The sequence below is a fragment of the Carcharodon carcharias genome, chromosome 14, assembly GCF_017639515.1.
Source record: "Carcharodon carcharias isolate sCarCar2 chromosome 14, sCarCar2.pri, whole genome shotgun sequence".
NCBI classification, from domain to species: domain Eukaryota; kingdom Metazoa; phylum Chordata; class Chondrichthyes; order Lamniformes; family Lamnidae; genus Carcharodon; species Carcharodon carcharias.
This window is the reverse complement of record NC_054480.1, coordinates 59,572,934-59,645,022: the sequence shown is the minus strand read 5'-3', so window position 1 is coordinate 59,645,022 and position 72,089 is coordinate 59,572,934. Positions and strand designations below refer to the sequence as shown.

General features: G+C 43.6%; 1 protein-coding gene across 3 annotated transcripts; it reads right to left on the bottom strand.

The window, feature by feature from the left end:
- Window positions 1-68,286: 68,286 nt before the first annotated feature.
- On the bottom strand, window positions 68,287-71,313 carry LOC121287058 (melanocortin receptor 3-like). 3 transcript variants are annotated; one of them, XM_041204521.1, is made up of 2 exons: window positions 70,377-71,313; window positions 68,287-68,309 (listed from the first exon to the last, which is right to left on the bottom strand). In XM_041204521.1, the coding sequence occupies exons 1-2, from the start codon at window positions 71,311-71,313 to the stop codon at window positions 68,287-68,289; spliced, it is 960 nt and encodes a 319-aa protein (XP_041060455.1). The 3 variants fall into 3 exon arrangements, with proteins under 3 accessions (XP_041060455.1, XP_041060454.1, XP_041060453.1); XM_041204520.1 differs by having other exon boundaries at window positions 68,287-68,316; window positions 70,381-71,313; XM_041204519.1 differs by lacking the exon at window positions 68,287-68,309 and having other exon boundaries at window positions 70,339-71,313.
- Between the last annotated feature and the right edge of the window lie 776 nt (window positions 71,314-72,089).

Below are 72,089 nucleotides of genomic sequence, written 5' to 3'. Positions count from 1 at the left end.
ACAGATTGGTCATTATCAGACTAATGTTTGTGAAAGCTGGCTGTGTGCAAACTGGTTACTGCATTTCCTACAATACAACAGTGACACTTGAAAAGTACTTAATCAGCTGTGAAGAAGTTTGGGATGCCCGGTCATCAACGGTGTTATATACATGCAAAGCTTCCTTTTTTGGATGGTGTCAAGCTTCTTGAGTGTTGTTGGAGTTGCACCCATCCAAGCAAGTGGAGAGTATTCCATCACACTCCTGGTTTGTACTGATGGAAAGGCTATGGGGATGAGGAGGTGATCTCCAGGATGTTAATGGTGGGGGAATTCAATGATAGTAATGCCATTGAATCTCAAGGAGATGTGGTTGGACTGTCTTGCTTTGGAGATGTTTATTGCTTGGTACCTGTGTGATACATATGTTACTGATCAGTTATTGGACAGGATTTTACTGTTAGTGCAGAGGTGCTGACGTTGGGCGGAAATGTGAGTCATTGGCAAGCAAGAAATGATGGTAGGACTTCCCCCAGCATTTTACATGCAGCAGTTAATTAAGCGGCTGCCACCAGGCTGTCTTCTATTAAGGACAGTGGCCCACCACATCCCCAAGAGCCGTCAGCCAAATCAGAGAGCTAGCAGCTCAGCAGTGCCACCAGAAGCGATGGCTGCTTCAGGGGCAGGCTAAAGATCCAGGTCCTGCAACAAGTTTTTGCATAGGATTATATAGGATATATGATATAGAAACTGGCCATTCGGCTCAACCAGTCTGTGCTTATGCTCCACTCGAGCCTCCTTCTATTTTTCTTTATCTAAATCCGCATTGTAACTATCTATTCCATTCTCCCTCATATGATTGTCTAACTTCACATTAAATGCATCTACACTATTCATTCAGTACTTCCTATGATAGCAAGTTTTGCATTCTCATCACTCTTTGGGTATAGAGGTTTCTTCTGAATTCCCTATTGGATTTCTTGGGGCAGCATTTTCCCATCGGCAAGTGGGAGGCGGGGCCCGCTTGCCGATGTGTAAAATGATGCATGGTGACGTTGGGCCGGCGTCCCGATGTCACCGCACGTCATTCTGATACTCAGTTCGGCGGGCGCGCAGCGGAGTCGGCTGCACACCCATCAAGCTGTCAAAGGCCTTTTAAGGCCTGTTAAAAATGAATTAAAGTACATAACTGAGCTGCCCATCCAACCTTAAGGCTGGCGGGCAGGCGAAGAGCCCAGGCGGCCTTTGCACTTTTCATGAAACCTCACCCATAGACGGAATGAAGTTTCATGAAGGATTCATTAATTAAATTAAAAATTTTGAAAAAATTCATTGACGTGGCCCAGCTCATGTGACACGGTCACATGGGGGGACATCTTTTAAAAGTTTTTTTTCCTTTACTTAAATTTTAATACCTTAAACTTATCTCCCTGTGGCACCTCCATGCATGCATGAAAGAGCGCAGGAAATCACCCAGGGAATTTGCCCCCCCCCCCCTCCCCCTCCACTTGCACAGGGAGCGCTCAGCACTTCCAGGCATGCATTATGATGGGCGGGCCTTAATTGTCCCACCTACTTAAAATGGCAGTGCATCCCCAATCAGGGGCACCAATTGGGTTTGTGCTCTACCCTGCCCGCCCCCAGTCTACCCTTGGTGACTGCCTTACATTGATTGTCTCTAGTTATGCTCTTCCTCAAAAGAGGAAACGTTGGGCAGAATTTTACGGCTGAAGTGTGGGTGGCGGAGCTAGCACGTCAACGCTTAAAATGCCGCATGAATGTCCCGACGTCAGCTGCGGCATCACAATATTTAGGTGGGCGGGCACGTTATGAAGCGTGATGCGCACCCGCTATTAATTAAAGGCCTTGTTAAGGCCCTTAACTCGGCAATTGAAGCCGATTTTGAGGAGCCCCTGCGATCTTCCACCCGTCAAGCGTGCAAAATTCAGCCCATTCGCTCTACAGCCACTCTATTAAAACTATTTATAATTTTAAATATCTCTGTTAGGTTACTCCTCAACCCTTTTTCATGACCAAAGAGTCCCAAGTCTGTCAATCCTTTTCTGAAATGTATACCTATGCATTTCTGCAATCATCATTGTCAATCTTTCCTGCATCCTCTTTGGCGCCTTTTACAAGATGGCAACCAGGCCTGCATGCAGCATCTTTAAGCGTGGACTAATCAAGGATTGATGCAAGTTTAGTGTAACTTCCATACATTCCAATTCTATCCCTTTAGAAATAAAGCCCAGTTATCAGTTTAATATTTTGTTGTCTTACTAATGAGTGGCATGTTTAGTGATTGATGTATTTGTACCCCGAGATCCCTTTGTTCCTCTACTCCCCCTAGACTTGCACCTTCCAAGTCATAAGTGACCTCTTATTCTCCATTCAAAATGTACTACATCATACTAATCTGTGCTGGACATCATTTGTCAATTATATTTCTATTCTGAAATTTAATGCCCTCCTGTATTTGTTGCAGCCCTCTTCAGTATTGATTACATACTCCCACCTCTCACCGAATTTGATATCATCTACAAATTTAGAAATTGTATTTTTGATTCCAATGCCCAAATCGTTAATGTAAATTGTAAATAAAATAAGATAGGCATAGATAAAATAGAAAATTATGAAAGAGCTGCTGCTGCTGGAGGGGAAACCTCTTCAGAAAAATCACTGGGGTCAATGCCTTCCCTGCCCCCAACCCTCTGTTTGCCTCATAATTCCTTACTTTGCTCTCCCACCAGAATGCTACTGGGAGCTTTTTCCGTATAGCTAGCGGCCTCCAGCATTATAAAATAGCTCCTAATTAATTCTTTAATTATGGAAATTAGCTGCCTTCCTCCTATAGGAGTGGGCAGCCTGTCTACTGCTGACCCCGTCATCAGTAAAATGCTCTGACGGCGAGAACATGTTGGGGAGCTGATCTGAACCAGCTCCTTGCAATTTTACTGGGCAACCAACCTTCCTGCCAAACCCCTGGGAGGGGCCAATAAAATTCAGGCCATCAGCCCAAGTCAAAGTCTTTCTTTAGCATTGTGCAATCATCAATGAACATCCCCATTTCTAGCCTTATGATGGAGGAAAGGTCATTGATGAAGCAGTTGAAGATGGTTGAGCCTAGGGCACTGCCCTGAGGAACTCCAGCAGGCAATGTCCTAGGCCCAGCCATCTCTTCTAATCATTAAATTGGATTTCAAACATTCTTCCAACAGCTCTATTACTGTCCAGCGCCTGTTTCTCCTCTACAAAATGTTTTTAGGCATTTTCTACATGAAAGGGAACAATATAAATGAAAATTGTTGTTCCATCTGTTCGAATGAAATGAACCATGTACAACTGACTTGCAAAGCAAGTTGGTGTGGGCCAAAAGAGGTTGCAATTCAAAATGATGGATAAATTAGGTTTACTTTTTTGGAATTTCTCATCATTTACTTTTTTATTTAAAGATGTAATGTCGCCACAGCTTGCACATCCTCTTCATGTTTGCAATTATTTTCCAGCTTTTAGCCTCTTATTCTTGCTTCTCTCTTTAGTGCTTGACTAAATACAAGTGGGTGGAGTGAAGGGGTGAGAGCGAGACAATTGTAGTTATTTTGATTTTTTCCAAGAATTATTTAATCAACCTTTATTGCTGAGATTATAGATAAAAGACTTGCCTTCATATTGCACCTTCAAGACTTTACAAAGCACTTCATAGTCAGTGAGTTGCTTTTTGAATGTAGTCACACAGGCCAGGATTTTCTGTTCTTCGGGTGGGCACAGCAGGTAGACCCAGGAGTGGCCAGGCAACAGCCCGCCGCCCGCGATTGGCCCCCGACTGCAATTTCACGCTGGCTGACCAATCAACAGCCAGCCAGTATGAAAGGTGCGCTGCGGACCTCAACGCTGCTGGGGTGGGGCGGTACGAGTTCAGGTGCTGAAGTATGCGCATGCGCGAGGTAGCATGCACTGAAAGCTCCCCGAAGGCACAGAGCTGCCTCAGTGAGCTGAAGTATTGTGGCAACCAAAATTAAAAATTATAAAATGAGAGAAACATGACCCCACATGTGACTCAGTCACATGAACAGAGACATATTAAAAATTATGTTTAAAAATTATTTTTTAATTACTGTTGAAAGCCTCATCCCACCCTAAAAAGTCCAAAGGCCGTTTGGCTGATTCGCCCATAAATACTACTTAATTCATTGATTAATGGGCTTAATAGGCCTCTTAATTGCCATAATAGTAGGCAATGCACCCGCCAACCAAAATATTACCTGAGTGCGTGGTGACGTTGGGACGCTCACCTGACAACATCACGCACTATTTTACGCCCGATCGGTTTGGCTATGCGCACACCCGGAGGAGGTAAAATCCTGCCCACAGTGTTGTATAGGCAAACACAACAGCCAATTTGTTCAGATCAAAATCCTTCAAATAGCGATAAGGTGAATGAACTGAGCTCTTTTTATTTTGGTGGAGCAAGTTGAGGGATGAATGTTGGCCAGGACCCCAGGAGGCAGCACTTCTCTTTTTACCAAAACATGCCATGGGATCTTTTAGATCCACCTAAACATGCATTGTTTTAACCTGTCATCCAAAAGGAAGTGCCACGGGCATGAAGCACTCCACCAGTACTGCACTGCAGTGGCAAGCTCAATTATGTGCTTGAATGTCTTGTGGATTTAAACGTACAACCTTCTGACTCAGAAGAAAGAGCGCTTCTATTAAGGTGCATTGACATTTTGGTATGTTTTCTGAGTTGGTGGAGGTCAGAACTAATGATGGATCCACATGTTGTGGAGTTATAACACCGTAGCATGCACCTTTTGTTTAACAATTACCCCGTCTGTTTGCCCGCCTGATTGACAGGCATGGTTTTCAGTCAGGCAGGGAACATGCAGGAGCAGGCTGCAGCTGCAGATTATGGGCCTACAGGTGCAAGTGAGAGAATTGATGGGAGGGAGAGAGTTCTGATCACTGACCCTGGAATGGTTGGGAGTGGAAGGGAGTCAATTAATCAAACTGATCTCTGCTTTTGGAGTTGAATCTTTAGTTTTAGAGAGGGGTACAGATAGGGATGTCCAATCTCGCAGAAGCATGTAAGCTTGAGGGGCCAGGGGAAGTATGCTTGGTTCTCCTGGTCCATAAGGGGTGCTGCAAGAACACTTACCTTTCCCCAAAACTGCTCTTGCCTCCCTTGAGCTGCCAAATTTCCTAAGGCCTGGGAAACCTGGCTGGCCAGTTTTTAAGCAGTAAAGTAAGTTAAACATGAATAGTCTCACACTGAGAAGGGGTTTGGCTTCTCGCGACCTATAATGGCTCCATTAAAACTAGAAATGGGCAGGTTAGAGGTGGGTTTGAGATTTATAAATTTTTACATCATAAAACCCCAGTCCACCTCTTTTTGGAGATTAAAAATCACTTCATTATGCAAAATGTTACACCTCGTAAAATAGTTTCCATCCCAGCTTGCTTAGATGCTGTGAATTGGGAAATCCATTCCCCCAATGCAAAATAGGTCTTTGAGGAGAACTGACTAGAATGAATATCAAAACTCCTGACTGAACCTTCACAGGTTGTATTTCTGTGGTACTGTTGTAGGCCAGTTTGGAGGGAGAGAAAAGGGCATGTGAGTGACATGGACACATTTCTCTATGTGTGTGCATGGATCCTGTAATGATGGGATATCAAGGTGCATTATCCAATTAAAGTGTCCTTGAATTCAAGAGAGATGATTATTCTTTGGACAGTGGCATGTCATAATAGAAAATGGAATCCTTGACTACATTAGTCAGACCAGCTGGTAGCCAGCTAGTAGGTGAATCCTGAACAACACTCAGGTTTGGGCTGATAAGTGGCAAGTAATATTTGTGCCACACAAGTGCCAGGCAATGATCATCTCCAATAAGAGAGAATCCAAACATCTCTGCCTGACATTCAACAGCATTACCGTCACTGAATCCCTCACTATCAACATCCTGGGGGTTACCATTTATCAGAAACTGAACTGGGCCAGCCATTTAAATACTGTGGCTACAAGAGCAGGTCAGAGGCTGGGGATGCTTTGGAGATTAATTCACCTTCTGACTTCCCAAAGCCTGTCCACCACCTGCAAGGCACAAGTCAGGAGTGTGATGGAATACGCCCCACTTGCCTGGATGAGTGCAGCTCCAACAATACTCAAGAGGCTTGACACCATGCAAGACAAAGCAGCCCACTTGAATGCACCCCATTCACCATATTCAACATCCACTTCCTCCACACCGATGTATAGTGGCAACAGTGTGTATCACCTACAAGATGCACTGTAGCAACTCATCAAGGCTCCTTCAACAACACCTTCCAAACCCACAACCTCTACCACTTAGAAGGACAATAGCAGCACATGCATAGGAATACCACCATCTGCAAGTTCCCCTCCAAGCCACACACTACCCTGACTTGGAAATATATCACCCTTCCTTCACTGTTGGTTCGCCACAATCTTCAATTTCCTTTCCTAACAGCTCTGTGGGGGTGCTTACACCACATGGACTGCAAAGGTTCAAGAAGGTGACTCACCACCACCTTCTCAACGGCAATTAGGATGGACAATAAAAATGCTGGCCTAGCCAGTGACACTAATATCCCATGAAAGAATTAAAAAAAACACTCTAGTTATGTAAATTATTCTAATCCTGGAACTTTGGTTCAGGTCTGGGCAAACACGTGGGTAGAAGTTACACCTAACCCCACTTCCAACAGCATAATTCAACTCCTGGAATTTCTAGTCCATTTTGTTTGCAGGGTTATCAGTACTGGTGTCCAAAGTGCATGGGATATGATAGCTTAGAAGCACCCTTTGCCTCCTGGCTGGAAATAGTTTTGGGAATCACTGCAACTGGGGAGACCCAATTATGCTTTATAAGAAATTGTTAATCACATAAACCCTAAAGAAATAAAGAACTGCATTTATATAGCATCTTTCATGACTGCAGGATGTCCGAAAACAATGAAGTACTTTTGAAATGTAGGTGGGTATTTTCTGGCCCTGTCGCGGGTGGGACCTGCTGTGGGCGATGCAGCGCCCCAGCCAGATGTCCATTGACTTGCGGTGGGACCGGAAGATCCCAGCGGTGGGCAGGTGCAGAAAACCCTGCCCATAGTCACTGTTTTAATGTAGGAAACACAGTGGCCAATTTGCACACAGCAAGCTTCCACAAACAGTTGTATAACAGTGACTGGATAATCTGTTTAATGGTGGAAAAGACATAGATGAGGGTTTCATTAGCAGATGGTGGCAGTGCTGCATGACATAGGTCATAGCAGTTGATCATTAAGCTTGTTAAGCTTTGTACGTGAACTTCAGTGATCAGAATTATAAAGTATAGAGCAGTACATATGGTAGTCGATTTAGGAAGCTATTAGTTTATTTATATAACCTTAGTACAGTTTGAGGATGTATTTGATATAGCAGGATAGGATTATCAGAGGCACTGGAGGAGTTTGGAATTCCAGTTCATATTTTATAAGTTATATACGATCGTATCTGATTTTAATTATCAAACAGTATATATTTTCTAAGAGTGATTGATGTTTATTTTGAATTTGAGCTCCCATTAAGATTGGAAATCCTGGCTCTCTGACTGGAACTTTTCTACCTTGAAGGCTGTTGTGCAAGAGGCAACACACATAGTAAGAGATGGCAATGGAAAATTTTGATCCAGAATGCTACATTAAATGATCTTTGAGATTTAAAAAATGTTTTCACCTCACTCGACCCCAACCCATCTCTTTTTTATAGCTAAAACTGCCCCGGTGCAGTATTGAAGTGTCACCATTGATCATCCGTTCTGACCTTCTAATTCAGAGGTGCAAGTGCTCCCATTGATCCAATGCCGACACTTCAAATACATTCCTAGACGGAGTAGTAGAGGTAAAAGCTCTGTAGCCATTTAAAAACTATTAAAAGCAGCATTGAGAGGTTTTTTGGATTCTTCTGGATGGATGAATTAGATGGTCCAGGTAGTTTCCTTTAAACCATCTTTTGAAGTTGTCTGTCTTGTGTTCCATTTGGGCAGTTACAGTTCTAGAAATGCGTCAACCAAGGACATCAGCAGGTTTTCCAGAAAACTCCACTACTGATTAGGAGTGCATTGTATTTTTGTTTCCTGGTGTTATCTGGCTCCAGAATATAAGTATAAGCATCTCCATAAGTATTTGGATGCGTACTTGTGATGCCATGGCATACAAGGCTTTGGGCCTAGTGCTGGAAAATGGGATTAGAATACTTAGGTACTTGTTTGACTGGTGCAGACTCGATGGGCTGAAGGGCCTTTTTCTGTGCTGTGGACCTCTATGACTGTATCTCTCAGAATACTGGTCAAATAAGCCACTCTGAAGCCACACCTTCTTGCTGTTTGCAAAGGAACTGTTCCAGAATGCTCATCATAATTAACATCAACAGAGCAACACACTATTTTGACAGAATAGACAGTTCAGCTCCTCAGAATCTCCAGGATTTTATAAAAATTGACATTTTCAAAAGAAATACCTGATAAGAGCGCACAATTTAATTGGGGGAATAGGACTTGTAATTTGAACAAAAAGGGCTCTTACATTTCCCTTTCCCTTCAATGATTGAATGAATATTGTGTCAAGCTATGCTATACTTTAACCAAAGGCAGCCACAGTATTCATGAAGGCCTAGGACAGACCAAATACATTTCTGTGAAGATTGTTGAAATGTTCATTTCAAATTGCAAACCATAATTTCAAATGCCAAAAGACAGTTGCGATGCATAAGCTGCAACAATCGATATTTTAATTCACCCTCTTTTAGGGTTCTGAGAGGACTGAACGAAAGCCTGAAAGACTGAATAAATTGCATTTCTACTTTGGTTGCAATTTAATAATACAAAAATTATTTGTCCCTCACTTTTTCCCACTTAAGTTGCAAGACAATATTCCCACTAACGTAACCTGAATTAGTAAGTTGAGTGTGATTTCAAGAGTACACGTTCAGGGCTGACTTTGAATGTGAAAGCTTCTCGATGGATGTGTGGTGGAGAATAGATGAAACTCAACAAATGCTGTTCTGTGAGTCTTAAAATGGCAGGTAATGCAAAAGCCTGAACCAATGTAACAACGGTTTCAAATCTTTTTCATGGAGCTTTCAGTTTCTTGTGCTCATAGTTGCTGTCAGTCTGAACTTGCATTGCTTTCTGCTCCACACTCTGGCTTCAATCACTGCTAGGCAAAGAAAATGCACTAAAATAAAAACAGAAAATGCTGGAAATACTCAACAGGTCTGGCAGCATCTGTGGAGAGAGAAACAGTGTTAGCATTTCAAGTCTGTGGCTTTTTACCGGTGCTGAGGAAAGATCACAGAGTTGTAATGTTAACTCTGTTTCTCTTTCCTTAGATGCTGCCTGGCCTGCATTTTCTGTTTTTATTTCTGATTTCCAACATCCGCTATATTTTGTTTTTGTTGAAGAAAATGTCTCTCTTTTTAAATTGGCTGCAGCAGGCCCTTGAGAAGCGGTCGCTGTTGTAATATGCCTTTAAGGGATTGCAGCATGACATCACTAGAAAGGAAGTGTGTCATAAAATCTAGCTTTTGTTTCATTTGTGCTTTTAGCAGAGCATTTGCACATACCTCTGCAGTCTGATGTCTTCAGGAATTATATCTATTAAATGTTCCCATGTACCCTGTCTAAATTAATGAACCCACAAAGTGTTTATACATCCCTTATGAGTGATTGGTGCTACTGTAACATACATGAGAGTCGCCCCATCCAAATTCCTACCTTCCAATCTGTGAGCGTTCTATGGAGAGCAACTTTCCAATTATATGTTAATAATAAACAAAAGGGAGGGCCTGTGGAAGACTGCAGTGGTTAAATAAACTGCAGAATCAATGCCAACACCTGCTGCTGAAAAAAAAGGGATTTATGGTCAGAGTGTTACCCCTCATGGGCCGTCGCATGCCTGACCCGAACAGATGTGAAATAGTGTGAGAAGACATTGGATGAGCTTCCCACCGTCACCCTGCATGTGAACTATCTTCACATCAGCAGGCATGCGTGGGTGTCGGAGCCACACCTGCCAACAATTAAAAGGCCACTTAAGGCCATTAAAAAGGTAATTGTTTGGATTTTACGTTGCTCACGCGATTTCATGCTTGTCACATGGGCAAAATGGGCAGGCAGGCAGCCCACTGTAAGCGAAACCTCATCCAAGGAGGGGATAAAAAGGTTCAGCAGCATTGCCATTGTAAATAGTGAGGAGTTTAGGAGATAGTTTTCTGCTGGTTACTTATTTGCATTTGACAGCTTCATCTCTGTTCTTTGCTTCAGTCTTAGCATTTCTAGGCACTATTTCAGGACTCATTGGTGTCTCCAAGGCCCCCAGAGAATTTTGACTACATGGACCCTTCCAGATATCAGACAGTCCTCAGTCCTCTGTTACCCTAGTAATGGGGATTGTGGTCTCTGCTGGTGTCACATCCTCTGAGGAGGAAGGGAGGTGCAGAAGGAAGAGGAGGCCAGGTGTACCAATGCAGCTTCCAGGGGAGGGACCTGTGGGAGGAGAGGCACAGGCATAAGGGGCACAGGGCCAGCAGGTATACCAAGGTGGAAGGGACTGCAGAAGATGCCATTATCCTGCTGCTAGAGCTTACAGGCAGCAATGCAGCTACCTCAACATGTCTGGGGTGCAATGCCGAAGGAGGCTCCATCTCTTCAGTGAGACTGTGACCTCCATTTGTCAGATGATTGGCCCTGAGATCACCTCTGGCTGTGTGGGAGGAATTCCCATGGCTCTGAAGATCACAGTGGCCCTCAACTTCTGTGCCTCCAACTCCTTTCAGGGGTCATTGGCAGGTCTTTGTGGAGTTTCCCAATCAACTGTCCATAGTTGCTTCAAGCAGGTGACTGATATTCTGTTTAGGTGGGTAATGACATTAAATCATTTCTGTACAGATGTGGCCAGCCAGGCTGAGCGAGCCAGACAGTTTGCAGTGATTGCTGGGTTCCCTCACATCCAAGGTGCAATAGACTACACACATATAGACATCAAGGCACCATGGGTCAGCCAGGTGCCTTCATCAATAGGAAGGGCTTCCACTCGATGAACGTCCAGATTGTGTGTGCCCACAGGACGCCAATTCTGCAAGTCTGTGCAAGGTACCCTGGCAGCTCTCATGAGGCTTAAGTCCTCACACACTCACATGTGCCAAGGTTATTCAGCGCTTCAGCCTGACCGGATGGATAGCTGCTGGGTGACAAGAGCTATCTGTTGAAAAGGTGGCTTATGACGCCTCTCCGCCACCCAAGAACAGAGGCAGAGCAGCATTATAATAGGAGTCATGCCTCCACAAGGGCGGTGATAGAGAGGACCATAGGTCTTCTGAAGCTGTGCTTCCGATGCCTGGTCTGTTCAGGGACAATATTTCAATACCCCCCAGAGCAGCTGTCACGGATAGTGGTTGCATGCTGTGCTCTCCGCAATCTGGCACTGGCAAGGGGGGACCCACTGGAGAAAGAAGACCCTGAGGCAACTCCACAGGCCACAGAGGATCAATCCAGTAGTGAGTCAGAAGAGGACCACGGTGAAGGCAATGCTGAGGGTGAAGAGGCAGACCTCCGGATCCTTCAGGGAGGCAGGGAGACGGGGAGCCTGTGCTGGCCCCATCTGCGAGGGAGTGGCCAGAGCCACGGCTGGCATCTTCCCAGTCATCGCAGTGAATCAGGTGCCATGGTCACTGGCAGAGGGGCAGAAGAGCTTCTGCAGTCATCAACAGTGACCTGAGAGGAGACAACAAGCAGCATGTGTGTCAACATGATGTCGCTCTAGATCTCCCTGCTCACTGTTGATGGACGGGCACCTAGTTGCGATGCTTGGTGCCTCATCCATCTCCCACGCTGGCACTGACCACCTGAGGTCATTGCCTGTGTGAGGCCTTGCGTGAGTACAACCCCAGGAACCCTTGATTCTGTCCCTGGAGTTCCCTCTCCATCAGAGTCGCCACTCTCTTAATGGAGGAGGCAGTGTGCTCAGCGATGAGGGTTAACGCAGTACTCATGGTCCACATGGACTCCTCTACAACAAAAATCATGGCACGCATATCCTCATGGATCTCTGCCAGATCCTTCCCCACATCCCACTGGGCATCCAGCATCTGCCGCCTAATGGACGACTCCAGAGGCTCATCATCTGCCTTCGGTTCAACATTGTCCTGGTCTTCAGCAGTCCTCTGACTGCCAGCACCCTGGGCACTCTCTGGCTCCATCTGCTCCTCAAGCGAGTGTGAAGTGCCTTCACCGCTGTGCACTGACGCTCTAGCCGATGATTTAACGCCCACTGAGGTGCTGGTATCTGTACTGGTGCCTGGTTCAGAGTGTGGGTGTGAGGCAGGTGCATCTAAAGCCCCAAGGTCCTCCGGCGTCAAGGGTGGCTCTTCAGGGTCCAGCATTTGAGTGGCGAATCTAAGGGAGAAAAAGGACATGTCATTAGTTTAAGTCATGACACTGTCACTGCATGCCAGATGGCCTGGTGAGACAATGGAGATCTGCATCATTGTGCCATCATCTTTCAATGATCAGTGGGGACTCCAGGTTTGAGGCTCCCATCAATATTGAGGCTGCACAAGGATGTTTGCACCATCCGACACTCTCACTTCTTTGCACTGACTTCCTCAGAGACCCCTGCATCTCCACAGCCAGATGACCAAGGCAGGTGGTGGAGCCTCTCCAGCTCCAAAGCATCCAGTTCAAACATCATCATGACATCTCTATGTTGATATGGCTCCTCTTCTCCTGAAAGGACAGAGAAGCATTGATTAGTCCGCTGTCTACCTGCAGCGCAATTGCAGCCTGGCCAACCCCACCTGAGGAGCACCTTGCAGGGCACATCCGAGTTGTGACCCTTGAGCTGCAAGGCACTCAGTCCAAGCAGCCAGGGCTTACCCCTTGGCCAGGTCTGGCATCATTGACAGTTTGTACTCAGATTCTAACACCCCTGAGCTCGATGGGGGACGGCCAGACCTTAACACTTCTCCACGCTGATCCATGCTAACTTGATACTCATCCTTGCAGAGCGCTGGATGTCATTCAACCTTTTTGTGGCACTGCTCCCACGTGAGCCACACAACATCATGGCCGCTGACCTTGTCTGCCACCTCCTCCCAGGCTTTTTTGGTTGGGTATGGTAGCCTCCTCCTGCCATCCCTGGGCACAAGAATGCCCCGCCTGACACCGAACTCCTCCACAAGAACTACGAGGCATTCGCCTGAGAAATGTGGGACTGAGGGCCAGCTGACTTGCCCTCCTGCCTGACGTTTCCATCTGCTGGTGAGGCCAATGTTTCGGTCTCTGGACCAACACTAAAGATTCCCCCTTGGCAGCCTTCAGGGAGCTGCCGTTGCCAGTTTCAATGCGCCCGCCAGGTTGCAATTGGACCCGGTGCCTGACAGGCCCCCGCCCAGCCCTTCCCGACCATTCAGAAGACACGTTTCACGCAGGGCGGACCTTAATTGGCCATCCAGCGTGAAATCGCGTTTGCAACATGACTGCGGCTTGGAGCAGATTCCACATCCGCTTCCGCTCCTGTTGACTTGGCGCACATGCCAAGTGTGAAATTCAGGTCCATGAGATGAAATTATCGAGCTCAGGTTCACGCTTTTGGACTGAACTGAGGTAACACCGAGCTTCTGGTCATTTGTCATTTTAATTCTCCCCCTCACATGCACTCTGACCTCTCTGACCTTGGACTACTGCAGTTCCAATCAGCACTTTATAACCTCGCAGCATAATCAGCGAGTTTTTGTGCTTCTATTGCCATTCTGCAGGAAATCATTGAACTGGCTGTTTTGAGCAGCTCCTGCAGCTCAACGGATTCTCATCCTGTCAAAGTCCTTTTCTGTGTTCATGAGCTTCAAAACACCACTTTAAAAATGTAAATCGGAACAAGTACTTTGGCTTAACAGGAAAACAAGCTGTAAAGTGGACCATGGTCTCAAAATATGAATAATATTCCTGAAATTCAACGTAATAAAATGGAATTTATCTTGTTGATTCCACCTGAAGCAGTAGCTTTCGTTCTAAGACTTTTTCAGTTATTTTGCAGTTCACTTGCGTTGCCAAGAATTTTTCTGAGACTTTGTCTGATTTTTTGAAATTGCTGGTTACATAATGTTTGCTAATGTTTGCTGCAATGTTCTCCCATTTTTCCTCCTAGAATTCTGGTTGCAGGCATTTAAGAATGTGTATTAAAACCAAATGAACCAGGATAACATGAAATGGTTTCCATCTTATTTTAGGTGGAAAATAAATATTTGCACCCATTATGTTTCTGATAATTCCAATACTATGAAAATGCAATGAGATGACTGGGCAGGATGTATACTTGGAAGAGACAAAGAGTAGTCATTTTGGTAACAGCTGGCCAGAATTAATTGAGAGTGAAAAGAGAAGCATGGAAGCTTTCATCTAAGGTCTGTTAGACATGGTCCTTTGTCTGAAGCTAGAACCTAAAATTTGGGTAGTCAGTTTTTGCAGACAAAAGCAGTGGGGAAGAAAGGTAATGCCTAATTCAACTAAATCAGCTCCTGATAAGATATAAGGCATGTGGTTTAAGGTTGCTAACTGTGAGCTTGTGGGACACTTCAGATATTATCCACCCCTACTCTGATGCCTTCACACTCAATCTCGATTGCCCTCTCCTCCAGAGGAGTTGAGAGTTGGAGCTCTGGTGTATCCTCCTCCTATTTGCAAGAACCAATTTGTGCAGGATTCTCCTGCAAGCAGAAATAAAAGGGCTTGTGTAGAAAATGGATATGAAAATGAATGCTACTAAAGTATCCAGGGAATCAGCCACTTTATATGTGTGTGGTCAAACAGATGTAAAGAACCTGGTACTGGAATAATACAGTTTGGCACTTGATCATTTTGGAGGCAAACAGACAGCATTGAATTACAATAACCTGAACTTGTAAGACAGATGACTATGGACACATCTGTTAACAAAGAGCAGCAACCAGCAAATGCTCCTTCGTCCTCCTCTATGGCACATGAAGTTTACAATGAGGAGCATTAAAGAAGTTTGAAAAGACAAAATACAATGTTGTCCTCTGTCAATGCACTTATTATGAGAATTTGCATAGGCCAAAACAATGCAAAACATGCTCCATTATATTGTGGTGCATGTAGGGCCTGCAACATTGTCTGCCATCGGGCAATGGACATAGTTTGTGTACCCAGAGATAAAAACAAAAAAACTGCGGATGCTGGAAATCCAAAACCAAAACAGAATTACCTGGAAAAACTCAGCAGGTCTGGCAGCATCAGCGGAGAAGAAAAGAGTTGACGTTTCAAGTCCTCATGACCCTTCGACCGAATAGGTCGAAGGGTCATGAGGACTCGAAACGTCAACTCTTTTCTTCTCCGCCGATGCTGCCAGACCTGCTGAGAACAGGTTGAAGGGTCATGAGGACTCGAAACGTCAACTCTTTTCTTCTCCGCCGATGCTGCCAGACCTGCTGAGTTTTTCCAGGTAATTCTGTTATAGTTTGTGTACCATTGCTTGTAAAAAAAGACACTGCACTATTAATTTTCATCTGAAGGAATGAGAATGCACATTTTTACAATTGATTTTTCAGGAACAGAGTGGTTGTTCAGAATTAATTGTCACTTATTACACCATTAAAAACCCACTTACTCCTGATTATACTTATCATTCTTTCATGTGATACTAATCCGTAATCACTGAAGTGATGTCATTACAGTGAACTCTGTGTAGATTCCATTGGCAAAAACTGCAATCAGTACTGTTTATGAAGGAGACAGAATCATTGACAGCAATCTCTGGATTTTCAAGTTTAACTGCGCATATGTAGATGCCAGAATTTGCTCCCAGTAATAATGGTGAGCACTGAGGGTCTTACTGTTATTAGTACAGCCAACAGAATAACGTTGATCAAATTTCAATCAAATGCTCCTCTGAAGGCATTCGCACCTTGCTTGGGGTTGTCAGCGCAAATGATTTTTCTTTATGGGCGGAATTATCCCAGACTTCCACTATGTGCAGTAACGGGCGGGTAAAACAATCTTTTACCCACCAGCTGCAATGACAGCTTTTCACGCCGTATCGTCCCAAACCCGCTGCATCAATTATGCATTCTCAGGAAACACACCATTTCCATGACGGGTGGGTTCTCATTCACCCGCCACGCCATCACCTACCACTTCATCACCCTGGGTGCCACATTGAAAGTGCAACTACACGCATACCTCTCAGCGCTTCCAGCCTAGGACTGCTGCACGGAAGATAGGATGGCCACGAAAGACAAAAAGACTGCAGCACCCTGCTTTCAGTAACACGTCCCTCGAGTGCCTTTTGAATGATGTGGAGGCCTGCCTTGCTGTCCACTATGCCCACTCTGGCCGCAAGATGGGGACAGCTGCATCACCAATCCAGTATGGGAGTCAGTGGCAAGGGTGGTCAGTGCCAATACCCTGCAAAAGAGGATAGCCACACAGTGCCACTACAGGATGAATGGTCTCATCCATTCCACCAGGGAAACTCACTCTTTTCATCACTTTCAACTCACACATTCACAAACTCATCACACATCCACAAGGACCTCACACTTCAAGGGACAATACCACTAACTCTCACACACACCCTTGCATCTCTATCAGGCTTACATCCTCTCGAGCTCGTGTCCTCATCCTATCCATGGCTCTGCTCACCACACAAACATTCCATGCAGTGCCATGTGTCCTGCTCACACTCCTTCCATCTGCTTCCATGCAGGATAAGCCTACTCACATCAGCAGAGAGAGGTCCCAGACTTGGGAGTGGAGTGGCCCACTTTAGGCCCATTTTGAGCAGGGTGCTATCACACTGATGATAAGGACATAGACCATGGCTCTGGTGATGGTGAGGTTGGCTGCGATTACCCTCATGAGGATCCTGCACCACATCATCCCTCCCTCAACATAAATGTGAGTGCTCTCTCCCTCTCCTGCTTTTGACTCAGCTGCCATGCACCATTTTTCTCTACTATTGTTCACAGGGAGCTCTGCCAAGGGACTGACATCCTCATCCAGCCAATCCCTCAGCTCCATCCAGGTCCTCACCTTGAGCCAAGAGGAAACCTCCTTCATTGAAGAGTTGGAAATAAGCAGCCTGGAAGACCCGTCACAATGCTTTTCCGCACTTCCACCAGTGCAAGACACATACTCAGTGGGACCTAGATCTAGAGCAGGCTCAGGTTCACAATCTGGTGGCCACTGCATGGGCACATGTCCACAGCAGGAGAGGCAGGTTTGGCCATGCCTCCTGGCACTCGGAGGACTGCTGGGGAAGAAGCACCTGTGAGGTCCGAGTCAGATGGCGAGCCTCCGGATTTGGCCTTCTAACTCACCGTGGAGAGTCAACAGAAGGCTATGGAACATCACGCAGAGCTGTTGGAAGCCCTCAACAGAGTGGCATGTGATTTGGAAGAGTGAGTCTGCCTGCTCTTTAATGAAGTGGTGCCCACATGTGCATGTATTGAGGTTCCAATGGGGAGAATGGTGGATGCCATAGAGACCTTGGTCCATTAGAATGCGGAGATGTGTGCAGACCTGCACTCCATCACAGGTGGAATCGTCCGGTCCCCTTGGCTTTAGGTGGCTTAGTGGGCATGGGGTGGAGGGACAATTTGGTGAAATCTGTTTCACGCTGGCCAGAAGGCACAGCAGGATCATCTGATGGTGTCCGCCATGGCTGAACGCGAATCCCACTGGAGGCCAGTGTGAACCCGATTTGTATCCCAGTAATGGAATTCAAAATAAAGCCATCAGAATCATTCCCCCTTGCCCAATTTACCATTATGCCAGCAGGAAAACGCACTGGCCCAGAATACATCTGGACAAGCGAGACGTGTAGTGGTTGGGACTTACTGGTCGAGCATTGCTCTGATCATGGACATCCAACAAGAAGAAGATACTGGAGCCCTACAGCTACCAGATCCTGGGGGAACATGCGCATTGCATGATCCTCATGGACTTGGCTCCGCCGTGATGCAGCTCTTGGGAGGTGGGAAGTCTCTGTTGATGCTTCGGATCTGCTTTGCAACATCACAGTCTTGGCTATGGGCTGCTACAGATGATCAGCAACCAGGGGAGGAGAGGAGAGGAAGGTGTACTGGGGTGTGAGTTTGGGAGGGGGGGGCGCTACAAAAGTGGAGGGTGAGGTTGGGAGAGGGGGGAAGAAGGTGTCAGGGTGGGTTGGTTGGGTGTGGATGAAGGCATTGGGGATGGGAGGTTGGGGGGGGGATGAAGGTGTTGGAAGGGGGAAGGTGGGAGTATGGGGGGAGGAGGGTGTAAAGGGATAGAAGGCAGCAAGTGGGGAGGTAGGTGTAAGGTGTAGGAAGGTGCAAAGGAGGGAGTTTGGAGGGAGGAGAGCGTTTGGAGGGGGGAAAGTGTATGGGTGGAGCAGCAAGTAAGGGTGGAAGATGGAGTAAAGGGGGGATATCCAGGTGAATGTGCAAGGGAGGGGCCTGTGGAGTCAATGACTGCCTCCTGGAGAGCAAACTGAGGGTGGGCATGGTAGAAGGGGGTGGTGAGTGTGACATGGGGCAGAGGGAGCTGGAAGGGGGGAAGGCGGGGGTCTATGAGTAGTGGTAGAAGGAAATTATAGGTAGCCATGTTGGTTTTCCATCCATTCAATTTAATGAATGGGAAAGCATGGATTATGATGCTGTGAATTCCTGACGTGCAGACCCAGCAACAAAGTAGAACATTTTTTCTTTTATTTTCACCTTAATATTTTTTCAGGTGTCAATTGTCCAGCTAATGCCAAGACTCCAGGTTAGGCTGTTTCTTCTTATGGACCATTTTGATTATGCCGCTTATGAAGACTATCCCAAAGTTCATTGCAAACTACAGGCTTTACCATTCTTGAAGCATCTGACTCAATAAATAGCACCAAAGGCTGCCATACAACCACAGGTCTTTCTCTTTATCCAGATAAGCCAAAGGTGGAAGACTCCCAGTGAGAAAACAATTAATGCCAACAAAGATGTTAAAGAAAAAAATAAAGCAGGTACATCAATTGCACCAAGGTTTATTAAAATAGCCGACTCAACCTGAACCGTGACTTCATGGAGGATGAAGTTCCAACCTTGATATTTTCAATAAGAAAAATCTTTTAACTAACATTACTGAAGTGGCCTAACATACAGCGAGGGAGATGAAATATTCACTTCAGCAAGAAAACGTTTCAGAACAAAATCACAGAAACTTAAAATAAGAACATTCTTTTCTTCTAAAAAAACTACTTTGAACAAGATGTCTGCTGCAGTTTCCTTCCTCTTTATGGGATCAGTGAATCAGTAATGAGTTCACAATTTTATAGCTACAGTTCTCATGTCTGGTGGCGATGAGCCATCTGATTCTTCAATGTATAAGTGTCTATAAAGTTATTTACAGCAATGACCTTGCTTTGCTAGCTATGATGCAGACTGTAAGGACATAGCCACTAATTGGTGTAGTGAAAAATCACACTGGCTGTAATGACTTTCATCAGAATAGTCTTCTATTTTAATCCTGCTCGTTCATGTTGGAAACAGTACAGAAATCAAATGATGCAGATGGAAATCAGCAAAACAGAATTGTCTGGAAATCCATATCCCTTTCGGCAAACTCTTATTATATGTCCAGTGGGACTGAGGCAGTAGGGATGGAAATTAGGTCAGAACTAGGGTTGCCAACTGTGATTAATTATATTCCTGGAGTTTCATCACATGACTTTCCCCCACACTCCAGCCATTAGTCATTAACACATCCATTCTTGAGATGCACTGCCTTCCTATGCCAGCTGGAAAGCAAAAGGCTCATTACCCAATTGGATAATGCTTGACTGTCAACCAAACAGTCTTTTTTCCCATTTTCAATATTTTTATATCCTGTAAAGAGAAATTATCAAAGAAAATGACAAAAAACAATTTTTTTTTAATGCCTTGGTGATTTTCCTCCAGGCTTGCACACAGCAGTGCCCTGGAGATTGATCTTCAATTCCTGGAGACTCCAGGCCAATCCTGGAGGGTTGGCAACCCTAGTCAGAACCCAAATATTCTAATCTTTTGCACAAGCTTCCTTTAGGGTGTGTTTGAGGTGGAGCTTCTGCCTGTCATATGCAAGGTCACTAACATCAGAAAGGATGTGGATCAGCAAGACAACTCCCAGCCTGGGAGTTCCTGTGTCCCTAGTGCACAAGCTGGGTATGTGAAGTCTACCTGGGGTCTAGACATGGGTTTTGGGTGGAATCTGTAAATACCCCTTTTGACCATAATTTATTTACTCATTTTATAAAGGGAACCACTGGGCAAGCTTCTGAGATCTTTCCTGGGGGAGGTAACTTTTTGCCATTTTTAGTTGGTTTGGCCCTTCTGTTAGGCATCTAAAACATTGCCCAGTGGTGCGAATGCCCATTTGGAATATGAAAATCTATCAACCCCACACTGAGCCCACAGAGCAAAAAAATCACCAGTGGGCCCTTTCTGGCATTAGCACCTGCAGATTTCAGGCCCAGAAAGTAGAAAAGCCATTAATGTGATCCCAGTGTTACATGCAACTAACCTCAACAGAGGTAGCCTTGTCAGATCATGCAAGGTCAACTTATTTAAATGTTATGTTTTGTGTTGTCCATAATATTTAGAGAGTGAAATATTGTAATTACTTTTGGGCATCGAGGCCACATTATTAGGTGCAAGCAGGTATTAAAGAGCCACTGGCTATCACTAAATCATGCAACCCTTTCACCCCTACAACTATGATTAGGGTACAATGATCCATTTGAAGGGTTAGTTTTTGGAGGCCTGGTAAAAGGACCTGCAACAATGAAGGGTGTGGCTATAAAAAGAAGCTCATTGCCCAGGAGGAAAGACGCAATTTTTTTTCCAACTGTGTCCTCAAGTTCCTGCTGCAAAGAGACACCTAAGGCCTGGAGTATTGCTCAATTTATTCAATTAAAACAGTGCCTTGAATCAGTCTTCAGCCTCAGAGTGCTGACAATGCTCAATAGCTGGATTTTTGGGTATTGTGTACGTGAAGCATTGAGTAGATCTCAAATGGATTACATCGTATCAGCTGGATGAGAAACATGAGGCACATCTTCCTTCACTGTAACTGTGTCACATTTGGGTTCCACTGAAATTTCTAAAGGGTGGACCTAGTGGCAGAAGAATTATCAACATCAAATACATCAATAAGGTCACTAATACTCAACTGGGGGTGTGGCAGTCCTGCTCACCATTTTCCCAAGGTCTGATGTAATGAAATAAAAACAGGAAATGATGGAAATGCTCACCAGGTCAGGCAGCATCTGTGGAGAAAGAAACAGAGTTTCAGGTTGATGACTTTTCATCAGAGCTGTGAAAAGTTGAAGATGTTATTACATCATAGGTTTTGAGCAAGAGCTGGGTGTGACAAGAACAAAAGGAAGGTTTGTGATAGGATAGAAAGCAGGGAAGATTGAATGACGGAAAAGTTAGTCTAAGAGGGTCAAAGAGAATGGTGCTGGGGCAAGAATAGAAACAAAACATGTGTTTGGAGGAGGTATGCTATTGTCTGAAAATAAAAATAAGAGAAAAACTGAAACAAGCAAAGAAGAGGAAACAAAATAGAGGGGCAGAGTTTACAGCCTGAAATTGTTAAACTCAATGTTGAATCAGGAGGATTATAAAGTGCATGATTGAAAGATGGAGTGCTGTTCCTCAACCTTATATTAATCTTCAATGGAACAGTGCAGCTGGCCAAGGAGAGATATATCAGCGTGAGAGCAAGATGGAATTAAAATGTTAGGCCCAGAAGCTCTGGGTCATGCTTGTGGACAGAACAGAGGTATTTCACAAAGTAGAATCTGCATTTGGTCTCCCCATTGTAGAGGAGATCGCATTGTGAGCAGTGAATATGGTAGACTAAATTGAATGAAGTCAGTGTAAATCACTGTTTCACCTGGAAGGAGTGTTTGGGGCATTGGACAGTGAGGAGGGAGGAGGTAAATGGGCAGGTGTTACATCTCCTGCATTTGAATGGAAAGGTGTCATGGGAAGGGGGTGGGTGATTGAGCAGTGGACCACGTTCACAGTGGGAGTGGCCCCTTTGGATTGCTGGAGTGGAAGATATGTTTGATGGTGGCATCAGGCTGGATGTGGTAGAAATGGTGGGAAATTATCCATTGAATAGAGAGGATGGTGAGATGGAAGGTGAGGACAAGGGGAAGCCTATTGTATTTCTAGGAGGGAGGGGGAAGGGTGAGAGCAGAAATGCAGGAAATATGACAGAGTTGAGGGCCCTGTCAAAAAGGGTGGAGCATGGGGGGGATGTTTGATGCTTGGATGAGGAGATAAAAAACTTCTCAGGAATGCTGGTGTGGAAGGCTGCATCATCAGAACAGTTGCAATGAAGACAGAGGAACTTGGAAAATGGAATGGAGTCCTTACAGGTTATAGAGTGTAAGGCAATGTAGATGATGTAGCTGTGGAAGTCAGCGGGTTTATAATGAACATAATAGTATAATGGAGGCCTGATATAAGGAATATTCATTTTAAATAGATATCTAGGGTTGCTAGGCAGCAGATAGCATCGCGGAGATCAGTGAAAGTACCTAGTATTTAAAGGTGAGTGAAGATTAGTTATTTCTTAGCTGTTTTTCTTCATTTTGCTTTTTGCTGCTGACATTTTAATTTTAATAAACCTTGGTGCAAGTTGATGTACGTGATTTATTTTATTCTTCAGCACCTTTGTTGGCACCAATTGTTTTCTCAATGGGAATCCTTCACCTTGGCTTATGTGGATAAAGAAAAAGACCTGTGGTTGTATGACAGGCAGATAAAACTGTGAGGGATGCTTTGTGTCCACTATTGACACCTGAACACTTGCATGTACATCAATAAAAATACTTTGCTTTGGTAAGCCATTTATGCAGGTGAAGGCTTCTTTTCCTAATAGAAGTTGTAAAATCAAACCCCTCATGGTACCAGTAAAATAAATGCTTCACTATCCATACTGTCAGGTGCCTCCTTGGAAACACCTCGCTCTTGCCGCTTTCAGTGACATTGCATTAAGGAAAGCCAGCATTGGGTACACATGCTAAGAACTATTTCCGCAGGCTTTGGGACAGCTACCTGCTAGTGGCCATGCAGAACTCTCTTAAAGGGTCTTAGTTAGTATAATGGTAGATACTCACTCACCCGATGTGAGGTTCCCCAAAGTTGTTGACCCAGGTGAGACCCCTCAATTTGTCACTGTCCAGCTGGGACACCCCAAATTGTTATGCCCTGGGTGAGGAGGGACGAACTGGTTCCCTGTCTTTATTCAGCTCCCCCGCCCACCCCACATTGGTCGCAACCAGATTTAACCTAAAAGGGATTCCTTTCATAGATACTTATTTCCCAGGCCCAATCATTCGGTTTTGAAGGAGCCAATTTGATCAGATGTTCTTGACTTAAAGGTAAGAGTAAGTTTATTAACTACCAAAGGCAAGAAAGGATAAAGCACATGCATATACAATCATACAGATTAAAACTAAGAATTTAGCTTGAATTACGTGATTATATATACATAAAACATATATATTAAGAAACAGTCCTTGACTCGTGAGGAGTAGATGATTGAATGTGACGGCCGTTGCGACTTGAGATTCCGATAGAATTTACTCCTGTAGACAAATAGTCAGTTTCGAGGTTTCAGTAGTGTCGAATTTGGTAGAGAGGGCTAGAGATTGGGATACCTGCAAAATGGCGATTTTCAGGGGTACTCTGTGTGGCTGTTACTTCTGAGTCAAACTTCCAGCACTTGCTCTCCCTCAGAAAACCCACCAACAGACAGATGCTGAGGCAGACTTTCAGCTCACTTTTATTCCCCTCTTTGTATATTTCAAGTGGGAAGCAAATTCACAAATCTGTCTGAGCATTGCTCACAGGATTTCTTGATGGGATGATACTCATCTCCCATTATGTCCCATTGTCTTTACTGGAGGGAACAATTAGTTTCTGGATGTCTTAAGAAGTACCTTGTCTGGCAGCAGGGTGGAGTTCCATTACCTCTTAGGGAGTCATCCTCCAGCATTCCAGCCAGTGGCTTGTGTGCATTTTTAAAAACTCAGGTCTTATTCTTAAAGTCCAATATTCGCGGATGCAATTTGGTGTCTTTCTTTCATTATCATGACACTACAGAGTTGTGCCAGTTACTGCAACAACATTTGTCACCACCGTACTATATGGGGCTGGCACATACAATAACCATATGGTCAAGTATGGTCTGACATTTGTCTGCATCCCTTAGAAATTTACTGTAATGCTGACACATGGGCATGGTGGCTTGGAGAGGCAGAGAAGGCCAGACTCCTTAGAGCCAATTCATGCAATATCATCTTCAAATCAGCAGTGATTAAACAGCATAAATGGTTAATTTTAAATATGTAAATATATAATCTACATCATGAGTGACCTAAGATCTCATGATAGTAGAGCATGGAGAGAAAGAGTTCTATGTAGAGCCTTATGCTGAGTCTATATTGTACAGTTAGGATAATTTTCAATAAAAGGTAGCATTACCTTGTTTCCAGCAGTATCTGTAAGCCAAGATCATAACACCATCTAAGACCCACAACAATAATAACAGATAAAATTCCCATGGTCTCAATGGAAATGAGGAGGTCATCTATGGTTCATTTTGCTCTTGGTGATGGATTGCAAAGAGTGATTTTGGGATCCCTGGTATTACTACCGGCTGAGGAAGAGTGAACTGGCTCCCCTTTTATTCAGCCCCCTTGGCTGGTCGCAACAAAGATTTTTAAAAATTCCTTTCCCCTGTAGATACCTTTTCCAGTCCAAATGTATTTACTTCTTACTAAGGAGCCAATCAAACCAACTTTTCTTGAGTTAAAGGAAGAGCAGTTTATTAGTTATTAAAACCTGAGAAAAATAATAAAGGCATAATGGCACACACACATGTGTCAGAAGTAAGGAAGTTAGAGACCAAATTAAATTTAAAAGACTATATGAGTAAGTCCTTTGCTTGTCTGTTAGGCATAGATTGGGGAACTTTTGTCTGTTGAAGTTAGGTTGTTTCCAGTAGAATTCTGAAGGTGACTTTATTCAGCTCTACACTCTGTTGAAGCCTCTCATTGACTCATAGACATTTAGAGAACAGATGGCCCATCGTGTCTGCACTGGTCATCAAAGGCCTGACTACATCAATCCCATTTTCCAGCGCTTGGCCCATAGCACTGGAGGTTATGGCAACGCAAGTGAATATTTAAATACTTCTTAAATGTTACGAGAGTTTCTTTCTGACCCAACCACCCTTTCAGTCAGTGAGTTCCAGACTCCCAACACCTTCTTGATAAAAAAAATTCTCCTCAACTCTCCTCTTAGCCTTCTACCTCTTACCTTAAATCAATGCCCCCTGGTTATTGACTTCTCTTCTAGTGGCAAAAGTTCCTTCCTATCTACCCCATTTATGCCCCTCATAACCTTATACCCCTCTATCAGGTGCCCTCTCAAACTTCACTGCTCCAAGGAAAACAACCCCAGCCTATCCAATCTAGAGGCTGTTCTGAAACTCCATGTAATTGGTCTGCAGTACAATTTATGTAGGCTTTCCAGAGAAGTGATCAGCTTTACAGTATCAGACATCAGGTGACAGCTGGTATCCATCTTTGGTCAGTGTCTTTACTTGTATTTTAAAAAAGGGTCTTCTTTAAACAGTTCACTATGCCTGTGGTTAGCTGGTGAAGTTGTAGATTTCTCTCACTCTGTCACAGTATTTTTGTCATCATGACATTGGGCACCAAGCTGAATTTCACACTCTAGCATGGCACTTTGTAATGCCTAGGGATGGAATTGTCCCAGGTTTACACTAAGTCTGGTCAGTAGGCAGGGAAAATGACATTTTATCCGTTGGCTGCAAAGGCAGCTTCTCATGTTGTATCATCCCAAACCCGCCACATTAATTATGCATTCCTGAGAAGTAGCCCATTTCAATGCCACTCTCATTGCCACTTCATCCTGCCGGGCACCACATTTAAAGTTCAGCCACAACTTTTTTCCTTAGGGGTATCCAGGTGAACATGCACGTTCCCTTCCTTCCTGAAAATCCTACTCCGATCCACATTCACCTCCCCGATCTCATCCTTCCCACCCCCAGAGTCCATGTCATTTTTTAAATTCATTCATGCGTTGTGGGCTTCGTTGGCTGGGCCAGCATTTATTGCCCATCCCTACTTGCTCTTGAGAAGGTGGTGGTGAGCTGCCTTCTTGAACCGCTGCAGTCCATGTGGTGTAGGTACATCCACAGTGCTGTTAGGAAGGGCTTCCAGGATTTTGACCCGGCGACAATGAAGGAACGGTGATATATTTCCAAGTCAGGATGGTGAGTGACTTGGAAGGGAACTTCCAGGTGGTGGTGTTCCCATCTATCTGCTGCCCTTGTCCTTCTAGATGGTAGTGGTCATGGGTTTGGAAGGTGTTGCCTAAGGAACCTTGGTGAATTTCTGCAGTGCATCATGTAGATGGTACACACTGCTGCTACTGAGCATCGGTGGTGAAGAGAGTGAATGTTTGTGAGTGTGGTGCCAATCAAGTTGGCTGCTTTGTCTTGGATGGTGTCAAGCTTCTTGAGTGTTTTGGGAGCTGCACTCATTCAGGCAAGTGGAGAGTATTCCATCACACTCCTGCCATCTGCTTTGTAGATGGTGGACAGGCTTTGGCGAGTCAGGAGGTGAGTTTCTCGCCATAGGATTCCTAGCCTCTGACCCGCTCTTGTAGCCACAGTATTTCTGTGGCTAGATCAGTTCAGTTTCTGGTCAATGGTAACACCCAGGATGTTGATAGTGGGGGATTCAGTGATAGTAATGCCATTGAATGTCAAGGGGCGATGGTTAGATTCTCTCTTGTTGGAGATGGCCATTTCCTGGCACTTGTGTGACACAAGCATTACACTGGGTCTCTGGATTACTAGTTCAGTGACAATACCACTACGCCATTGCTTCCAAGGGCAGAAGGAGTTCAAAGAGGGAAGGGGTGTGGAGGGGGGGCATGTCCAGGTGAATGTGAATGTACAAGGGAGGGCTCTGATGAGTCCATGGCTGCTTCCTGGGGTGTAACTGAGGGTTGGCTTAGTACAAGAGAATGGTGAGAATGACTGAGAGCAGAGTGAGGCGGTAGGGCGGGAGATTGAGAGTTCAGCGGGAGCGGTAGAAGGGACGGTTAGTGGTGACTCAGAAGGAGCCCAGCACATCAGTGCAAAAGAAAAGGCTGAAGCATTTGCTACAATCTTCAGCCAGAAGTGCCGAGTGGATGATCCATTGCAGTGACATCCGGAGGTCCCCAGCACCACAGATGCCAGTTTTCAGCCAATTTGATTCACTTAACGTGATATAAAGAAATGGCTGAAGGCACTAGATAGTGCTAAGGTTTGATAATATTTCGGCTAGTACTCAAGACTTGTGCTCCAGAACTTTCCCCACCCCTAGCCAAGCTGTTCCAGTACAGCTACAACACTGGCATCTACCTGGCTATGTAGAAAATCCCCAGGTAATTCCTGTATACAAAAACCAGGACAAATCCAACCTGGCCAATTACCGCCCCATCAGTCTACGTTCGAACATCAGCAATGTATTGGAAGGGGTTATCAATAGTACTATCAAGCGACACTTGCTTAGCAATAACCTGCTCACTGATACCCAGTTTGGATTCTGCCAGGGCCAGTCAGCTCCTGACCTCATTTCAGCCTTGGTTCAAACATGGACAAAAGAGCTAAACTCCCGAGGTGAGGTGAGGTGAGAGTAACAGCCCTTGACATCAAGGCCGCATTTGACCAAGTGAGGCATCGAGGAGCCCTAGCAAAACTGGAGTCAATGGGAATCAGGTGGAAAACTCTTCACTGGTAGGAGTCACACCTAGCACAAAGGAAGATGATTGTGGTTGTTGGACGTCAGTCATCTCAGCTCCAGGACATCACTGCAGGAGTTACTCAGAGTGGTGTCCTCAGTCCAATCATCTTTAGCTGCTTCATCAATGATATTCCTTCCATCATAAATTCAGAAGTGGGGATTTTCGCTAATGATTACACAATGTTCAGCACCCTTCGCGACTCCTCAGATACTGGAGCAGTCCATGTCTAAATGCATCAATACCTGGACAATATCCAGGCTTGGGCTGACAAGTGACAAGTAACATTCACACCACACAAGTGTCAGGCAATGACCATCTCCAATAAGAGGGAATTCTAACCATTGCCCTTTGACTTCCACCATATGGTCTGCAGTGGTTCAAGAAGGCAGCTCACCACCAACTTCTCAAGGGCAATAGATTTATCCCAGGCAGTGAAGACCCCTTCCCATGAATGAAAAAAAAGACCCTCTCCACTTGGAGCCCCTTCCCTGGCCCTCAGATTCCCTGCTCTTAGTCCTCCCCCAACCCCCTGACTCCCCCCACCAATCCAGCTTAGTCCTTCCCCCTTACTGACCTCTTCAGGCACCTTTCCTTCAAATACCCTTACTTCTTCAGCCACCCTTAGTCCTTCCCTCTGCTGACTCTTTCCACCAGCCTTACTGCTTCCTCCATCCTTACTCCTTCCTCCACCCTTACTCCCTCCCCTCTCCGCAATCCTTCCTCCCCTGGACACATTCCGCCCTCCAACTTCCTTTGCTTACACCTTCCATCGCCCTTACACCTACCTCCCCAGTTGCCATCTTCTTCCTCGTTACCCTCTCCTCCTTCTGTACTCCCTCCACCCCCCCACAACCCCCTCCCAAACCACTCGCCCAACACCTTTGTTCCCCCCCCCCCACCCCTGACCCTTCCACCACTGACAATCCAGCAGGGGTGGGGGGCAGGGGTGGGTGGTGGTGATTCCGGTGGGCTGGTCTCATAATGATATGCAGATGCATTACAATGAGGCTCTCGACTTCCAACAGTGTGAAACATGGTCCACCCTCAACAGGCTGAACAGATGATCACGAACTGGTTTCAGGATGTTGTGAAGCCATTTTCTGGCCTTCTCGCCATATTGTCTGCTCATGCCGCTGAGCACGCCCAATGCCAGTGGGCATAGAAAATTCCGCCCTAGGTGTCCCAGTTGTATCCTTTGAAGGATCTTGAGTATGAGGATTCTTGGTATGAGCAACCTCTCATCATAAATTAACAATTCATCGATGATACTGAGATGTCTTTGGTGTTTGCAGTATTGTTTCAGGATGAGATTGTTTGGAACATATTCTGGCCATCCATTTTTGCAGTATTGTCTAATTTTAGCACATTCTTCATCTGCCTTTTGTGCTTGTCAGATTTCATTCAACCTCTGTTTTTGCCGGTCGGAATTTTGTAGTCAATGAGTCAGCTACCCCCAAGTCTCTGACTCTAAAAAATACCATTTACATTATCCTACAGAGGCCTGGGGTTTACTTGACTCCTTTGGCTTTGTTTGGCATTATTCCTTTTAATCAACATAACTGTTATGAAATATAAAATTCTGAGTGCAAATTGCATTCAGCGCAAGTCAGGTTTCCTTGATCTTTTGTGCTGGTTTTAAAAACATCGCACTAGAAGCAGACTCAGCCAACAAAACTGGCTGTGCCCCAGGATGAATTAATCTATATTTAGGGTTTCTGCTAATTAATTCATTTCCAGGCCTTCAAAGAGGATCTAAAAATTAAAGTGTTTCATTTGGGTGCAAGAAAACTCAGAGGATTGTTTTAAAAGGTTTTAAATGAGTAATTTCTTTATAAGTTCTTTGGGAACTGAACATTGTACCCCAATATAACAAAAAAATGGATCTGTATATTTTCAGAAAAATATTTTTTGGTCATTTAAAATCAGGTAACTCACAGGTGGTGAATTGATATTGCAAATTGAATAGCTTATTTTTCATGCTAAATCTGTTTTCAGCTATTAATCAAATTGCTCCATGTTATCACTGTTAACCGTATCAAGGAATATTTATCAAAGCAACATTTTTAGATTATTGTCTGATTGTGTTGGCTCTTGACAGAGATTGTGTTTGGTGTATTGCGGACAAGTTTGAGTGGAAACATTACGAACAGAAAAACTTTCCAGATAGGCTCAATTTTGAGTCCGATTCATGTCAGAATTGTCATTTGCACTCCAAGCGAAAACTCTACCACGGATTTTATATTGGGAAACTGCCACTTTTATGTAGATGCATCATGCACCTTCATGGTTGCTTATGCTTCCATCAACCTTTGTAAAAACTCATGATTAGGTGCCTTTCAGTCCCTCCAAACACCTTCAGAGATTTTGTCCTCTTTTATAACATTTCTCTCTAACTCTCCAATCCATAAATTTCACTTGAACACTATTTTCCACTTCCCCAAAGCCTGCTCTTAATATCCATTCACCTCCATGCCTGAAGCTATGCTAACGTGCTCATCTGGGAAAACTGGGTCTAAACAGCCATTGTGACTGTAACAGTGTTAAGGAGGAAATTGTAGACTTTTTACAAACCAAACCAGGATGGACATGAGGTGACAAAAACGAGGGGGCTTCCAACTGGCACCAGTGGCTCGGAAAGGGGACATGCCCCATTTCTCTCACCAACTGCCTGTAGGGTTAAACCTGGACACAGGGCTCTCTTGTCACCCATTAAATTGGAGCGGTGGTGGGATAAGACCCTTGATTGGGCATTAATTGCCCACTTAAGGGCTCAATTAATATGACAAATACATCTCCGGAAAAGAAACAGATTCCTACTGTTTGACTTCCAGAGACTTGGATTGCATTCTCCTGTTTCCTTACACAATAACATATTCGACTGCCAGGGACTTCAACTATTCACTTACACTAGTAGTCTGCTAAGAACTTTTGCTGTGTTTGCTTCTTTGTAATGTTGTACAGCATCATTACAATACAGTTCTTAATATCAGTGGGAGGCAAGCCAAAACTGACTATATCTGTAGCCGAACATTTAATTCATACATGATTTTAAGTAGCATTAAATTCACCTTTAAAATGGTGGAGTCTGTGTGCAGTTAATAGTGTAGTCAGCAAAGAAATAACTGCCGCATAATTACATCAATTTGTCAGGTACAAGGCATGTAGAGGACTGAAGTGAATACACTGACTCAAATGAGGGGAGGAAAATGGTAGTGACAGAGTTATCAGCAAAGCCTGTGGGGTTTTATTGTGTGGTTATAAAGATCAGTCATATTATCAAATCAAATGTTTTCCTGTCACTACATAATTGATAATTTGTTCAATTAAATATAAATGTGTTGTGATTGTCCGATTAGCATTTATATTCTTGTAGGCTGAAGGCATGTTAGAATATCTGAGAAATGGATTTCAGGCAGTACAGTTAATTCTTTAAAGAAAAGATTGGTGTGAATAAAGTAAGGACTGAACACATATGGTACACTTGAGAACACGGAATCATAGGGCTGGATTTTATGCTGAAGGCAAGCTCACCTCTGCTTAGCCAGCTTGTCCCACTTTAATTTTTCAGACAACGGCCCTTTACTTAGTGTGAGGTGGGACTTTGGTCTGCCTCCAGGAGGACATTCTGCCTCAGAAAGCTGCCAATTCTGCAGGCTGACCTGGCAGCGTGAAGCAGGAGTGATGACCACTGCTGGCACTGCAGATTGGCCAAGGAGTTGCCATTCAGTGATGACACGGACATTCAGGTAAGTCTGACATCTCACTGGGGCCAGGCTGAGAGGCCTCATTGAGGGGGTGTGGGGGTCATGATGGACAGGGCAGGGGGGAAGGATGAACATTGAGGGACAAAAGTGGAGGGGGGTGCTTGTGTGTGAGCACTTAGGGTCCAGGAGGGGTTCACTCCCCCCACCCATTTCACTCACCAGCTGCCTGCAGGGTTAAACCTGCTGAGCTAAACGTTGAGCACAGGCCTCTCCTGCCACCCATTAAATCGGAGCGGAGGTAGGGTGAGGCCCTTATTTGGGCACTAATTGTCAACTTAAGTGTCTTACTAGCCATGGGTAGCCGACCCACTGCCTGTATAATTGTGGCAGGTGTGGGTGGACCAGTGACGGGGAAGCCACTGATGGCATGCCACCCTAATTTACAGGCCCATCTGCCTGTTTACCTGCCTGTGGGTGACCTCTAAAATTCAGCCCATAGAATCATAGGATACACACTACAGAAGGGGGTTATTAAGCCCTTTGTGTTTGTGCCAGTTTTCTGCAAGAGCAACTCAGCTGGTCACACTGCACCATCTGTTCCTCTTAGCCCTCAAAATATTTTGTTTTTAAATAATTAACCAATTCCCTAGGAAAATCATGATCAAACCTACCCCCTCCACAGTCACAGGCAGTGCATTCCAGATCCTAACCTCTCGCTGCATAAAAATGTTTTCCCTCATGTTGCCTTTGGCTTCTTTGCCATTCACTTTAAATTGGTGTCTTCTGGTTCTTGGCCCTTCTGCCACTGTGAACAGTTTCTCTCTATCTATTCTGCCTAGATCCCTCATGATTTTGAAGTTTCCATTAGAAGGTTTATGGTAGTACAGTTTGGTTAGCTGTGGAACAGGAGCAGATCCCTGTAAACATTCCTAATTTAAGGATCAATCATACAGTTCTTGATCTGGAAGGAACCATGCACCAGGACAGTCAATGGAATAAATGTAAAAGGTAATTCATCTGTCAATGTCTGTGGCTTGGCTTTGGTCCTCTACCAGATTAGGATGACATAATGTACTTTAGGGATAAGTCAGCTATTGTTAACTGGACTAGATGTGAAGGCAAGACCTATCTTAAGTCATATTAGTCATTCCCCCAACTTTTTTTTATTTTCAAAATTTCTGCAAAAGAACTTATTGGTACAAAAGACTTAAGTTTATAATCTTTGACTAATCAATAATTATGATTGTGTGTTACTTTGTTTCTTCTGTCCATCCCTACTGCATGAGTAACTGATCTTTTCTGAACCAATTCAGAAAGCTTACCTCTTTAATAAATAATATTTGTTTGTGTAGCTCTATACATTAATGACCATTTTTTGCATATACTACAATTAACTCCATATACTTGTGGCTCAATTTCCAGTATCCATCAATGAAGTAGATAATTTTTAATATACTTGCTACCTACTGTGCCATGTGCAGAATTTGTCAAGAGAATAAATCCAGTTACTGGCTATCCTGTGGATTGGAGGTTGATGCAGTTCTGCTTCTGGCACAGTTCACCTGATCAAATAATGGAGGTATAGTTGTGATTTTATGGACCCCCTCCTGCAAATCCACCGGTGGGTTAAAAGTTTGCATAATGTTTTAGTATACTGCACGTTATATATCTTTGGGAATATCTTGAGTGCATAAGAATTTATTTCCTGTATGAAGACCCGAACGAGGGTCACTGTTTTCTTCTGAAAAAAAAATGGACAGCCTCATTTTCCAGCGATTGTGTTTTCTTTACATTCAATGGATTGTAACAAATTGCTTGTTAATTGAATTGATGATGGACGGCAAGGGAAGCTCATCCATTTAATTAGCAGAGAGTGTATGTAGGATCTGAATTACTGATTAAACTAAAAAGTGTTCTATGACTTTAAACTGGTTTTAAAAGCAAATATCATGTAACGTGGTACAAACATATTTTATCCAAATAATAATAGATTATATATAATAAACTGAATATCCCCAAGAAAGTTAAAATTATATTAGTTGATCAATGGCATTGCACACGTGTAAAAATGTTAAAGGTTTAACTCTGATTGTTGCTCCCACTTGCTCTAATACTTTGTTTCTCTAAGTCTTCACTTCTTTTGTATGCTTCTCATAAATTAACATTCATCTCTCTTTTTTGGACATTTTTTCACTTTTGCTTTTCTATGCTCTTCCCTGTTTTCCCTGTCTTCTGGATGTGTAAGTGATTCACTAAAAAGAGTCACACAAAAGTTGATTGCACCAAAGGATTGTACTTACAAAATGTAAAAAATATTTACATCTACTGGCAGTCCATCACTAAATTTAAATGTAAACTTGGAAGCACCACCTGGTGATTTTGACATCAGGTGTAAAACAAAGCAATGCATACAGAGTGGTCAAACTGAGTGGCTGTAAAAGCATAAACTCAGAAAATTAAATATAATCTCTTAATACAAATTCAGGGGTGGCAAATGTGGCTGAAACAAACAGATGACTATATTACAAAGGCAACACTGTAATGGTTCAATAAACGTTACCTCATGTTGATACGACGAGCTAGTGCACATGCATTGAGATAATTGCTGAAGTAAGTTGCATTTATGGTTTAATAGAAACATAGAAAATAGAAGCAGGGGTAGGTCATTTGGCCCTTCGAATCTGCTGCATCATTCAATATGATCATGGCTGATCCTCTAACTCAATGTAATACTCCCATTCTCTCCCCATACCCCTTGACACCTTTGGAAACTAGCAATCTACCTATTTCCTTCCTAAATATATTCAGTGACTTGGCCTCCACAACCTTCTGTGGTAGACAATGCCACAGGTTCACCACCCTCTGAGTGAAGAAGTTTCTCCCCATCTCAGCCCTAAATGGCCAACCCCGGATCCTGAAACTCTGACACCTTGTTCTCATAGACCCGTAGAGTCATAGAGTTATACAGCACAGAAACAGGTCCTTCAGCCCATTGTGTCCATGCCGGCCATCAAGCACCTATCTATTCTAATCCCATTTTCCAGCACTTGGCCCATAGCCCTGTAAGCAATGGCGTTTCAGGTGCTCATCTAAATACTTCTCAAATGTTGTGAGGGTTCCTGCCTCAATCCTCTCAGGCAGTGTGTTCCAGATTCCAACCACCTTCTGGGTGGAAAAAGTTTTCCTCAAACCCCTGCTAAACCTCCTGCCCCTTAAATCTATGCCCCCTGGTTATTGACATCTACACTAAGGGGAAAAGTTTCTTCCTATCTACCCTATCTACGCCTCTCATAATTTTGTATACCTCTATCAGGTCCCCCCTCAGCCTTCTCTGCTCTAAGGAAAACAACCCTAACCTATCCAGTCTCTCTTCATAGCTGAAACACTCCAGCCCAGGCAACATCCTTGTGAATGCCCTCTGTATCCTTTCCAGTGCAGTCACAACCTTCCTGTAGTGTGGCAATCAGAACTGCACACAGTACTCCAGTTGTGGCCTAACTAGCGTTTTATACAGCTCCAACATAACCTCCCCGCTTTTATATTCTATGCCTTGGCTAATAAAGGCAAATATCCCATATGCCTTCTTAACCACCTTATCTACCTGTGCAGCTGCTTTCAGGGATCTATGGACATGTATACCAAAGTCCCTCTGATCCTCTGTACTTCTTAGGGCCCCATCGTTCATTGTGTATTCCCTAGCAATGTTAGTCCTCCCAAAATGCATCACCTCACACTTCTCAGGATTAAATTCCATTTGCCACTGCTCTGCCCATCTTACCAGCCCAGCTGTATTATTCTGTAATCTAGGCTTTCCTCCTCAACCTTTACAACACCACCAATTTTCATGTTACCTGAGAACTTACTGATTATACATCCTATATTCATGTACCAGCACCGATCCTTGCAGTACACCACTCATCACAGGCTTCCAATCACAAAAACAGCCTTCAACCATCACTCTCTGCCTCCTGCCACCAAGCCAATTTGGATTCAATTTGCCAAATTGCCCTGGATCCCATGGGCTCTTACCTTCTTGACCATTCTCCTATGTGGGACCGTGTCAAGAGCCTTACTGAAGTCCATGTAGACCACATCAACTGTACTAACCTCAACTACACAACCAGTCATCTCCTTGAAAAATTCAATCAAATTTGTTAGACATGATCTCCCCTTGACAAAGCCATGCTGACTATCCCTGATTAATCCCTGCCTCTCCAGTGGAGATTAATTCTGTCCCTCAGAATTTTTCCCAATAGTTTCCCTTCCACTGATGTTAGACACACTGGCCTGTAATTACCTAGTTTATCCCTACTATCCTTCTTGAATAATGGTACCACATTTTCTATCCTCCAGCCCCCTGGCACCTCTCCTGTGGCCAGAGAGGACTTGGAAATTAGTGTCGGAGCCCCTGCAATCTCCTCCTTTGCCTCACATTGCAACCAGGGATACATCTCATCTGGGCCTGGGTATTTATCCACTTTTAAGCCTGCTAAAACCGTTAAAACCTCTTCCCTTTCAATGCCAATTTGTTCAAGTATATCATAGTCCCCTCCCCGATTTCGGCACCTACGTCGTCCTTCTCCATAGTCAACACAAATGAAAAGTAATCATTCAAAACCTCACCCAAAGCCTCCGGGTCCACACACTGGTAGCCACTTTGGTCCCTAATGGGCCTTACTCTTTCCCTGGTTATCCTCTTGCCCTGAATATATTTATAAAATGCCTTGGGATTTTCCTTTATCTTGCATGCCTGTGTTATTTTGTGCCCCTCTTCACTCTCCTACTTGCTTTTGTAAGTACCTCCCAACACTTTCTATACTCCTCTAGGGTTTCCGCTGTTTCAGCCCTCTGTATCTGCCATAAGCCTCCTTGTTTTTCCTTATCCAATCCTCTATATCACTTGACATCCAGGATTCCCTGGACTTATTGGTCCTAACCTTCACCTATACAGGGACATGTTGGCTCTGAACTCTCACTATTTCCTTTTTGAATGATTCCCCCTGGTCTGAAGTAGACTCTCCTACAAGTAGCTGCTCCTAGTCCACTTTGGCCAGGCCTTGTCTTCTTACATTGAAATCAGCCTTCCCCCAATTGAGGACCTTTATTTCCAGTCCATCATTGTCCTTTTCCATAACTACCTTAAATCTTACAGAGTTATGGTCACTATCCCTGAAATGCTCCTCCACTGACACTTCTACCACTTCCCCGGCTTCATTCCCTGAGATTGTGCCCAGTACCGCCCCTTCTCTTGTAGGACTTTCTCCATGCTGGCTCAAAAAGCTCTCCTGCATGCACTTTAAGAATTCTGCCCCCTCTAAGCCTTTCAGATGAAGACTATCCCAGTTAATATTGTGGAAGTTGAAATCCCCTGCAATTATTACCCTACTATTTTTACACTTCTCTAAGATTTGACTACATGTTTGCTCCTCTATCTCTCCCAGACTGTTTGGAGGACTACAGAACACTCCCAGCAAAGCGATTGCCCCCTTTTTGTTTTTAAGTTCTACCCATATGGTGTCATTTGAGGAACCTTCTAATATACCATCCCTCCTTACTGCAGTGATTGACTCCTTGATTAATAGGGCAATGCCACCTCCTCTTTTACACCCGTCCCACTGTCACCCCTGAAGATTCTATGCCCTAGAATATTGAGCTGCCAGTCCTGCCCTTCCCTTCTAGACCGCCCCCAGCCGGAGGAAGCATCATCTCTGCATCCAGCAGGGATCATTCAGCCCTGTCAGAACTTTATACATTCCAATGGGATCCATAAGACCATAAGACCTAAGAGCGGAAGTAAGCCATTCAGCCCATCGAGCCTGCTCTACCATTCAGTGAGATCATGGCTGATCTGATAATCCTCAACTTCATTTTCCTGTCTTTTCCCCATAACCCTTGATTCCCTTACTGATTAAAAATCTATCTATCTCAGCCTTGAATATACTTAACAACCCAATCTCTACAGCCCTCTGTGGCAGAGAATTCCACAGAATGACTACTCTCTGAGAGAAGAAATTCCTCCTCATCTCTGTCTTAAATGGCCAACCCCTTACTCTGAGATTATGCTTTCTGGTCCTAGACTCTCCCATGAGGGGAAACAACCTCTCAGCATCCACCCTGTCAAGACCCCTAAGAATCTTATGTTTCAATAAGGTCACCTCTCATCCTTCTAAACTCCAGTAAGTTCAGCCTCCATAAGGAAATCCCTCCATCTCTGGGATAAACCTAGTAAACCTTCTCTGGACTGCCTCCAATGCCAGTATATCTTTCCTTAGGCAAGGGGGCCAAAACTGTTCACAGTATTCTAGGTCTAACTAATGCCTTGTATAGTTTCAGCAAGACTTCCCTATTTTTATACTCCATTCCCTTTGAAATAAAGGCCAACATTCCATTTGCCTTCTCTATTACTTGCTGAACTTGTATGCTAGCTTTTTGTGATTCATGAATGAGGACACCCAAATCCCTATGTGTTGCAGCTTTCTGCAGTCTTTCACCATTTAAATAATATTCAGCTCCTCTATTCTTCCTGCCAAAGTGCATAACCTCATTTTCCCATGTTATATTCCATCTGCCAAGTTTTTGCCCACTCTCTTAACCTGCGTATACCCCTCTGTAGACTCTTTGTGTCATCCTCGCCACTTGTCCTCCCATCTATTTTTGTATCATCCGCAAACTTGGTGATAGTACATTCATTTCCCTCATCTATGTCATTAATATATATTGTAAATAATTGTGGCTCCAGCACTGAACTTGCGTCTTTCCACTAATTACAGGTTGCTATCCTGAAAATGCCCTCCTTATCCCAAATCTCTGTCTTCTATTAGTTAGCTAATCCTCTATCCATGCTAATATACTACCCCCAACACCATGGGCTCTTATCTTATTAACTATCCTTATGTGTGCCTTAACCTTATCGAATGCCTTTTGGAAATCCAAATCGATTACATCTACTGGATCCCCTTTATCTATCCTGCACTTCCTTAAAGAATTCTAATAAATTTGTCAAGCATGACTTCCCCTTCATGAATACTCTGCTTGATTAAATTATGTATTACAAATGCTCTGCTATGACATCCTTAATAGACTCTAACATTTTCCCAATGACAGATGTTAAGCTAACTGGCCTGTAGTTATCTGTTTTTTGTCTCCCTCCCTTTTTGAATAAGGGTGTTACATTAGCCGTTTTCCAATCCTTTGGAACTTTCCCAGAATCGAGGGACTCTTGGAAGATTACTACCAGTACATCCACTATCTCTGTAACTATTTTCTTTAATATGCTTTAGCCTTTAGCCCCATTAGTTTCCCTAGTAATAGTCATTGTATTTATTTCCTCCCCATCCCCCCCTTTTGCCTTTTGATTATTTAGTGTTTTTGCAATGCTATTAGTGTCTTCTATCGTGAAGACTGATGCAAAGTATTTATTCAACTCCTCTGCCATTTCCTGGTTTCCCATTGTTATTTATCAGCCTCATTCTCTAAAGGGTCTATGTTCACTTTGGCCTCTCTCTTCCTTTTTATATACTTAAAGAAGCTCTTACTGTCCATTTTTATAATATTTGCTAGTTTACCCTCAAAGTTTATTTTCTCCCTCTTTATTTTTTTGGTCATCTTTTGTTTGTTTTTAAAACTTTCCCAATTCTCTGGCTTACCACTAATCTTTGTCACATTGTACATTTTTTTCTTTCAATTTGATGCTATCCTTAACTTCCTTGGTTAGCATTGGATGGTTTACCCCCTTCCTGGAATCCTTCTTCCTCCCTGAGATATATCTTTGTTGTGAGTCATGAACTATTTTCTTTAATGTCTCTCATGTTCAGCAACTGTCTTTTCTGCTAAGCTCCTTTCCCAGTCCATCCAGTCAATTTTGCCCTCATTCCTTTGTAATTACCTTTATTTACCCCTCTCATTCTTTTAAACTCCAGTGATTACAAGCCTAATCAACCTGATCTCTCCTCATACGACAATCCTGCCATCCCAGGAATCAGGTTGGTGAACCTTCGCTGTGCTCCCTCTATGGCAAGTATATCCTTTCTTAGGTAAGGAGACAAAAAGTGCACACAATACTCCAGGTGAGGTCTCACCAAGGCCCTGTACAACTGCAGTAAGACATCCTTGCTCCTGAACTCAAGCGTTCTCGCAATGAAGGCCAATATAGCATTTGCCTTTGTAACTGCTTGCTATACTTGCATGCTTGCTTTCAGTGGTTGGTGTGCAAGGACACCCAGGTCCCTTAGTATGTCAACACTTCCCAATCAATCGCCATTTAAGTAATACTCTGCCATTCTGTTTTTCCTACCAAAGTGGATACCTTCACACTCTCACCCATGTTATACTGCATCAGCCATGTATTTGCCCACTTACTCGACTTGTCTAAATTGTCTTGAAGCATATTAACGTCCTCTTTACCACTTACATTCCCACTAAGTTTTATGTCATCAGCAAACTTGGAAATATTGCATTTGGTTCCCCCATCCAAATCATTGATGTACATTGTGAATAGCTGGAACCCAAGCACTGATTCCTGTAGTACCTAACTAGTCACGGCATGCCACTCCAAAAAAGACCCATTTATTCTTACTCTCTGGTTCTTGTCTGCTAACCAATTCTCAGTCCATGCAACTATATTACCCCCAACCCCATGTGCTTTAATTTTGCACACTAACACATTATGTGGGACTTTATCAAAAGCTTTCTGAAAATCCAAATACACCGCATCCACTGGCTCTCCCTTATCTATTCTGCTAGTTATGTCCTCAAAAAACTCCAGTAGGTTTGTCAAACATGATTTCTCTTTCATAAATCCATGTTGACTTTGTCTAATCCCATTGATATTTTCTAAGTGTCTTGCTCTCACATCCTTTATAACAGGCTCTAGCATTTTCCCTACTACTGATGATAGACTAACCAGCCTTTAATTCACTGTTTTCTCCCCCACCCCCTCCTTTTTTAAATAGTGGGATTACATTTGCAACCTTCCAATCTGCTAGGATTGTCCCAGAATGTACAGAATTTTGGAAGATGAAAACCACCGCATCCACTATTTCCATGGCCACCTCGTTTAGTACCCTGAGATGTAGGTTATCATGCAGGCCCTGGGGATTTATTGTCTTTCAGTCCCATTAATTTCTCCAGCACTATTCCTGTAGTAATACTAATCTCCTGCAATTCCTCCTTCTTACTAGACCCTTGGTTCCCTAGCATTTCTCTAAAGTTATTTGTGTCTTCCTCTGTGAAGACAGAACAAAAATAGTTACTTAATTGCTCTGCCATTTCCTTGTTTTCTATCATACATCCTGCCATTTCAGACTCTAAGGGATCTACATTTGTCTTCACTAATCTTTTCTTTTTACATTCATATAGAAGGTTTTACAGTCCATTTTTATGTTCCATGCAGGTTGTTGTATGGTGGCCAAGCTGTGGTATTAATGATAGCAGAATTATCTGCAGATACTTCTTGGATGGGAACATTAAATTTATTTACAATATACTCAGCAGCAACTACACATGGGCTTTAAACTCTAACTCTATCTCTACACTGACTACTGATGTAGACTGTGCTACTCTCCTATTGGTTACTACAGATCATGTGATCTTGCCTAACATGTGTTATTCTTAAAGGTACATTACACACTAAATAAAACCATAATTACTATATTCCTCCCCTTTTAACTCGGCTATACATATTATATTTACAAGCGCATATTTTTCAAGAGAACATATTATTTACACTGGGTAAGGAATTTACAAGTTCAGTCTTTCAGGTGGTTTCCTGGTATGTGTAGAACATCACAGCTCCACGACTTCAGATCCTTTTTCAGGAACCTCCTTCTCCAGAGTTGCCTGAACATCAGGTGCTTCGGTGGGTGCTTGCAGTTCTGTATCCTCAACTCATACAGGAACAACAGACATGTCTGACCTGGGTTGAGTATTCCCAACAGGAAATGCAGACATGTTCATGATCACTGCTGGAAACATATCTTGGTGAAGTGTCTCTTTCTCCCACATGGTCCACATGTTTACGGATTATCTGGCCTTCCACCCCCACGTGGTAAGATGGAAATCCAGTCATCGCACTTATTTCACCCAGTTACCACTTAAGCCCTTCCCCAAAGTTCTTCATGTATATCGGCTCTCCCATGGTAAATTTCATCTCGTGACTATGCCAGTTTTCTGGCATCCCTGACTCTGTTCCACCTTCCCCTCTAAATTCGGCATTATTAAGCTCAACCCCATCCTGTGACAGCATTTCAACAATAACTCTGCAGGTGTGACACCTGTTGTTGTGTGAGGGGTAGTTCTGTAATGAAAAATATAGCTCTTTTTCATACCTGCATTGAATGCTTGAACTGCCCTTTTGGCCAGTCTGTTTGAGGAAGGGTGGTATGGTGTAATTTGCATATGAGCGATACACTTGAGGCTGATTAACTGTTGAAACTCAGCATTCGTAAATGCCTTGCCATTATCGGAAATGACTACTTCTGGTAGTCTCTGAATGGCAAACTTTTGATGTAGCCTCTCAATTGTAGCAGCTGATATTGGTGACCTCATTTCATATACATCCAACCATTTTGAATAGGCAGCGACAATTAGCAGAGACATTGTTCCCAGGAAATGTCCAACGTACTCAATGTGTTATCACACCCAGGGTCTAGCTGGCCACTCCCATGGGTGTAATGGAGCTGTCGCCGGTAACTTTTGCAGTCACTGACATTGCACACAGTGCTTTACTAAACTTTCTATTTTGCCATCCATCCCAAGCTACCATAATAGCTGCATGCTAAGCCTTCATTCAGGGAATTCCTGGATGGCACTGTATAGTTCAATTAAAAGAGGCTCCCTTCCCTTTGGAGCAACTATCACTTGTGCACTCCACAATAAGATGTCATCCTGGTTGCCTTCTGTTGAAGTATGGTTTCATTTTATCAGATACGGGCTCCTGTGACCAATCATGAAGCACTTGTTCTTGTACTTGAGATAGAACTGGGTCCCGACTTGTCCAGTCTCTGATCTGTCGAGCACATACCGACGAGGAATCTAAGAAATTTCACAGTAAACCAAGTTCCTATGGAACTGGGACATGCTCATCATTTTCTTGTAAAGGCAAACAACTAAGGGCATGCGATGATCAACTTGCGTTTGCAATTTGATTGCTAGTCCTATGTATGAACGTGTATTCGTATGTTGCCAGAATTAAGGCCCATTGTTGTATTCTTGCTGAGGCGATGGGTGGTATAGCCTTGTCCTCACTAAATAACCCTGGCAATGGTTTGTGGTCTGAAATGATTGTAAAATGGCAGCCGTGCACTGGTGAAATTTCTTAAAACAAGAGATGATTGACAGGCCTTCTTATTCTATCTGCGTGTATCCTTTTTCCGCTGTGGTGAGCGTTCATGATATGTAATTTATTGGCCGTTCCATGCCGTCATCCATCCAATGAGAGAGTGCTACTCCCACTCCATAGGGAGATGCATCACATGTCAGCACCAACTCTTTCCTCTGGTGATAATGCACTAATAGATTAGACAAGTGCAACAATTGTTTCACCTTTATGAAAGCTCCTTTCTGGGTTACCACCCAAGACCAATGTTGGTTCTTTTTTGTGTAGAGAATGTAGGGGGGGTCAGCACTGCAGACAAATGGGTAAGAAATGTCCATAATAATTGATCATTCTTAGGAATGGTTTGAGCTCTGAGGTGTTCTTTGGTGCAAGTGCCTCTCTTATGGCTCTCATTTTCTCCTCAGGCGGGTGGAGACTCTGTGAATCTACCTGGTGACCCAAGTAGATGACCTCCCTGGCTTGGAACATGCAATTTCCTTTTTTTAAATGCACTCCAACCTGCAAGAAACATTTTAAGACTTCTTTTAAGTTTGCCAAACGTTCTTTTTCAGTGAATTCTGTCACCAATACATCGTCTAAATAGACTACAACCTTGGGCAGTCCCTGCAGTAAGCTTTCCATTGTTCTCTGAAAGATGGCACATGCGGGGGAGACACTGAAAGGCAATCGTGTACATTGGTACAACATTTTTTGTGTATTAATTGTGACAAATTCCCGGGAGGCATTATTTAACTCTAAGGGCAGAATTTTCCCGTTGGCGTGCGGGGGCAGACCCTGCACACCGACGCATAAAATGACATATGGTGATGTTGGGCGAGCATCCTGATGTCACCACACACCATCACGATAGTTCAGTGGGTGGGCATGCGATGATCTCTGATTCGTGCCCGCCATTAATTAACGGGCCAGTGAAGGCCCTTGAGGCAGCAATTGGTCTCGATTTTTCGTAGCCCAAGTGATCTTCAGGACGTCGCATGGGCGCAACAGGTAGGCAGGTGGGAGACTTTTGTATAAACCTCATCCATGGGCAGGATAAGAAGGGTCAGTGGGGTCGCAAATGTGCTCAGTCAGATATTTAATTTGGAAAATTACTGATACTTGCTTGTGCGAGCAGGAATACTTCAAAACTCATACCAACTGCTTGGATGGGACTCACAACCTTCTGGTCAGCACTCTACAATGGAGATCCTTTTTGGGACCTGCAGATTTCAGGAAACCTTCTCTTAACCTGGGAATGGGAGTCGTGCTCTCCACTGGAGCCACCTCCTCTGAGGAGAAAGGGAGGGCCAGAAGGGGGAAGAGGCCAGGAGTGCACATTCAGCCTCCAGGGGAGCCATCTTTGGGAGGAGAGATGCAGGCACAAGGGACGGAGGGTCAACAGGAAGTCCAAGGTGGAAGGGGCTGCAGAAGATACCACTATCCTGCTGCCAGTGTTTACAGGCGGTGAAGCAGCTACCTCAATATGTCTAAGGTGCAGTGCCAAAGGAGGTTTCGTCTCTCAAGTGAGACAGTCAACTCTATCTTTCAGATGATAGGCCCTGAGATCTCCACTAACTGTGTGGATGGGCACCCAATGCCAGTGGCTCTAAAGGTCACAGCTGCCCTCAACTTCTATGCCTCTGGCTCTTTCCAGGGCTCGGTGAGTGATCTTTGTGGTAACTCCCAATCAGCTGTCCACACTTGTGTCAAGCAGGTGACAGATGCTCTGTTCAGACATGCAATGACGTTCATCCACTACCACTGGGACCAGGTCAGCCAGACAGAGTGAGCCAGAGGCTTTGCAGTGATTGCTGGCTTCCCCCGTGTCCAGGGTGCAATTGACTGCACATATGTGGCCATCAAGGCGCCGGTGGGTGAGCCCAGTGCCTTTGTCAACAGGAAGGGTTCCACTCCATGAACGTGCAGATAGTGTGTGATCACAGGATGCTGATTCTACAAATCTGTGCAAGGTACCCAGGCATCTCCCACGGCGCCTACATTCGCTATAGTCCAACCTGACTCCAGTGGCATTCTGCGGTTTTCCTATAGCCCATACTGACTCCAGTGGCTCTGTACAGTTTCCCTATAGCCCACAATAACTCCAGTGGCTCTCTACGTTTTCCCTATATCCCACACTGTCTCCAGTGGCTCTCTACGGTTTCCCTATTGCCCATACTGACTCCAGTGGCTCTCTCCGGTTTCCCTATAGACTGCGATTGAATCCAGTGGCGCTCTACGGTTTAACTACAGTCCACAATGACTCCAGTGGCTCTCTACAGTTTCCCTATAGCCCACACTGACTCCAGTGGTTCTCTACGGTTTCCCTATAGCCCCCAGTGTCTCCAGTGGCTCTCTACAATTTCCCTATAGCACACACTGACTCCAGTGGCTCTCTACAATTTCCCTATAGCCCACACTAACTCCTGTGCCTCTCTACGGTTTCCCTATAGTCCACACTGACTCCAGTGGCATTCTGCGGTTTCCCTATAGCCCACACTGCCTACATCCTCAGACACTGCCAGGTGCCAGGGATCTTCAGTGCTCCAGCCCGGCTGGATGGATGGCTGCTGGGTGAAGAGGGCTATCTCCTCAAAAGGTTTCTCATGACCCCTCTCTGCTATCCAAGAACAGAAGCTGAGCAGTGGTACACTAGGAACAATGCCTCCACAAGGGCTGTGATGGAGAGAATCTTCGGCCCTCTCACGATGCGCTTCCGATGCCCGGACCATTCAGGGGGCACATTCCAGTACCCCCCAGATCGTGTCTCGGTGATAGTGGCTGAATGCTGCGCTCTCCACAATCTTGCGATGGAAAGGGGGGACACTGTGGATGAAGATGTAGACGCAGTTCCTGCGGCTGCACACGATAAGTCCAGCAGTGAGTCTGGGGATGAGCAGGCACAAGGAAATGCTGAGGGGGCAGACACTGACCAGGCAGGGAGGCAGAGACACTCGGGAGGCTTTAATCCAATGAACCTTCAGCTAGAACACCACAGATGGACCTCCAACAAAAGCCTGTGCTGCAGGCTCCATACTCGATACCTGAGTACTAAATCTGCCTGGACAGGAACATTAACTCAGGGCCGTGTCAATGAAGCTCAGTGTGACACAGCTCACTCAGAACATCATGGGTAACCATCCACCTGCAGAGGAATAGAGGCACCCTCAGCCATGGTCACATGTCTAAATTTAATGATATAATAAAATGACCATAATGAAACAAAATGACAAAGGTGTTAAACAGCACTCCAACTAGTCATGACCTCATTGCGGGGCAACACAAAATCACCAGTGAGAAACCCATGGTGTGTCTAAGTTGCCTTAAATTTATGCTTTCAGGTGCTATGTCTAGGTGCTGACCCCTCGCTGGCCCTGGCATCTGAGACAGCCTGCTCACTCTGCTGTCCTGTTGGCCTCAATGACCTTGGAAGCCGTCCTCTTGCCCATGGAGCCTGTGCTGGCCCCATCTGGGAGGGAGCGGCCAGTTCCACAGCTGGCATCTCCCCAGTCATCGCAGTCTCATCGGATGCAATGGTCACTGGCAGAGGGGCAGAGGAGCTGCCGTCCTCATCCGGAGCACCCTGAGAGGAGCCCGCAGAGACGACAGGCAGCTGCTGCACCGACGTGAGGTCACATTGGACCTCCCTGGTCACCGTAGATGGACGGGTACCGAGCTGGGAAACTTGGTGCCCACACCATCTCCCACACTGGCACTGATCAGCTGAGGTCAATGCCAATGTGAGGGCTTGCTGGTCAGAGCACATTCCCAGGAAGCCCTGATTGGTCTCCTGGAGGATCCTCTCCATGAGAGTCGCCACTCTCTCCATGGAGAAAGAATGGCGCTCTGCCATGAGGCTCATTGCATTGGCAAGGGTCCGCCTGGACTCCTTCACTATGGAGACCAAGCCAGGCATAACCTCATGTATCTCCGCCAGATCTTCCCTCACACCCTGCTGGACTTCCAGTGTTTGCTGACTCATGGACGACTCCAGAGGCCTATCATCAGCCACCGACTGAGCATGTGCCTGGTCCCCTGCAGTCCTCTGACTGCTGGCATCATGGGCACTCTCTGTTTCCACCAGCTCCTCCAGCGACTGTGAAGTGCCCTCACCACTGTGCCCCGGGACACTAACTGGTGATGTAATTCCCACCGAGGTGCTAGTATCTGTGCTGGTGCCTGCCTGGCAGAGATGGTGTGAAATTGGTGGGACTTCAGGCCCCTCAGGTGTGAGAGGGGGCCCCTGTACCTCCTCCTCCTGGCCCTGATCTACTGATGCTGAAAGGAAGAACAACGACATTTGATTTAGTTAACGTGAAGACAATGTCAATGTGCATCCCTGTCCCCCAGATCATTATGCGCTCATCCTTCCATAAGCAATGGTCAAGCCATGTTGCAAATTTCAACCTCTGAACATTCAGCACTGCCATGGCTGCTGGGACACTAATGGTGACCTCAGTGCTGGGCTAACATACCTGCCCGTGTCACTCCAGCCTCACCAACACCGATGGACCAGGGCACATGGCGCCTCTCCAGATCGAGGGCCTCCTGCTCGAACCTGATAATGATGGCCAACTGGGCCGACCCTCCACCAGTCCTCAACTGCTCGGCGACATTATCAGCATTCTTCTCCTGAAAAGGAGAAAAGAGCATTGATTAGTGCAACTTGTACCTGGAATCTCTTCGCTGCCATCCCACACCAACCAGACTAGAACATTGCAGAGCTCCAGTGCCTCCTCACCCCACAGCTGCCGCACACTTGCACAAAGATGCCAGGCCTGTTCCACCCCACCGACCTTGGCCAAACGCAGCCTATGTCACATTTGGCACGACATGGTCTAACCTTGCAAAGCAAGGAGGCACAAGTACATGGAACACAAAGGGTAGCAGATGGATTGTTGCCCCGCCACCTGGAAGCTCCCCTCCCAGCATGTCAGCTCCCTGACTTTGACATGTTGTGCAGTTCCAGCCCTAAGCCGAGGTGCAGATCCTCCAGGTTGCCCCGAAAACAGTAATGTGGGTCTCACTGTACCACATGCTGCAGGTGCAGAACCCATCTGATCACCACCCTCTCAGGGTGACTTCGGCATGGCCAATATTTGCTGGCCCAGCAAACTTAAGAAGAATCATTACAATTGCAGGCTGATTCTGCGCTGCTAGAGAAGCGGCGGGAAGAGATGCAGACGGCAGCAAACTGCTCCCTCCCGCACCGAGCAGGAGTGGCCGTTTGGACAGGGGAAGAGGGCAGTGCGGACCTGATCGCGGGTGGTGATCCCACACATGCAGAAAATTTTGCCCTAATTGTTGATAAACATGACTCAAGTCAAGCTTTGTTTACATTTTCCCTCCTGCCAGCTTGGCATACAGGTCTTCGATTTTTGGAATGGGTTGCCTGTCTAGCTTGGCTACTTTATTAACCATCAGTTTGTAGTCTCAAAAATTCAGATGCTTTGGTCAGGCTTAAGGATGGGGGCTATGTGTGCTGCCCATTCTGAGAACCGAACAAGTTGTATAATGCCCAGTTTCTCTAGTCTGTTCAGTTCAATGTCGACTTTTTCTCACAGGCCATAGGGCACCGGTCTCACCTTCATGAAGCAAAGGATTGCATCCGGATCCACATGAATCTTGGCCTGTAGGCCTTGGATTTCCCCCAGTTTGTCCTTAAAGGTGGTGGCTTACTTTGTAAGTAGCTCTGGGAGCCCACTTACTCTCAACTGAAAAATTTCAGCACATTCTAACTTCATCTCCTTTAACCAATTTTGACCCAAAAGGCTTGGCCCATCACCTGCTACCACCAGCAAGGGGTAGCTTTGCCAATTGGCTTCTATAATGGACAATTGCTCTGCTTATGCCTTTTACATGAATGTCTTCACCCATATATGTTTTTAGTTTGACGGCTGTTTCTTCTAAACAATTGATGTTCACCATTATTCAAATATCTGAAGGTATGTTCCCCAATTACTGTAGTGGAAGCTCCTGTGTCCACTTCCATTCTAACAGGTTTGCCATTTACTTTCACTGTGACTAATATTGGTTCCGTCTTTCCAACTTTTAGGTTAAACAACAAATAAATGTCTGAATTTGTTGTTTCAGGCTCCCTTACATTATAGATTTCCTTGGGCTTCTTCTTTTGTTTACAAGCCTGTTTGGACTTTGCCTTGCATTGCCTCTTCATATGTCCATTTCTGTAACAATAGTGACATTTGATTTTTTTTAAACTGACAATCGCTAAAAGACTGATTGTTTCCACCTCTATTAAAGTTATTTTTCTTTATTCTTCGGTTAGCTGAGCTGTTTCCTGTTTCTTGGCAGAGTCTCACTTTTTTGCGCCTCTTTCGGCTGAGGTGTCCCACCCCAAGTGGAGGATGGCGCCATTTTGCGCACCCTCTATTGCTTGTGAATCTCTTACTGCACTTTCCATGACCAGTGCTATCTCTAGTGCCCTTTTGAAATCCAGATTCGCTTCGGACAATAATCTTTTCTGAATAGTGTCCTCTTTCACACCACACACCAAACAATCTCTGAGCATGTTGTTCAGAGTCATACCGAACTCACAATGTTCGGTTAGCTGCTTAAAATTTGCCATGTAACATGCAGTTATCTTACCTGGGGCTCTATTGCGTGAATTGAACCTGAACCGCTGCATCATGACAGAAGGCTTTTGTTGAAAGTGACCCTTCACGAGGTCCACCAATTCATCAAACTTCTTCAAATCTGTGGCCATGGGTGTCGTCAACTTTGATTCAGACAGTAGGTTTTGCTCCCACAAGTACTCAAGAGGATCGCTTGCCTCTTCTCTTCCCCCATAATTTTGTTCACTTGAAAAAAGAATGTGAGGCGTTCTATGTATTGAGACCAATTGTCTGCGGATGGTTCAAAAGGATCAATTCTCCCAAATTGTGGCATTTTGAGAGAGGATAACTGCTTCAATTCTAATGGAGCTTACTACTTATAATCACTGGGTAAGGTACAGTACAATTTATTTTTAACTTGATTTCTTCTGTTCAACCCTGTTTTATCCTCGTCACCAGTTTGTTGTGGGGTGGCTGAGTTGTACTATTAATGATAGAGTTGATGTGCAGACCGTTCTTTGGTGGAAACATTACGCTTATTTACAATATACTCAGCAGCAACTATGCCTGTGCTCTCAACTCCAACTCTATCTCTACATTGACTGATGACGTAACCCATGCTACATTCCTCTTGGTACTGCAGATCATGTGACCTTGCCTAACAAGTGTTATTCTTAAAGGTACATTACACACTAAATAAAACCATAATTACTACACAAGTTTACTTTCATATTTTATTTTTTCCACTCTTAATCAATCTCCTTGTCCTCTTTTACTAAATTCTAAACTGCCCCCAATCCTCAGCACTGCTACTTTTTCCAGCAACTTTATATGACTCTGGACCTAATACTACCCTTAATTTCTTTTTTCAGTCATGGTTTAGCTGCTTTTCATGTTGTGGTTCTGTGCCAGAAAGGAATATATAACTGCTGCAATGCATACATTCATTCCTTAACTATTAGACATTGTCTATCCACCATCATGCCTTTTAAAGAAGTTCCTCAATCTATCTTAGCCAACTCACGCTTCATATCTTCGTAGTTTCCTTTGATTAGGTCTGGGACCCTAGTTTTGGATTGGACTACTTCACTTTCCATCCTATAAAGTATGCTATAATATTATGGTCAAAAGACCCTGCACAACAGGATTATTAATTAATCCCTTGTCATTGCATAATATCAAATCTAGGATAGTCTGTTCCTTAGTTGGTTCCTCGATGTACTGGTCTTAAAAAAAATCTTTTACACACTCCAGGAATTCATCTGCCACAGAATTTTATTGCTAATCTGGTTTGTCCAGTCTCTAAGTAGATTAATGTCACCCACGAGTACCCTTGTTACATACATCTCTGATTCCCTGTTTAATGCTGTCCTCTACCTTACCACTACTGTTTGGAGGCCTATAGACAACTCCCACTAATGTTTTCCACCCCATGTTGCTTCTGAGCTCCACCCAGACTGATTCTACATTTAGATTTTCGGAGGCAATATCCTTTCTCACTATGCACAAATTTCATCCTTAACTAACAATGCCACCCCACCTCCTTTTCCTCTTTAGCCTAACCTTCCTAAATACCGAGTACCCTTGGATATTCAGTTCCCAGCCTTGGTCATCTTGCAGCCATGTCTCCATAATCACAAGCATATCGTACCCATTTACATCTATTTGTACTGTTAGTTCGTCTACCTTATTGTTAATGCTCCGTGCATTCATATACAGTGCCTTTAGACTTGCCTTTTTAATATTTTTACACATCATTTTTCATATTATAGCCCTATTTTCTGCTAGCCCTTTTTCCTCTATCTTCTACTTTTGCTTTCTACTTTTCTGTCTTTAATTCCTATCTTTTTTCCCTCTCTTCTGTCTCCCTGCTCAAGTTCCTATCCCCCTGCCACTCTAGTTTAAATCATCCCCCATAGTACTAGCGAATACCTCTGCGAGAATATTATTCCTGGTCCACCTTGTACAAGTCCCAATGTCTCAGGGATCTAAATCCCTCCCTCCTACACCATCTTCCCAGCCACACATTCACCTGGTCTATTCTCCTATTCCTGATCTCACGAGCAAGTGGCATGGGCATTAATCCTGAAATTACTACCTTGAGATCCTGCTTTTTAATTTATTCCCAGCTCCCTACATTCTGCTTTCTGGACCTCATCCATCTTTTTCCCTATGTCATTGGTATCCGGTTTGGATCATGACCTCTGATTGTTCACCCTCCCTCTTCAGAATGTCCTGCTCAGTGACTTCCTTGATCCTGGCAACATACCACCCTGGTGTCACATATTTGGCTGCAGAAATTTCTATCTGTTCCCTTACGATAGAGCCCCTATCACTTTGCTCTCCCACTCTTTTTTTCTCTTTCCTATGCAGCTGAACCACTTGTGATGCCACAGACTTGGTTCTTGCTGCATTCCTCTGAGAAACCATCTTCCCCAGCAGTAGCCTAAATGGAAAATCTGTTAGATAGGAAGATGGACCCAGGGGATTCCTGCACTACCTGCTTAGTGCTTTTACTCTGTCTGGCTGCCATTCATTCCCTTTCTGCTTGTGCACACTTTGCCTGTTTTGTGACCACCTCACTGTATGTGCTATCCACAAAGGTCACATCCTTGCGGATGCTCCACAGTGATTCCAGCCGCATGACCAGCTCCGAAATGCAGATTTCGAATAGCTGCGGCTGGAGACACTGCCTGAACACGTGGTCACCCTGGACACTGGAATTGTCCCTGACTTCCCATGCAGCACAAGAGGAGCATTCCATGTGGCAGAGCTGCCCTGCCATTACTTACCTTTAAATTACTCTCTTTGCTTTCACTTCCTCGAGGGAATATTAAGCACTGCAGAAATAGCAATCTTCACACATATAGCAATCCAAGAGACAATGCTCCTCTGTTTGAATTTTGATGGAAACATGGCTGTGCTCCTTTAGGCTTGAAGTTGGCTGGAAACCAATAACAGAATCAGCCTAGTTGTTATCACAGATAAGTTTTGGTCCTATTTTGACTTCTGTTTCTCCATTGTCCAGTTATGGAATACACTATGAGCTGATAGCTCAGCTGATTCCCAAAGGCTTCTGCAGTTGACTGCTGCATTAATAAAGCCTTTTAAAAATCATTTTTACTGGTTAAATAACTTGCTGGTAGGAGGTCTTGAGGTGCAGTGGGTATGTGTCCCTGTCTCTGAACTAGAAGCACTGTGTTTAAGACCCACTCTAGGACTTGATAACCAAGGAAGGTGCACTCATAGCGTGGCCAGACAGATTGAACATCAACTTGTAAACATTTCCAACACATGCATTTGTGGACAGTAAGAGCAGGAGCGATTCCTGCTCAGCCATGCAATGTAAAGAAATTGGAATCTCTACCATCACTATCCATAGCTCCAAGCTACAAAATGCATGAAAATGGGTATGTTGCCGCTGCAAATTGGACTTCCTGGAGGGCCCATTAGCTCAATTGGATGGATGGTTGGTGTGGATTCGATTGGTGCCAAAAGCCCAGAGTTTGATCCCTATTCCGGCCGGAGTAGATAGGAGTCCTCCCTCCTTTCCCTACCCTTGGTGGAGATTGTGGTGCTGTGGGTCAGAACTGAACTTGGTAGAGAACTGAAGAACTTGCTCTGCAGTTACAAAATGTTCTAAACCATTATAACAAATAATAACCAATTACCTGTCATTCTCAATAACAAAATTGCATTGTAGAATATCATCAGGAGGTAAATCAAGCAGTCCCCATTTTGAAAGCAGGTTATTCTAATTCCTTGTGCCTTTAGTAATTTAAAGCTACAGTGGTCCAAGATTTAATTTTATTGAAATTAATGGGACAGGCAAACTATGCCTTTAAGCTGTGGTTGAAATATTGCAAAAGAGAAGTATTTCCAGCTTTTTTGAAGTTAGGAGAATGTTTTTCTGATTTTCTAGTCTGGCACCTATAGCTCTGGCAGTCCAAGGAGGCTTGTTCTTCTATGCTATCGGCTCTTATGGGTTCTTTTTGAATGGATTCAGCTAACAAAAAAAGAAATGGATGTTTACTCAGATGCAGGAGACGTTCAGAAGATAACTTTATTTGCAGGTTTTTTCCCAGCCATGTTATGGATACCCTGCAACCACATACTGCCCAAAATTAAATTAAACCCCACTGAATCTAATTTTAATGACTCGGCACTCCCTCTGCTGGCCATTGTTTACATTGAATATAATTGAAATCGTACCTCACCTTATGCTATCAACATCAATCTTTATTTTTATCATTAATTTACTATCTTCAGAACTAAAGCTTAGACCTTGTAAGGCTCAACACTCCTCCCCAATGAAACATTTGAATAACGCCCTTGATTCCTCCAAAGAAATTTAGATGTGCCAATCTAACTGTATGACATATTTTAATAGTAGTATCTACAAAGTTGTACTTCTACTTCATGGAGTCTCTTAAAGCTGCAGAATGCAACCCCTCGGGCTTGCTGAACATTTTAGGAGCAATTGGACAAATGTTCAAAAAACAAATAGATATCTTTGATAATAGAACCTAGTTTTAAAAAAATATATATACATACTTTGCCTCAGGCATTCCCAAGATAAGGTTAATGAGAAGAACATATCTAATGCTGTGTGCAACAAACAGAATAGGCATGAAATAATATATCTACTGGATCCTAAATGTAACAATTGGAGATTTGCAAAGGAATATGCCTAAGTGTTTTTATTGACTTGAACTTGGTATGGAATGAATTGTTCTGTTAATCTGGATATTACTTGGAATAGATTAATGCTGTAAATTCCAATGCACGTATGCAAACCATGGGAATTACTTACTGGGCCACTGTCCTATATAAATTTAAAACAAGATCACTTTTAGTCCCTGACAAAAAAATAATCTAACAGTGCATTCCATTTTATGTCAAACCTCCAAATTCTGTTGTTTTGATGCCATATTTGTTTTAAACCTTGCCACCTTGCCTCTCTCTACCCTTCCCCCATTTGCCCAACGTGTAATTCAAATTTGTTCACCTTTTTCTCCCACCCCAGTCCCTATCCCTTAGTCCGTTTGTTCTTACTACCATGGGAACCGATCGATTTCAATATCTTCAAAGGCATATTCCACTTTCAGAAGAGGTGTCAAGAATGTGGATAGGCCAGTACTGTAACGCTGTCTTCTTTATTGCAAGGACAAAGCTCAGCTTAGTCAGTGGTGCTTGGGAACATAATATGGAAAAGGACTTACTATGGGACAAAGTGGGCACTGCATTCCCTGGAGAGGACTAGCTGAGGTAGCTTCAAGCTGGAAGGAGTTCTGAGATAAAGAGAAAGAGCTAGCCTACAACTATTCTGGCCTACATTTACAATGAGTTCTGATGAAGAGTCATATTCAACTCAAAATGTTAACTCAGTTTCTATCTCCACAGATGCTGCCAAAGTTGCTGAATCTTTCCAGCACTTTCTGTTTTTTATTTCAGATTTCCAGCATCCACAGTATTTTGCTTTTACATTTATTCAGCATCTGTGTTGCTCTTAGCACCTCCCAAAATACTTTCCAAAAAAAAGGACTCTTTTTTCAAATGCAGTCAATGTTACAAAGGCAAAAAGGGTAGATTCATAGAGGGCGTTATCCGAGTGCAGAGTAGACACTAAAGTCTTCGAGGCACAAAAGCACAGGCCAAACTAGAGTACCATTTATTGTTCAGAGGAAGGGAAATGGCATTCCCTTGAAAGTACAGCATTTCCAAATTATTGAAAATTGAAACAAACTTAATTTTTTCACATCTTCTTTATATAAAATATTCACTTAGAAATGACATTAAAGATTACCTACTGTTTGGAGTCTTGGTATTTGATTTCTTAAATATTTGAGAAAAATTGTGTCAGCTTCGTTTATTTGCAAAGATTCTGTAGAAAAATGGTTCTTTGTGGTGGAATAGGGTGGAGCCAGCTGAAGTAGACTTGATCCATATTTTCTCAAGTTTGCTTTTTCACATGATGTGTCAGGCTAGACTGTTGCATAGTATGTGGCCTGAAGTGCATTAAGTGGAAACTTTTTTTTACAGTCCTAAATAAGCTGCTATTGTTTTGTCTACATCTAGCACTGCATCTGAAGCCTAGAGGTGAAGAGGGAGCAGAACAGGGAGACTGCTGAGAATAGTGTGGAGACAGGACTAGGGGATGTTACATTTTCCTTCTCTTTAACATACATGAACCAATCATACATGAGAATTAGTGAAACAATAATATGGATTTTTTATTTGAAGATAAGATTATACAGGTCTGCATTGGTGCTTCCTATGTCTACTGGTGCCACATGCCTTGCATACAGCATTAAAAGCTGGGCAACTTCTAGGTGCATGTGTGAGGCCACACCACCCACATTACTTACTAGGCTTGCCTGCATTGGCTAATGTGTCAATGGTAGACAAGTTACACATAGACTTTAGATTCTACCTTCCCATTAGTATGGCTTTGTACTTGTGTCTTTATAGTACTGCTTCCATGGTGTAACATTTGGGTTGATGGGAGATATATTTCTGGAATGTTTTCATTGGGGTAGATGCTACCATAAGCATGTTTATTCTGTCCACTAGCTCAGCTACCGTGAAGTAGCAATCACATGCCTTGACTCTGAATCCACTGATGAATTGATCAATTGTCCCAAATGGTTGTTGCCAGGCCATGAGTTCCAGAGAGTGCATTCTGAAGTTGAGCTTCACTTGTAATTAATCTTCAGGTGTTGACCTTATTATATCTGGATATGGTTGTTGGACACACCTGATGTGTTCAGTCTGTGGAGACCTTCATTGCCTCATTGAGGTTCAGAAAACATAGTTCAATATGTTGTCTGAGCAAAGTAAGTTCAGATAGGAGATCTGTTGCTTTCCAATTGAGTGTTGGAAATATCATGGTCAACATTTAGCTTTTTGTGGGATTTTTAATGTTTTTTGACAGCTATTCAGGTTTCCTCCATCTTTGAAAAAAGGTCATACAGACTCGAAATGTTTACTGTTTCTCTCTCCTCACAGATGCTGTCAGACCTGCTGAGTTTTTCCAGCATTTTCTGTTTTTACTCCTCCCATCGTTTCCCCTTGTGGGAGAGTCTAGAACCAGAGGGCATAATCTCAGAGTAAGGGGGTGCCCATTTAAAACAGAGATGAAGAGGAATTTCTTCTTTCAGAGGGTAGTGAATCTGTGGAATTCTTAACCACAGAGGGCTGTCGAGGCTGGGTTGTTAAATATATGCAAGGCTAGGACAGACAGATTTTTAATCAGTAAGGGAATCAAGGGTTATGGGAAAAAAGGCAGGAAAGTGGAGTTGGGGATTATCAGAACAGCAATGATCTCATTGAATGGCGAAGCAGACTTGTTGGGCCAAATGGCCTACTTCTGCTCCTATGTCTTATGGTTTTATGGGACAGAATTTTGCACTTGGCTTGTGGGCTCGGCGGGGGCTGTCAGGAAGCCAACCGCCACCCACAACCGGACCCGGAAGGCAATTTCACACTGATGGGACAATTAAGGCTCGCCCAGTGTGAAACATGAGTGGCAGGGCTCAGCACTGCCTGTGCGGGGGCAGGGGGAGGAGTGCAAGCCGGGCAAACTACATAATCTCCCTGAGGCACAGAGCTGCCTCAGGGAGATGAACTGATTTTAAAAAAAAATTGAAGATTTTATAAATGTTATGAAACACGTCCTCTCATGTGCCTCTGTCACATAAGCAGGGACATGTTATTAATGAAAAATAAAGTTTTTATTTGATTTTTATTTGCTCTTGGAAACCTCATCCCACCCGTGGATGAGGGTTCCAAAAAAGAGCAAACGCTGCTAGGCCTTCTCGCCTGCCCGCCAACCGTAAGGTTGGGCAGGCAGCGAAAAATTTACATTGATTACCTTTTTAATGGACTTCTTCAGCCTTTTAATTGTCAGCAGGTGCATGACGACGTCGGGATACACACCTGGTGTCATCGCGCATCATTTAATGCTCAGTCGGGCCAGGCGCGTGCCCGCCCACTGAGCTAAAAGTTTTACCCTTGGTCTAACTCTAAACTTGTTAGAGCTGATTTAGTGCTGAGATGCATTAGCAGTCACTGCCTTAGCTGTCATAAGGAAGAACTTTCCTGTCGGCGAGCAGGGGCGGGTCAGGGCAGCAATGTCGGGTGAGCGTCCCGAAGTCATCGGGTGTCATTTAGATTGTCAGTTTGGCGAGTGCACAGCCGACACGGCTGCGCCGCACCCACTGAACTGTCAAAGGCCTATTATGGCCATTAACAAAGTAATTAAAGTTGTTAAGAATGCTGCCCGTCCAATTTTAAGGTTGGCGGCCAGGCGAAGAGCCCAGGCGGCCTTCACATTTTTCATGAAACCTCATCCACAGGCGGGAAGAGATTTCATGAAGGGTTTATTATTTAAATGAAAATTTTTGAAAAAGTTAATGGACATGTCCCAGCTCATGTGACAGTTCCACATGAGGGAAATGTCCTTAACATCCTTTTTCACCTTTATTAAACATTCCAGAACTTAAACTGATCTCCCTTAGGCACTCCCATGCCTCAGGGAGATTTCTGCGCAGGCCTCAACTCAGAGAACCAGCTCAGCCCCCCTGCCTGCGCAGGGAGTGCACAACGCTTCTAGGTGTGCATCACGTTGGGCGGGCTTTAATTGGCTCGCCCATGTAAAATGGATGCATGCCCCCAGCCAACGGCACCTGCCCCAGCCCACCCCTGCACAATCCCCCAACAGAGGGAAAATTTTTCCCGTAGGTTACTTCATGACTGCAATGGTGGCACTGTTGTGTTATTTCTGACTTTTGCTTGGGGAGAATTTTTCCTATGGCAGGTGGGTTAGGTGTAAGTGGGCAGGGAGGAGGCCATTTAAGGCCCACCCAGTGTAACACATGGCCAGTAACGCTCAGCGCTACCTGTGCAGGCTAGGGGGAGGAGGGAGAGTTGGGTCCTGTGCTCTTTCAGACATGCGCATGAAAGATCGTAACAATCTCCTGAGACATGGAGCTGCCTCAGGGAGATTGAATAGAGAATAAAACATTTTAATAAATGATGTAAAAATTTATTTAAACATGTCCCCTCATGTGACAGTGTCACATGAGTTGGGACATGTTTGTGAAGTTGGGAAAAAATATTTATTTATTTTGTAAAAGCTTCAGGAAACCTCATCCCGTCCATGCATGAGGTTTCCTGAAAAACATGAAGGCCGCTTGGGTTTTTTGTCTGCCTGCCAATTATAAGGCTGGATGGGCAGCATACTCAACTGGTTTAATTATTTTTTTGGAAAAACTCAGCAGGTCTGGCAGCATCAGCGGAGAAGAAAAGAGTTGAAGTTTCGAGTCCTCATGACTCTTCGACAGAACTTGAGTTCGAGTCCAAGAAAGAGTTGAAATATAAGCTGGTTTAAGATGTGTGTGTGGGGGGTGGAGAGAGAGAGCTGTGAAAGCGGGTTTTAGTAAACACCTTGTCAAACACCAGGAGGGAAATGGAAAGCAAGGAAGGTGAGCAGGGCAAAAGAGAGGAAAGTCGCAGAAAAGAACAGAACTTGTTCACCAGTTTTTTTGTTTTTATCTCTGTGTTTAATTAACTGCCACTGCTCTTCAAGAAATGCCTACCGCCTTGAAGAAGTTCTGTTCTTCTCTGTTTAAGAACCAGCTTATATTTCAACTCTTTCTTGGACTCGAACTCAAGTTCTGTCGAAGGGTCATGAGGACTCGAAACGTCAACTCTTTTCTTCTCCGCCGATGCTGCCAGACCTGCTGAGTTTTTCCAGGTAATTCTGTTTTTGTTTTTGTTTTGGATTTCCAGCATCCGCAGTTTTTTTGTTTTTAATTATTTTTTTAATGGCCTTAACAGGTTGTTGACATCTTGGCAGGCGCGTAGCCGCCTCCGGTGCGTGCCCGCCTTCCGAAATATTGAGATGACTCACGATGGCGTGAGGATGCATGCCCTACATTACTGTGAGTCATTTTACCTATCGATGTGTCGGGCCCACCCTCGCACACCATCCAGAAGATTCAGCCCCTGGTTTGCCAGTAATCTCCACCCACAAAGCAATGATTTATCTGGAACAATGGCTGCTGACTTCAAAAATAAGATCAGCCAGTGAAAAAAGTTTTTTTGCAGGGCTCTTCTAGCTTTTGCTGAATAGGTTCTTCTTTTCAGTTCAGCCTCTATTATTTTACTTCCCCAGAAGCAGCAACAAAATACCCTCTCTTGCCTGTAATTTCTGCTTACAATGAGACCTGCCAGGCTCTGATATTTAATTTCTGTTCTTGCTTAAATTTCACAGCAGACAGACTTTTACTATTTGAGTTCTCCCAAATTTGAACAATTTTGCTGGAACCCAATGTCTGCTGCCTGGAGCGAGGCGATCCCAGAATGAAGGTGTGAAGTATAGAATCACTACAAAGCTGCAGAATCCTTACACAAGGTGAGTCTTGATGGTTGTTTCACTTTCACACCATTGTTTTCTTCAGCTGAATGCGAAATTTTGATGCTTTTATATCTTTCAGTCATTTTTTTAAAACCGTGCTATCACCTTGCCACCATGTTATGTTCATTTTCTGTTTGACATAAACATACCAATCATACACAGGACTGAAGAAACAATAGTGTAGGTTCTTTACTTGAATGTAAGACTATATACAGATAATGTTCACTGGAGGCTGTGAGGCACATATCTAAACTTGAACATTGCTTCTTGTAGACTGACAATGTCATGGACCTAGTACATCACATCCTGTTGAGATATGTAATTATTGACAGTAGTTTAAGATATGCTTCCATAAAGGTATATGCACATCATATCACAACAGCGGACAGGTGGGGAGGGGTAGTTGGGATTGATGGGGAGTTTGGAAAGGGGGGGGCGTTGGTGCAACTTGCAGGATTCTTCCCTTGGCAGAATTAAAAAATTAAAAAATTAAAACAAGAACCTGAGAAGCCTAAGTCAGTCCAGGGTAGTCTGAATATTATTTTGCTTGCAGTTACTTTTGTAGCATATGTCTTAAGCTGGTTTTATTTCATACTGATGAACAAAGACGTTTCTTTTATTAAATCTACTGTAGTGCTTCAAACATTAAAGAAAGAATTACATTTACATAGCTCCTTTTGTGACCTCAAATGCCCCATAGTGTTTTATAGCCAATGAGGTAGTATTGAGATGTAGTCGCTATTTTAATATAGGAAACATGGCAACAGTTTTGCATACAGCTAGCTCCCACAAACAGCAATATGATAATGACCGGATAATCTCTTTTTGGTGATATTAATTGAGGGAACATAGCCTTCTTCAAAATAATGTCATGGGATATTTTGCATTAACTTGAGAGCCTTCAGTTTAACAACTTATCCAAAATACAGTATCCCCAGAAGTACAGCACTAAAGTGTCAGCCTGGGTTAATAGCTCAAGTTCCTGAAGTGAGACTTAAACCCCGAATCTTCTGACTCAATTGTGAGCATGTCACCACTGAGATAGATTAACTAGTTTTCACTGGGATAGGAAAGGTTGAAAACTTATGGCGATGTTTAACATATGCGGTTTAGAACTTACAATTCAAAGATGTTCCGTTTATGGACAATATTCATTGGCTTATATCCTGGATAACGTTGATTCCTTTGACAAAAGTTAAAGATATTTTTATACCTTTTGTACAAGACTTTCATCTTTGGTAGTTCCACCAGTAGATGTTGCCATTTTCAAGTCGTTGTGAAGATCTGAGGATCTCTTAGTCTGACTCCCTATGAAAGATTTATTTCCACATTCTTCCCCTTGCAACAGGGGTATTTTTAAAAAGATGGTTACTCCTCACTTTTATGATGAACCATATATTTATGTTATAAAATTATTACCTCTATATTTTTTAATAACTTACTCACCATAGAATGAGCCCTTGTCTTAGTGATAGCTTTTGAGCTCTGAGTCAGGAAGTGCAGCAGCTAAAAGCTGCTCTGGATAATCCCAGTGAGTGGAGACCAGAGTTCTGGATCTAAATTCTGAGTTATCAACCATCAGTTTACTTGCATCCAGTGGATATGGATGGTCCTCACATTGTATGGATTGTGGGAGCCTCTAAAAACTTTTGGCCATGGTTTTTGTTTGCTATTGTATGGGATGTGAACAACGCTGGCAAGATCAGCATTTGTTGCTCATCCGTAATTGCTCTTGTGAAGGTGAACTGCCTTCTTGAACTGCTGCAGTCCATCCAGTGTGGGCACACCTACAGTGCTGTTAGGAAGGGAGTTCCAGGATTATGACCCAGCAACAGTGAAGGAACTGCAATATATTTCCAAATCAGGATGGCATGTGGCTTGGAGGGAGCTTGGAGTGATGGTGTTCCCATGCATCTGCTGCCCTTGTTCTTCTAGGTGCTGTTAAAGGAGTCTTGGCGCATTGCTGCAGTGCATCTTGTATATGGTATGCACTGCTACCATTGTGCAGGAAGGAATGAATGTTTAAAGTCGTGGAAGGGATGTAAAAATAAAAAGCCTTTTGGCTGGTATAAGGATAATTATGGCCATGGGAGGAGCATTCACTTTACAGCCTGTGCTAATCAACCTGTAAATCCTCTATTCACACTGTTCTCAAAGGGGAAACAAAACTCATCATCAAGACACTTCATTCCTCTATGGTCACATTAGCGTCACTCTTCTGAGCTCCATGTTGGCACAATTCAAGTGGGACTCAAATTATTGCTACCCTCAATGTTCACAGTGAATCAGCCCAATTTACACAAGACCTGACGGTCTTTCCAGTGACATCACAAGAAAGAAAAGCCAGGCGCAGTGTAAAATGAACTGCCAAATTGTCGTGAGCACATTTTGCACTACTACCAAAGACCAATTTTAACCCGACCAACAACCAACTGTAGCCGCTCAACTAAGTTAATGGGAGAGGCTGCATTTGCACTCATTTACAACCTCCTGTTTAACAGCAGAGTGATTATTTGAGTTAGTTCATGTGTAGCTAGGGTGCCAATTCTGGTCAAAAAATTACCTAAACTATTTTTTTAGGAAAAGGTATTTTGTTATTTAAAATCCAATGTGAGTTGCTTTGCAATCCAAAATGAAAGAAGAAAATAAATAATTCAGTAATAAGCTCTTTATTGATGCAATATTTTTATCTCAACAGATAAAACTGATTGCACATAACAGACAGTGTTGCAGCACAATTTACTATAATTAAGTTCTTTGACACTGGTTGCTCAATCTATATTTGAGGTTAGCAGGTACACAACATTTTAAAGTTGAACATTATAGGATAAAATTGAACAAGTTTAATAGACACTGGATTGTACATTTAATAGTTTTGAGTCATTGTATTTTATCAATGGAAAATGGTATTTCTAAATTTGTTTCACATTTATTCTTATGATATTTTGCAGATGAGAATTTAAAAACTTCACATAATGTGTTTGAAATGAATATGTTTTGATATAAATAATGCAATATACACAATATTTGTAATTGAAATCTGGTTAGCCAGCCAGAAAACTGATGGTTAATTAGAACTGACTGTACTAGGAACAGGAATATACCATTCAGCTCTGCAAGCCTGTCTCACTATTCAATTAGATCACAGTTAGTATTTATGTCAACTTCATTTATCCAACCTTGTTCCATTTCCCTAATAAAAATAGTAATGGGACTCAACACTCAGGTATGGAACTGAAATACAATGAAATATACTTTGTTTTTTGTGATGCCCGGGCAAACATTCAGCAATGAAATTAAGTGCAGATGAAATATAAATGAGCTTAAAACTTTTCCATTTGCAAAGCAAGTGACAGAAAGATGTTAGGAGTGCGAGGTTTTATAAGATAATTATGTTTTAAACTGTCTCTTTTAATTCAAGGTAAAGTGGAGCATGTGACCTCTTTCTAGTTTTGCCTGGTGATAAGCCAATGTGACTGGTTGCCACTGGCGACTGGGGGCCCAAGGATATTTCTACTGAAACTCAGATGCCAGCTTTCCTACCTGGACATAAGGAAAGGAGCAGCTGGCCTTGCTGTGGGTAGACTTACTGTCTCAGAAAGTGGAATTCAATGCCCTCCCTGATCTGAAGTTGGTGGTGAGTGGGGCATTTAATCAGGTGGAAGGGTGGGGAAGTGGGGACCTCGTTAACTTCCTGCCTCTGCCCAAATTAAGTCCAAGGCAGAAGGCTTGTGGATAGTTTTCATGCTGCAAATTGAAGCCCTTAAATTGGCAATTAATCCCACTAAAGGACCTCATCCTGCACCCACTGTTATTAATGCAGTGGCAGGTAGGGGCTCACAATGCAGGGAATGCAACAAGTTAAACCTTGCAGGCTTCCATGGGAGGGGGTGTGCTCCTCATTCAAAGGCACTCAATGCCTGATTGAGAGCCCCAGCATGGAGAAGGGCAGACACCACTGAGAGTCACTCCCTGCTCTTGCTGCACGTCCCCTCCTCCAAGATCCTCACCACATGATCCCACCACCCCACCATCGCCCACCCGTGGCTTGGGTCCCTCTGTGACCCTAGGCCTCGGGTGGGTGCATTACTGGCAACCACCACTGCCCCACTGGTGGCGCTCCTGGGCAGTGCACAGATATCAGCCACTGATTGGTCGGCATCTCTCCTGGTTCAGGATTTCCAGGGGCATCGCTGGGGAAGGCCCACCGCTGCCCACTTAAGTGCCTGATGAACACATAATGTGGCAGGTGTTCCCAAAAGCAGGCGACACAGGACTCTCGCTGGCTCTCCAGCCAGCAGGCAATGCCCCCCTTTGCCTATATTAGTTTCCACCCAAAGGCCCTGGAGAGAAAGAATGTCCCAGAGATAAAGAGAAAGAGAGAGAGAGAGAGAGACAGACAGAGGCAGGTAAATAGCAGTTGCTGCTAACAGCAGGGGAAAAGGCTGTTTCTGTTAACCACCAGGCAGAATGCTGATGGGAACTCATTCTCTGATCAAAAAGATTGGACCTGTAGATACTTAAGGACACTGGAAAATTTGTCCTGGCATAGTCAGGAGAGGAGTAAACAGATGGACCTTGCTGCCAAGGGCGGTGTAACGTATAGTCATGATGTGGAGTTTTGATTGTGTCAGGAAGTTAAGTGGGATACTCTTTCTGTAACTTATCGTGTTAGTTGTCTACAAAGTAATATTTAATCAATGCTAATTTTAGTCTGTTTGTTACTGTGAAAATCTTAAAAAGTGAAATCACGTCATGTGTTCCTTTGAGTCCATCATCAGTCTCTATAGGGATTGTAACAAAGGGATTATAATATTTTAAAAAGTGCCCTTACAGGAATGAATTAAAGTTGCTGAAACTTTAAGAAAATGACATTTTGCACTGATAGAGTCATAGAGTTATATACCACAGAAACAGAGCCTTCGGCCCATCGTGATCTTTCTTTTTTGCCTCAGTCAGGGGTTTATATGCCTGTTCTAAGGGACCTGTGGTAGATGAGAGCTGTAGCAATGTATAAATTGACCCATAGCGGGATGGAACCAGGCTTGATGGGACCAGTTGCTTCCTCCCCTGTACTTTGTCGTTTGCCTTTAAGTGAATCTCTGCAAATGGCATCTTACTTGTCCACCAGTGGGTGGAAAATATGAATTGATACTGTATCTTGTTCAGAACCAAATTATTTCCTTCAACCCAGACTAGAATGTGGAAAACTGCAAACACCATGGTTTCAGATCATTCTTTTTCTCTGGTAATGACCTCTTATGAAGGTGTTGACTCCTTTGCTGGGGCATGGTTGCATTGGGGCAGGTCACTATCCGGTGCTTCATCCAAATAACCATTATTTATGTTTGAGTCTTGATTTCATCAACCTCCCTGGCTGCCATCTCCCCAAAGAAGAGTTCCTGTGCCGCTTGCTGAACTTCCTTCTGTGCACCCACCCACCATGCTGGCCCCCACCCCCAACCACCCACCAACAGCAACTATTCTGTTGCACATCCAAACTGAAGCCAATGCTGTCTCCATCAAATGCGCACAAGGGCACATTTTCAGCAAATTTCACTGGATGGTAATTGTGAGTGTGGATTCAGGGTAATTTTCATCATCTAACCTGAGGACACAGCGTTTTTAGTTATTGCCATATCTCAGACTTATTAAATAATAACAACCATAGGTTGAAATAGGACACTTATTGGCCTAATGGATCAACTGTTCACTAGATCAACTCTGTCATCAGAAATGGTTTTAACATAATTTTCTTCTATTTAATTTTGTTAATAGAATTTTGGACAGAATGCAACGGAGAAGAGGTCCATTACTTTTACGGGTGTTAAGGATGTTTCTGGCTATGATAATGGTGAAGTTACGTGTAACAGACAGAATTCTATAATCTTTACTTTTGTTGAATGCTGGCTGGCTAAATAAGTTAATGATGCCATTATCGGTCATCAAATGAGCATTACATCATTTATGCTCAATGAAAACATGCCACTTCCACATTAATAACTGCACCATGCCTCAAAATGTATCAGAAAATTTCCTCTGTGCTCTTGAAGTACACTAAATCCACTAAGAATATACTCTGTATCAATTCTAGATTTTGCAATTGTGTAGTTCCATGCTTTTATATATTTTCAAAATATGTAAGCAGGCAATAAAAATACGCTATTTACAAAATACAGAGTCACATTCCTAGATTTTCCAGAGATTTCCAGCTCCAAGAAGCTTCAGGTCAGCTGCATGCACTTATTTGGGTTTTCCTTGCCACAGATATTCATGCCCAGTTTATGTTTCCTGATTAAAACCTTTAACTAAACTAATGGTGAACAAAATGTGCAGTTTAATTACACAAAAATACAGATGTAGACCTATTTTATTTCAACTAGTTGTCAAATGCATTGTTAAACTCTTAAATATTTGAACATATTACATAACAGAATTACACCAGACAGCTTAAGGTACAATTACATATGTTTAACAAAGGCATTATTTTCCAGCTAAAGAAAGCAGGATTGAGTATACACTGTGCAACAGTAATGAAATACAGCACAACTACTTATAGCATTTTACTTTACATAGAACTTTTCAATGACTCAGCTGGTAACTGAACTGCTTGCTATAGAACAGAGCCACATGGGACAGAAGATTTCAAACCCTTGGGCTCTGCTGGCTTGGCTGACTTCAGGCTGTCAAATATTCTTATTCAAAAATTTGCATTTGGATTTAACTTGAGTACTCAATGAGGCTTTGTCTTCCCTCCCATAATCTATATAATCAAGTACCCTCTGTTGTTTCCTGTTCAGGCTTAACAGAAGAAGGTTGATCATTTGTGTGAGGTATGGATGGTGCCTCAAAAGCCCAGCATTAACTTGAGTCACTACCTTCGAGGAAGGAAAGCAGAAAACTGGGAAAGTGAGGAGTGTATTAAACAGTGCCACTGAAGAAAATCTTTACATTTAGTATTTTCATCCTATGGTATGGTCTTTATCAAATTGTTTGAAGATTATAAAATAACTTTTAGTTTCAGTATGGTGCCAAATGCCTAATCGAAAACCATCCATTACATGGTTTAAAAGTTGGTATTTGCTATTTGCCGTTAACACAGACAAACTTGCTGAGAAACCTTTAACCCTTTCAGTATAAATTGGTTCAATCTAGCTGGGTTTTTCCTCATAAAAAACTCTTTTTTATAATTTTTATTCTTGTTATGTATTTGATGTAATTATTAAGTTGATTAGGTCTGCTATCCATGCCTCGCAAGTGGTTAATTGATGTGTTTAACAAGCAAGGTCTGTCAATAAGAGCGCATTCAGTAAGTTTGGCACTACAGCCATCACTGTGTGCGAAGTCTGGCTTATTCAACCTCATGGATCTTTTTGGGCAATTGCAATTGTCAGTGGAACCTGACCTGCTTTTGTTAATGCACTCTTTGAGTTAGGTGTCACGTTATTTATTTTTGAAATGTAAACTCCATCAGAAGTTTGACTTACAGTGTTTTCTGTACTTGGAGTTTAACTTTTCTGAAAATAATCTTTATGACATATATACGGAACGGTGCCAAGACTCAAAATGCAGGTTCAACCAAGCACTCAAAAAGTGGATTCAAAAATAATTTGACCCAGTTTGGAAAAACATCAAATCTATGATATCCTCCATGAAAATGATCCGCAAGTTAGACCTGAAAATGCATCCAATCTGCCAATAAAGTTACATGCAAGTTATAAGTTACACGCAAATTTCCTGTGAATCCTATTAGCATAATCCTGAATTGAAAAATGGGCATAAATCAATTGAAAGAGCTGAATTCACACCATGTATTACATGGGCAGATGGGCAGAATTTTTCCCTCATCAGGCGGTGCGGCAGGCAGGTCTGGGAGTGGCCGTGAAACCGGCCGCCGCCCGCAATCAGGCTCTGACGGCGATTTCACTTTCGCAAGTCAATTAAGCATCATGAAATATGGCTCCGTGCTGGCTGGGAAGGGCCAAGCAGGGGCAGGGGCCTGTTGGCCGCCAGGTTGCTGGCTTAAAAGCTGCCCAGGCAGCCCCAGAAAGGCTACCAGGGAAGGACGTCGGTGTGCCTTTGCAGTGATGGAATCAAGAGCATCTGCAAATGCCAGGTGGGAGGGCAGGTCAGGTTGGCACTTGGCCCCTGCTTTTCAGATGAGTGCCTCGCCCCTCCGCGAGTGACCGTTGCACCTGATGAGGCTGCGATTACAGGGGTGGCACTGGCCGCACCTTCCTAGGCAGGGCCAGCAGAGGCTTCATTGGCTAGAGGATGACCGCCAAGGTTAGCAAGGCCAACAAGACAGCAAAGTCGTCAGGCTGTCTCCACTGCTGGTGTCATCGAGGTGGGGAGAACCAAGATGTAGCACTTGCAAACGTAAGTTAAAGGCACCATGAGCACAAGAGGGACAGGTCACGATGATTTTTTGTTCATTTGTGTTCAAATGAAAGGGTCCTTTCAGACATCCAGGATGGAGGAGGCAGCCCTCGCATGCTTTTGCAGCTGACCTTTGGTAATCTAGCTGAAGGAGCATCGGATCAAGGCATTCCTGGTGTCCCAGCCTCTCTGGAGGTTACTGAGGTCTGGTTCCATGCCCTCAGTGTCCTCCTCACCGTGCTCATCTTCAGACTCACTGCTGGACTTATCATCTGTGGTCTGTGCAGCTGTATCAAGATCCTCTTCCTCCAGCGGGTCCCTCCTTGCCAGTGCCAGATTGTGCAGAGCACAGCATACAACTACTATCTGTGACACCTGCTCTGGGGTGGTATTGTATTGCTCCCCCTCTGAACAGTCCTGTGGTCCTCTCTACTGCTGCTCTTGTGGCCTGGCAGAGAGCAATGAGTCCTGAAATGAGGCCTGGAAATGCTAAGAATGAAGCCCTGAACAGAGATGAAACTGCCAAGTACCAATAAGCAGCCAGCAGCAAACTATCTCCAAAACTCCTCACTACTCACACTGGCAATGCTGCTGACCCTTTTTATCTTGCCCTTGGATGAGGTTTGTGAAAATGTCAGCTGGCCACCTGCCCGTTTTGACCATGCAACGAAGAGAAAATTGCACAGGCGAGGTAAAATCACAGTCAATTGGACTGTTAAGGGCCTTAAGTGGACTGCTAATTTATGACGGGTGCCACTCCAGCGTGTATGCTGAGAGAAATATCCTACGCAATGATGTCGGAACATTCACCTCGCACTATTTTACTCCTGTTTAGATCAGGTGCGCGCCCGCCCAATGAGGGAAAAATTCTGCCCCATCTTACAGTAAGAAAGTGATAGTTTTATTGACTCATTTAACCATTGTTTATGAACATCAAGTATATAGCATGTTTAAGGGTACGTCATAGAAGTTTTTCAATTTCTGATGTAACCAATACTTATACCATAAAAAATGCATTCAAACAAAAAGGAAATGCAAAGTAGGTCTCAGATTTTTTTTACAACTCGCATAATTGCAATGAAACACCAGAAGAACAACTTTGTTTCCTGCTGCACCTGCAAAATCTGGTCGTAATTTGAAAAGAAATTTGCAGGAATGTCATGCAGCTCTGTTCAGGCTGTGGGATGAATAAACAATTGTGAAAGATTGACAAGCTTTAGGTATTGTACTTGTGTGAGTAGCTCACTTCTGTCCAAAATTCTGCAATCTTTGAGGCTGCGTATTTGATTGTGCACACCTCTGGCTGCAAATACACAGGAGATTCCAGGATCCAAATCAATGCTAACTGTAAACATATTCTGGTGCAATCAATATGAGCTATTAGCAATCTTACAAAGTGAAAAATTGAAAAACCTAGAATGCAGAAAATTGCAGTCTTGTATTGCTTGAGCAGACACTGGGTATTAAAATGAAACAGCAGCATTAATAAGACTCCCAAAGATGGGGACAACATGAATGAGAAAAAGATAGGCTAGAAATGACTGATGACAATATTACCAGGTGACCTTGAACCTGTTCGGCCTTTATTTTTAATTTTAACCGAGGTCTTAAAATAAACAGTGTAATTCCTCTATTACAGTAGTAAACAGTAGAATATCAAGCAAATCTATTATCCGCTTAACACCCAATAATTATTCCAGCCTACCTTATATCTAAGTATATAAATGTACACGATGGCATATTAATCAAATCTGGTTTTGCATTTTTGTAGCATAAGTACATTGTTTGCAACCTATTTTCTACCTTAATGCATCATGAGAGTTTGATGCAGTTTGTTTTTAGTCTCTCTAAAAGCTGCAACCACAATTTCCACCACACGTTTGATGATGAATTTGATTCAGGGCTTCCTTCATCCAAACTTCTGTCCAAAGTTTTCTTTTCATATTGTTGCGGCATGAGGTTGTCTGAAGTGAGCTGAAACCCTACTCAGGTAACTCAAACAGAGTAAAAGGGTTATTGATCTGCCACAGCGATGCAAAATTTGATGAAGTTATTATTTACAATGCAAGCTGAGATTCACACAGTAGCATGTAAATGATCTCTTTGAAGGTCTTACGCATCTCCTGACTCCGAAAGGCATAAATCATGGGGTCAATGACTGAGTTGCACATAATGAGAATCAGGTATGTGTTAAAATGTGACATGTAACAGATGCAGTATGGATTTTTAGGGCATGATATGATAAGAATGAGGTGAAGGAAAAAGGGAGCCCAACAAATGATAAAGATCCCAAGGAGGATGGTGATGGTAATGGCCCCTTTCATGCAAGTCCTCTGGCGTACAATACCATTGACTGGGAAAGTGGCAATTCTTTTAATGTGTAGACGAGCGAGCATGAACATGTGGACATAAAGCGTGGTCATGAGGAAAAGCATGGTGAAGAACATGGTGGTAAGACAAATAATGACGGTTTTGCTGTCTGAGTAAATGATGAAGATAATGCCGCAGAAAATACAAACAATCCAGATAATTACGATCAAAATTAAAGCCCGTTTTACTGTCATAATGCTGTGGTAGCGTAAAGCATAGAAGATAGTGATGTACCTGTCAACGGCAATAACCAATAGATTGCATATTGATGCCACTAGTGAAATACAGATCATTGAGTCAAAAACATTGTCCATTTGCTGAATGAACTGGTCAGTACCAACTAAGTAGCCATTGTTCAAAAATGCCATCACAATTGTCTCCAAGGCATTAGATACACTTACCAGCATGTCTGCCACTGCTAAACTACAGAGGAAAAAATACATGGGAGAATGGAGGTTTTTGTTCTTAAGAATTGCGAGGATAACCAAGATGTTTTCCAGGAGACTGATGATTCCCAGAATCAGAAACACTTCAGCTTTAATTGGGACCTGTTCGCAGAAGCCTGCACTGGTCATGTTGTTCAGGATACTGCTTTCATTCAGATCTTCTGTGCTGTTCATTATCAGCAGTTGCAAGTAGAATATAGAGCGGGTGGAATTCATTGTGACAATGGGCAACTTATGTCATTAGAAGCAAATCCTAAAAGAAGTGACTTTTCCACTGTGGCAGCGTTGGAAAGTTCCATTAATTCATAGTGCAAAAGCTTGACGATAGCATGTTATTCTTCACCTTGTGGTCTTCGGTCAATAATTTTTGAATTCCTTTCTGCACACAGAAATTCCTTCTGTTGCAGGACTGAGAGTTCCAAACTTATTTTCTTTCATTCTATTTACATGTGTTGGAGCCTTGAATTATTTCTGAGCTGTATTGGCTGATGGTTCAATGAATTTATAGTCCTCTGGTAGTCAGCAGCTCCTCCCTATTATATAGGGACTTAAAATATCCATTTAAAGTGCAGGGTTGGGGCTGATTGACAGTGAATTGCTGCTAAACTATTGTAATGAGGTACAGTCTTCAAGCTCTTCAAAATGCTGGTATACTAGTGCTTGGTGCCCCCTTGTGTTGTTACTTTTGTTCGCATATCTGCAAAAAAGCTGCACATCAAAACAGCAAATCACTGTACGATAAATACAACCAGCCTCTTAACAAAACCTTGTGAATGCTACTGACTGAAACTGATGGAACTATTTACACTGGAAATCATTACCTGTATCCCAGCATTAAGTCAGTGCTAGAAATTTGAAAGAAGGTGCTAGCATTGGAAAAAAGAGGCGTGACTGCATGGAGCTGGTGAGGCCCATGTTTCCTTGCAAGGCCCAAGGGAGTGCTCCTGCTAAATCTGGCCTAGAAGGAATCTCTTGAGAAGTTAAATAAAAAT

Coding starts and splice junctions, on each gene's coding strand:
- LOC121287058 (XM_041204519.1), bottom strand. CDS start 71,313: ATGAATTCCACCCGCTCTATATTCTACTTGCAACTGCTGATAATGAAC.